Raw genomic sequence first — 72,089 nt, 5'->3', positions numbered from 1 at the left:
TGAACCCTCTGATTGTCTCCTGTTTCCTGCTGACTGGTGTTCAACATTGGAAGAGATTTTACTGAAATGGTTTCAAGTGTTGGTGGGCATAGTATAGGTAGATCATAAAATGTACCGGCAACTGCATCTATCAAATATTTTCATTTATCTGATTTCAATGATTTATCAATCAAGAATTATTTAATCTAATCCATACCACAAAACAATGGCTGGGGTTTTACAGGGCCTCAGGAGTGGGCTGGGAGTTGCAGGGGGGGTGGGATGGTGGGCAGTGATGTGCCGACCACATTCCTGCTGCCATTGGGATTTTACCTGTGATAGGGAAGGTGACAGATGGCCCTCCCACCCAGACCCAATGGAGGCCTTCCTGCCAGCTGAGACGCACTTTGACATGTGGGGAGACTGCCAGGGATAAATTGGAAGCTTCCTGTGGGCTCAGGGGGTCAGGGGATGGGGTCGGGGGTCTATGTTCCCTTCTGATTGGGAATCTCCTGTCCCATGGAGAGCTCCCCCAGTGACAATGACCCCACTCCCCCATCGCCTCTGCAAGAACTCCCACCCTCACAACCACCTTCCCCCACCACCACCACCCCCCAAACCGCCCCATCCTCCCACCTTGACAGGAGCTACCTGACTGGCTCTGTTGAGCCCCACAAGATCAGTTTAATTCCGGAGCTTCCTCCACTGTTAATAGTTTGGCTGGCTGCAGTTCCAGCAGTGGCCACAGCTCCCGGTGGTGCTGTTGGGACTGAAGAGCCACCAGCCCTCTGATTGGCCAGCGGTTCTTGGGGGGGGCGGGATCTCATCCCTTAAAAAGATGGAAACCCCGATGACAGGAGGTTAATTGCCTCAGGATTGAAAAATCCAGTCGGGGGCCGGCTGAGATGGGGTTGCCCCCGACCTTCCAATGAGTGACAGGGCCACCACTTTGTAACATCCCAGCCAATATTGGAGGAAAACCTGTATATCTGATAGCAAACACCTGTTCTCTAAAAAGCATTATTAAAATGCTCTGTTTAAATGTAGCAAGTCTATGTTTTCACTGTATAGTATAATTTAGATGGAGAGTCTGTGATTATTATATATTTTAAAAAGGGGTCCTTCAGCTAAAATATTTGAGAAGCATTGGTCTAGTAAAAGGGGAGAAACAGATGATATAAATCCCCACTGTACCTATGAATACAAATCCCTCTCTGTGGCACAGTACGTGAAAGAGATTTTGGCCTGGATGGAGTTTTTAGATTTGGATGTGATTATATTAGGGTTGCATGGTGTGACCAGAAAAATACCCCGAGCCCTAATCCAACTTAGTGAATGACCTCAAAGGAGAGAACGGTAGATGCCAACAGCTGAATATTCAGAAAGAATGGGCATCTAAATATTTAATATGTAAACAGCTATTGTCAGCGCAATTTATTTTATGTGCATAACCCTGAACAGCTCACCAAAACGTGTTAAGTGACCCTCCAACCTAAATAATTGCCCACCCCTCTTCTTGTAGCGACTTATCCTACACAAAAACAAAGCAAAAATGCTGCAGATGTTGGAAATCTGAAATAAAAACAGAAATTCTAACAAAAAAAATCAACAACCTGAAGCAATAACTCTGTTGTGCTGCCAGACACGCTGTATATTCCCAGCATTTTCTCTTTTTATTGTCCTACACATTGTATTCTTCCTATTATTATACAACAGCCAATACTTCCAGCACACACTGAAGAATGCCATCAGAGATTTGCTTAGAAGCTTAAACAAATAGATTGATTGGTAAAAGATTTTTGATTTAATTAGAAACAAAGATATCTGGAATAACTTCAAGTTGTGTGTTTATTACAGTTCGAGTGGAACAGAAATCTGCAACGTTACTGAATCATTCATAAGACAGGTACATGATCCTGGTGTGCTGCCTGCTAGGAATATCTCTCAAGTTCAGCATGAGGAGATAGTCACTTGCATAATAATGCTCCCTAAACTTTCAACATCTTAAATATCATTCAACTGTAAAACAGTGATGTGATAGCTCAAATTTGAAAAGCGAGATATTAAATATATTGGATTATTAAGTGATCAGAATTTTAAAACTTGCTCGGCTGAACTTCAGTCTTGGATAAACTGTAATTTCAGTTAAAATCTTGAAATAACTGAAGCCATTGGCTTTGGGCCCCATGCTCTGCCATTGACCTCCCTGGTAGATGTTCCAGGTACAACCAGACTGTTCACAAACTCGGAGCCCTGAGCTTCCAACCTCGGTCCCTAGAAGGATGGGCTGATAGGGTTAGCTGAAGAGGAGTCTCATGTGGTGGGTAGATACCAGTTGGGCTGATTAGCCTGTTTCAGTGCTGTAAATGTTATATAATTCCATATGTACTTATTAACATTTCTTATTCCAGGTAGAGATTTTCACCGTGGTTGCACTCTTCTACATCCAAAATTGGGTTAATTTTCCAGTTCAGGTTCCTAAAGTGAAGTCCTGCTCATTCAGAGCACATTTTGGGATTTCAGGTGTGTTTCCACCCCCAGCTCTCCGTCTGTTAACATGGTGAATCCTGGTGCGAGGGTTCCAAATTAATTCAAATCGCACTCCCACTAGTTGAAGCTGAGAGTTAGAAGTTCCATTTTATAAAGTTAACCCTAAAAATCCCCAAATAACTTAAAGGCAGCTGCTTCTTCTAAAGCCAAGAATGAGAGGCCACTTTTGATTCCTAAAGTGATTCAATTAATTATGATTCCAGAAGGCAAGACGCCTCATGTACTACAACTGTGAACACCTCACCCCACTTCCGCTCAAACTCTTTGTTCATATCGTACTTTTATACCATCCCAAACTCAGGGCTTCGCACATTCCACAACATCCTCACAAATAAAGTTGACAGATTCACTTTGATCAGCGACTGAGGAGCCAGTTTCTATTTTTAATTCAGGATCACCTTGAGCCTTGCAGGTTTACCCAGCTCTGTGCGTTTTGAGTCAGTGATGGGACCACAACAGCAAAACAAATTTTGAAGTGGTATAAAAAACAGAAAGTTCTGGAAATACTCAGCCAGTCTGCTGGCAGCTGTGGAGAGAGAGAGTTAACGTTTTGCGTCCAGCACGACCCTTCTTCAGAACTGGAGTGAGGTAGAAACGTGGTGGGTTTTATGCTGTTGAAAAAGGGAGGAAGGGCTGGTGGAATAAAAGGGAAGGTCAGGGATAGGTTAAAGGGCGGGGGAGACTAAATTACACTGGAACAAAAAGCAAAGGGAGTGGTAATGGTAATAGTAAAAGAAAAAGCATTGGACCAGAGTAGGTATTAACAGCAGGATAAAGGATTAGCTCTATCTGAAAGCAGAAACATGAAAGCATGATAGAAACTGACATTTGGGTGTCGTGTAAAGGGTTAATGTAAGATATGTGAATAGACAGTCTACATCATCAGTGATGTAACATCACGTGACAGAGTACACAGAGATATTTCTATGTGAAGCCTCATACAAAGTCTTATACTGTACATAGTTAGTAGAATGTTCAATAAAAGGCAAAGTTTACCAACAGCCTTGCCTCCAGCAGTCTCTATCGATCCTGACCAAGGACAACCTCAGCTAAGCCCCACACCGATGATAACAGATGGTGACAGCAGAAAAGAAGACAGGAAAAACACGGAGTAAAGAGCCAGGTGATGAGAGAAATGACTGCCAGACAAAGACAGTGCAGGAAGAACACCGATAGAACTCAGTGAAAGGCTAGAGTGAAGTGGCAGAACTGACATTGTAGGTTTACCAGGTACAGGACTGCTTCAGGTCTAGCAGAGAAGATTAGCAAGGAATATGTCAGTACACTACTCCACACCATAGGTGATAGTGCAGATAGCATGATGGTCAGACAGGGTATGAACAAAGAGACGGTGATATACAAAGAGGTTATAAAAGCCATTGGTACAAATTTCAGCCTTAGAAGAAACACCACCATAGAAAAGGGTAAAGTTCAGCAGACGTACCCAAAGACCAGGAGAGAGAATAGATTCCTTCATTAACAATTTATATCAACTAGCTAAGAATTGCAAATATGGAGCCCTGAAAAATGAATTAATTTGGAATTACACTATTGTATCAGCTTTCAGGGAGACTTTATCAGATTTTCTACAATTGAGGGAGGATTTAATGCTATCAACAGCTGTGTAGTTAACAAGGCATGCAGAAATGAGACAGAAAATCGGGTAATTATTTAAGGTGACTGGGTGTCTGGGAGACACAGTACAGTTTGTAGGACACAAAAGAAGCAGTGCACCTACTCAAAAACAGGGAAAGTGTGGAGAGGGCACGGTTACTCAGTGTTCTCACTGTGGTGGGAAGAGCAGCATCAGCATGAAGAATGTCCCTCCAAAAATGCAGAATGCCATTCCTGTAAGAGGAAAGGACACTTCAAATCTGTACGGTGCAGCAAAAAGCTCTTAACACAAAAACTTAAGGAGAAATCAATTAAAGCATGTGGCATTCAGGAAATTGAAGGTGCAAAGGACAATGAAATGCCATTTTTGGGAGAAATTACAGGATCTAATGGGAACTACTGGGCCGCAGACATTATGGTCAATGGACATTAAACAAACTTCAAATTAGACACTGGAGCAGGAGTTTCAGTTCTTTCAGACTCAGGACAGTGGCTAAAGCAAGACTTTCTCCAGCCATCGGCCAAATAAACCCCGTGGCCCAGGAGGCATTCAATTGAAGGTCAAGGGTCAGTTGACTGATACGCTTCAGTACAAAGACACAGAATTCACTGAAACATCGCACTTCATCTAAAACCAAGAGCGTTCACTGTTAAGTCGAAACGTTTGCACGGAACTACAACTCATCTTTAAAGTAGACAACTTGGGGGAGCTAAGACAAACCAAAATAATTCAGGACAGAATTTCCAAAATGATTCAGAGATCTTGAGCAGTCTGAAACAAGTGCCCTGAGGTAGGAGCACCAGAACCGAATAGAACCAGATAATAACCTTGATAAAAGCAAGCAGAAGATTTCCCATGACCTGCAGGTGAAGGAACCGCAAGTTCATTACCAAGGAGGACAGCTGACACCAAGCAAGAAACAGGTGGACAAACCTGAGGAAGGAAAACAACAGCGGACGCATTATCACACATTCCTGTTGAAAAGCCTGAACAAGAGGACATAAATTTCATCAAAGATGTGGAGTCCTGGACTTCATTGACCACAAAACTTCTACCAGCAACAAGACAGGCTTAATGAAGTTCGAAAGACACAAAAAGCAGATGAAGAACGTGCTCAGATTTGGGAATCCTGCATCAAAGGATGGCCAGAGTATGTTCCAAATAATCTCATCCTGAAGCAATACTTTGAGCAGTGAAGACATCTCATTGTCGTGGATGACCTGCTGATTTATAATGAGAGGCTGATCATACCAAGAGTCCTCTTCCTCGAGCTCCTTCAGAGAATACATCAGGGACACCTGGGCATTACAGAGTGTCGAGCCAGAGTGCAGAAATCTGATTGGTTGCCGGGGGGTCTCAAAATCTTTGAAGGAAATGAGCTGCACCACCTGTACAATTCATCAGCAGGAGCAGAGGGAACCTCCGCTGGTATCCTTAGTTCCATCCAGACCGTGGGAATATCTCGGAAAGCTTCTTTGAGTTCAAAGGGAAGACATTCCTCATAGTTGTTGGCTATTACTCCAGATGGATTGAGGTTAAATGGTTTCATGTTCCGAACTCAGAAGCTGTCTTTACATTACAAGAAGATATTTTTGCCACATATGGCATTCCAGATCTAGTCAGTTCAGATAATGGCTGTGGAAGCTCAGTCACTGAGCATGTTTAAAGTAGAGGCTGACAGATTTCTATGTATCAACGACATAAAGGGGTATGGGGATAGCGTAGGGATAAAGCATTGAAGTGGATGATCAGCTATGATCATATTGAATAGTGGAGCAAGCTCGATGGGCTGAATGGCCTATTCCTATGGCCCACAATTTACAAACAAATGTTTTAAGCAGTTCACAGAAGTTCACAGTCCACACAGCAAGTTCACCCAGGTACTCACAAGTTAATGGAGAGGCCGAATGAGGGATAATGATGGTAAAGGCTTTGTTGAAGAAAAATGACTATATCAACTTGGCAATGTTCAGCTGCTGTTCCACTTCACCCCAGAACGGTCTGGCTCCATCCAAACTTCAAACGGGAAGACAACTACGGGCTCTACTTCCTGTTCTTCTGCACACGCTTATGCCATGCCTCAAAGCAGCAGACTCCTTAGATACTGAAGCAGTCTATGTCCAAATGCAGCAAGACCTGGACAATATCCAGGCCTGGTCTGACAAGTGGCAAGTAACATTCGTGCCACATAAGTGTCAGGCAATGACCATCTCCAACAAGAAAGAATATAACCATCGTCCCTTGACATTCAATGGCATTATCATCACTGAATCCCCCACTATCAATATCCTGGGGGTTACCATTGACAAAAACTGAACTGGACTAGCCATATAAATACTGTGGCTATAAGAGCAGATGAGAGGCTAGGAATCCTGTGACGCGTAACTCACCTCCTGACTCCCCAAAGCCTGTCCACCATCTACAAGGCACAAGTCAGGAGTGTGATGGAATACTCCCCACTTGCCTGGATGAGTGCAGCTCCCACAACACTGAAGAAGCTCAACACCATCCAGGACAAAGCAGCCCGCTTGATTGGCACCACATCCACAAACATTCACTCCCTCCACCACCGACACACGGCAGCAGCAGTGTGTACCATCTACAAGATGCACTGCAGGAACTCACCAAGGCTACTTAGGCAGCTGTGATGATATGTGTATATTTTTATATTTCTGTGTAGGTAAAGGTTACCTGTGTCTGTGTGCGTCCAGGATTAGTCAAAGGTGAGGCAGTTGGAGTCGGATTATCTGTAGAATCTAAGGGGTGAAAGATTGAAGGTGTTATCTTCTTGCATTTTGTAACGAGGTCTTGTGGTAGGTGTTAACTTCCAAGGAATCAGAGCAGATCTGAAATGAGCATTTGGGGATGAGTTTTGAAACTGATTTGTAGAAGTTGCATTTCAAAGGAGTCTCAAGCTAACAATGAACATTTGCATTTTACAGGAGATTCGTGAGTAAACAAAAGCAGGTGTTTTACATTTTATTGACTCGAAGTAGAGGTAAAGTAGGAACACGAAAGGTTTTAACACTTAGGAACCTGAGTTTTCAAAGAGATATTTCAAGACAATGGAGAAACTAAGATGAAAGGGGTAAAAAGGTATTTGTGGAAATGGGGTTTCAGTTGTAGTTGTTGCTGTTGGGGGGTTGTGGGGGTGGGGAGGAGGGAGTCCCACTGAAGGCCAATTCTCGTGTTTTGGAGTGTGCTGAAAAGCTGCGAAATTATTTTAATTGGAGAAAGTAACTCGGTTTAGGTACGGGGAATATTTGTCCTGAGAAACAGTTTGTTTCAAATCCCCCTTTGGAAAGGCCACATCAGCGTGCAGTTGTTCTGGGAAGTTGTGAATTGTACTTCGGTTTAAAGTGAAAGCAATTCCTTGGTTTGGGTTATATTTCCTGGATTTTATGGTTAAGAATCTATAAGGGCTGTTGCTAAAAAGATAATTTGATTGTGTACCTTTGATAAAGCATTTTGGGGGTTATTTTGGAAGATTTATTTCTAACTGTGTATCTTTTATTTTGTGTGTTCAAGTTTTATCTTTTCTTTCGTTTAATATATAGTTTAATTCTTCAAACTTTAAAAGTTCTCACTGGAGTCCTGTGCTTTTGTGTTCAGTAGTTTTTCCTCCTCGTTTCTACAATACAATCAGCTGAGATGGATTTCAATGTAAGATCTGGCTTGCTCAGCAAGAACAACAGCTGTGGTCGTAACAACACGTTCTAAACCCACAACCACTACCATCTAGAAGGTCAAGGGCAGCAGACACATGGGAACACCACCACCTGGAAATTCCCCTCCAAACCACTCACCATCCTGACTTGGAAATATATCGCTGTTCCTTCATTGTCACTGGGTCAAAACCCTGGAAGTCCCTCCCTAACAGCACTGTGGTTGTACCTACACCCCGTGGACAGCAGGGGTTCAAGGCAGCAGCTCACCACCACCTTCTCAAGGGCAACTAGGGATGGGCAATAAATGTTGGCCTAGCTAGCGACGCCCACATCCCATGAATGAATAATAAATACACAGATATAGAGAGAGTAAGGGAGGATGAGGGTGTGTATTGTGCAAATCAAACGAGAAACTACAATCAACGCCATAGAGTACATTACTGACCAGAACTGCAGTGAATGTCCACAGATTCCTGAAGGTAACAGGACAGGTTGGTAAGGTGGTTAAGAAGGTATGTGGAATCCTTTCATTTATTGGCTGAGGCGTAGAATAGAAGAGCAGGGAGGTTGTGGTGAAACTATATAAAACATTAGTTAGGTCACAACTTGAGCACTGTGTGCAATTCTGGTCACCTCATTACAGAGAGGTTGTAATTGCATTAGAGAGGGGACAGAGGAGATTTATGAGGCTGTTATCAGGACTGGAAAATTGCAGCTATGTGGAAGGGTTGGATAGGCTGGGGTTGTTCTCCTTGGAACAGAGGAGGCTGAGGGGTGATTTGATTGAGGTGTACAAAATTGTGTGGGGCCTGTGTACTGTCATACCTTTCCATGTATTTTCCCAATCCACCTCAGCCAATTTCCCCCTCATACCTTCATGAGTTCCTTTCTTCAAATTTAACCCCCTGGCTTCAGATTGAACTATCTCACTTTCAAACATAATATAAAATTCTATCATATGGTGGTCACTCATCCCTAAAGGTTCTTTGACAACAAGGCAATTAATTAGCCCTTTTTCATTACATAATACTAGATCTAAAATGCCTGTTCTCTAGTCGGCTCCTCAACACACCGCCACAGAAAACCATCCCTAACACACTCCAGAAATTCATCCTCCAAGGCATTATGACAATCAGTCAGCTGCATGATAGATGTTGGCCAGGTCACTGATGAAAGTTCTCTTGCTCTCCCATAGCATTTATCATCTAATGTAGCTAATGTACCTTTGTAAGCTACACTATCCCTTATTCAATGCACAAGCTCTCTTACCTCATCCCCCATCCAGTGCTACAAGCTCCCATACGGAGAAGTCATTGTGATACGCCTTGATAAAAATGCTTCATTTGCTTTCTCCCTCATCACCTTTAGGTCAAATAGGTTTGTTACAAGATATGTGAGACATTATATTCAACAAGGTCAGTATCAGAGTCTGATCACTGCAGTCAAACAATGGAGAGTTCCAGTGGGATGACTGATCTGATCCTGATATTTGTAAAAGGGTTTGTGTCAACCTCAGTCTCTGAACTATAAATATCAACTGGGTGAAGAGTACTTCAACAGATAAACATTCGCATAGCATCTTTAACTTGGTAACGTTTCACCATCAGAGCTAAAGGTAACAAATTATTGCCATTCCTTTAGATCTAGCAGCTCAAGTCATCTGCCGGTGAAATATCCATATTAACAATCTAACGTCAGAACTAAAAATGTTTTGAAATGCTCAGCAGATTTGGCAGAATCAGTTCCGATGAAAAGTCATTGACCTAAAACGTTAACTCTGTTTCTCTCTCCACAGATGCTGCCAGACTTGCTAAGTTTTTCCAACATTTCCTGTTTTTATTTTAGATTTCCAGCATCTGCAGTATTTTGCTTCTGTGTTGGTAATCTAATGTCTTTATAGAATAAAGTTGTGGTTTTTTACTTAAAACAATCAGTTGATACTTTGGGAATGGTATAAATTCCTTGAAGAGCAAATCCAGGGCACAAAAGCAAAATTCTGATGAGAGGTCACTGGCCTGAAACGTTAATTCTTTTAATCTCTCCGCAGATGCTGTCTGACCTGTTGAGGGTCTCCTATATTTTCTGCTTATTTATGTCAGAGTTTAAAGTCATTACAAAGTGGCCAAGAAAAGCACATGTTCAAACTTTCACCCCAAAATGAGCATAAGTAGCATATCTACTACATATTCAGAAAGAGTCTGAACCATTTGATAAAGGTTTCTAGGAGATTGTAATAATCTCAGTGAAGACCAGTAACACTTCTTTAAAAAATAGACGAAATTGAATATCCCAGTTATTTTCAAAAAAATGAAGCCACAAAATTCCACAGTTTAAGAACACAAGAAATAGGAACAGGAGTAGACCATTCGGCCCCTCGAGCTTGCTCTGCCATTCAATAAGGTCATGGCTGATCTTCTTGTGTTTCGATTTCCATATTCCCATCTAACCCCGATAACCTTTGATTCCCTTGCCTAACAAGAATCTATCAATCCTTGCCTTAAAAATATTCGACGACCTCGCCTCCACCACCTTCTGAGGCAGAGAGTTCCAATTGCACAACCGTCCGGGAGAAAAAGTTTCTCCTCCTCTCTGTCCTAAAAGGGTGACCCCTAATTTTAAAACATTGCCCCCTAGTTCTGGACTCACCCACAAGAGGAAACATCCTTTCCACATCCACCTTGTCAAGGTCATTCAGGATCTTGTATACTTCAATCAAGTCACCCCTCACTCTTCTAAACTCCAGTGGAAACAAGCCCAGTCTGTCCAACCTTTCCTCATAAGACAACCCACTCATTCCAGGTATCAATCTAGTAAACCTCCTCTGAACCGTCTCCAATGCATTTACATCCTCCTTTAAATAAGGAGACCAAAACTGCACACAGTATTCGAGGTGCGGTCTCACCAATGCCCTGTATAAATGAAGCATAACATCCTTACTTTTATGTTCAATTCCTCTCGTACTAAAGGATAACATTCCATTAACCTTCTTAATTACTTGCTGTGCCTGCATACTAACTTTTTGTGGCTCATGTACTAGAGCACATAGATCCCTCTGCACCTTAGAATTATGCATTTAAATATTATGCATGTAAGTAATACTCTTCTTTTTTTGTTCCTCCTGCCAAAGTGAACAACTTCGCATTTTCCCACATTAAACTCCATTTTCCAGATCTATGCCCACCCACTCAACCTATCTATATCCATATGCAATCTCATGTCCTATTCACAACATACTTTCCTACCTATCTTTGTGTCACCTGCAAATTTAGCCACCATGTCTTCACTCCCTTCATCTAAGTCATTGATGTAAACCATAAAAGGTTGAGGCCCCAGTACAAACCCCTGTGGGACTCCACTCATCACATCCTGCCAATCAGAAAAAGACCCATTTATGCATACTCTCTGCTTTCTGCCAGCCAGCCAATCTTCTGTCCATTAAAACAGAAGAATTTCTACCATACAAGAGTCAACAAAAGCAAAAATTAAATACTATCTATCCTACACTCTAACATTCAGAATTAACAAGCAAATTATAGTCGAATATGAACTATGAATTACACATTAAATGGCAGATACAAGTATGACCGATCTTGAGAATTGACTCAGCAGGTCCACTTAGATTTTAGTGATCAATTCGGTCATAACTTCTTTCAAACTCGGTTTTCCTCATGAAGGATTTCAGCTCAACTCCTTCTCAAAGCTAATCTGATCCCCAGCCAACAGCAGCGCACAACCAACCCGAGTTCCATGGGCAGAGACTCTACTAAAACTGGTAACGTCTACAGAACTTGCTCAACTCGGTCTGGATGGCATGAACCACCAATGTTACCTTCAATGTTGGGGTAGACCCACCAATGTTATCTTCAATGTTGGGTTAGACCCACCAATGTTACCTTCAATGTTGGGGTAGACCCACCAATGTTACCTTCAATGTTGGGTTAGACCCACCAATGTTACCTTCAATGTTGGGGTAGACCCACCAATGTTACCTTCAATGTTGGGGTAGACCCACCAATGTTACCTTCAATGTTGGGGTAGACCCACCAAAGTTATCTTCAATGTTGGGGTAGACCCACCAATGTTATCTTCAATGTTGGGTTAGACCCACCAATGTTACCTTCAATGTTGGGGTAGACCCACCAATGTTACCTTCAATGTTGGGGTAGACCCACCAATGTTACCTTCAATGTTGGGGTAGACCCACCAATGTTACCTTCAATGTTGGGGTAGACCCACCAATGTTACCTTCCAGTAACAGAAACAGCTGCAGTGACCTATTCTCATCTTCTGGATCTGGGCTCTGTCTTCTTCACTTTGCCTCTTCTGTACCACCGGACTCATCAACTACTACTGCTCAGCTTGGACTGATCTGTGTCCTTTTATATCTTGTAACTAGGGTCAGTTTGACCAGAAGATTTGGTTTCCAAACCTGCATTTGTTTTTGTTTCCTTGGAAACTGGGGTGGGGGTGTCATTGTGGGGTTCAGTTTCCTTTCTATGTTTATCTGTTCTATTTCCCTTTCTCACTCCAGTTTCTGTTTTAGTTAGGGTCTGCCTCAAAAAGTAGAAATTACATTTAAAAACACAGATTCCCTCACAATATTTGATGGGATAGAGAGAAAGAAACTGTTTCTTCACTGACAATGGAGTCCAGGATAAGGAGACATGACATTATACTCAGAGTGAGGCCATTCAGGAGAGAAATTAGGAAACATTTCTTCACACAATGGGTGGGCGAAGTATGGAATTCTCTCTCACAAAAAGCAGTAAATGCTATTTCAATTAAACCATTTTACATTTGAGGTGGATAGACTATTGCAAAACAAGTATATAAGAGGATATGGAGCAGGATTTTCCCTATGGCAAGGTTTGTGCTTTAGAGAGCCGTTGGCTAATCTGATTGGTTTATAGCTCTGTAGTCCCAGCTGTGCCAATGGCAGCAGTGGGCAGGACTGAGACTACAAGCAATTCCCAGATTCAAAACCATTGAATCCAGGATGAGGTAAGTGCAGGGAGGGGAGGTGAGGCCAGGGTGGATGGGTCTTGATGGAGAGGCCAGTTTGGTGGAGGGAGCACCAAAAGGGGCAGACCTTTGGGGGAAGGGCATCCAATATGGAAAAGGGGGCCCTTTTGAGGGAGGTACCTCCCTCACCCTGCCCTTCCACCCAACACCTGAACAGGGTGACCTGCCAGGCGTTACCCCTGCCCCTGAACTCCTCCCGCCAGCCTCAAAATTCAGGTTGGGCGAGAAACAGCCTTTAAGCAGCCAATAATTGAGGGCCTGAATTGGACTGGGGGCAGGTGTGCCACCCCAGATCTCGTCCACACCCCATGAAGCTGTGGACAGGTCGGGGAGGGCGGAAAAGCCATCGGGGGAAGTTTCAGACCCCAAATGGAAAGCCAGCGGGGGACTGTAACATTCTGCCCATGCCACAGGAACAAGAGGAGGCCATTCAGCCCCCTCGAGCCTGTTACACATTGGGAGAGGTGTCTAGAACCAAGCGGTTCCCATAAATGAGCCGAGTGAGGGATTGGCAGTTAAATGTGGGGCGAGGGTGGGTAGGACTCACTTGCTGGCAACCTTTACAGTGTTCTTACTGGGACCAGGAATTTGATCGGAGCATCCTGCTAATCCTGCTCCTACACAAGTTCCTCTAAACAAGTGTTCCAGACCATTTTTGGAGCAGCCTTTATCTCAGGGATCTCGGTATTATCTACAAGATGCACTGCAGCAACTCACCAAGACTTGTCTCCACTTTCCCACCCACCTCCCCATATCCCTTGATTCTCTGAGAGACCAAAATCTTTTCATAAATATATAAATTTATAGAAAGCCATAAACGTACTCAACGATGGAGCATCCACAAGCCTCTGGGGTAGAGACTTCCAAAGATTCACAACCCTCTGAGTGAAGTAATTCCTCCTCATCTCAGTCCGAAATGATCGGCCCCTTATCCTGAGACTGTGCCCCCGTGTTTTAGATTCACCAGGGAAACAACCTCTCAGTGTCTCCTTCAGATTGGAAAAGATGGAGGGTTTTTTCCCTAAAATCACCTTTCACAAAAGACCCTTCTTTTTAAGTATTTGATGAGTGATTTACCATAACGTATTCTAAGAGTCATTTGATAGTTCAGAACCTGAGTATGGCTGAAAAAAAGAGACATTTTGTCAAAGCTTTTCACCTTGCACTCATCAGGGCAATTTGTAAGAATCCCAATGTAAAGATTAACAACAACTTTATACTGCACAGGAAGAGGGTGCTGATTGGTTGGCGGTCTACCTCAGATTACCCTGGAAGGGTAATGTGTCTCAAACATTTGAGCTACAGATGAAGCTAACTGTTTCACGCTGCTATCCCAGATTATAGGAAGGATGTGAACACATTGGAGAGAGTGCAGAAGAGGTTTACAATAAGGGTTCCAGGGATGAGAAACTTCAGCTATGAGGATAGATTGGAGAGGCTGGGACTATTCTCCTTGGAGAGAAGGCGGCTAAGAGGAGATTTAATAGAGGTGTTCAAAATCATGAGTTGGCTGGGCAGAGTAGATAGAAAGAAGCTGGTCCCACTGGTAAAAGGATCGAGAAAGAGAGAGGACACAGACTTAAAGTGATTTGCAAAAGAAGCAAGTGAAACATGAGAAAAAACTTTTCACACAGCGAGCGGTTCGGGTCTGGAATGCACAGCCTGGAAGTGTAGTGGAGGCAGGTTCAATCGAGGCATTCAAGCGGACATAAGATGATTATTTGAATAGAAAAAATGTGCAGGGGTACAGGGAAAAGGCAGGACAATGACCCTAGGTCATAATGCTCATTTGGAGAGCCAGTGCAGATGCGATGGGCTGAATGGTCTCCTGCTGTGCCGCTAACATTCTGTGAAGCTAGCTGTGTTATGCTGCTAGTGCAATAGCAATAGGTACTCTCCCCTACTCCCCTAACAGGATGCTGCCGTCAAGCCTATCACACAAATGAGTAATGTGGTATATGAATTTCAGTGCCAGTGTGATGCTAGGTATGTTGGCCGTACATCCCAAAGACTAGTAGGTCATATCAAACAGCATGAGATTTCAGAATACTTGGAAGTGCATGGTAAAATCGGGCAAAGTCAGCATGGTTTCATCAAGGGGAGGTCATGCCTGACAAATCTGTTAGAATTCTTTGAGGAGGTAACGAGTAGGTTAGACAAAGGAGAGCCAATGGATGTTATCTACTTGGACTTCCAGAAGGCCTTTGACAAGGTGCCGCACAGGAGGCTGCTCATAGATAAGAGCCCATGGTGTTAGAGGCAAGGTACTAGCATGGATAGGAGATTGGCTGTCTGGCAGGAGGCAGAGAGTGGGGATGAGGGGGTCCTTCTCAGGATGGCGGCCGGTGACTAGTGGAGTTCCGCAGGGGTCAGTGTTGGGACCACAACTTTTCACTTTACACGTTAATGATCTAGATGAAGGAACTGAGGGCATCCTGGCTAAGTTTGCAGATGATACAAAGATAGGTGGAGGGACAAGTAGTATTGAGGAGGCGGGGAGGCTGCAGAAGGATTTGGACAGGTTAGGAGAATGGGCAAAGAAGTGGCAAATGGAATACAACGTAGGTCATGCACTTTGGTAGGAAGAATAGAGGCATGGACTATTTTCTAAATGGGGAGAGAATTCAGAAATCTGGAGTGCAAAGGGACTTGGGAGTCCTCGTCCAGGATTCTCTTAAGGTTAATTTGCAGGTTGACGCGGTAGTTAGGAAGGCAAATGCAATGTTGGCATTTATTTCGAGAGGACTAGAATATAAAAGCAGGGATGTGCTGCTGAGGCTTTATAAGGCTCTGGTCAGACCACATTTAGAATATTGTGTGCAATTTTGGGCCCCATACCTTAGGAAGGATGTGTTGGCCCTGGAGAGGGTCCAGAGGAGGTTCACGAGAATGATCCCAGGAATGAAAGGCTTAACATATGAGGAACGTTTGAGGGCTCTGGGTCTATACTCGATGGAGTTTAGAAGGATGAGGGGGATCTGATTGAAACTTACAGAATACTGAAAGGCCTGGATAGAGTGGACGTGGGGAAAATGTTTCCATTAGTAGGAGAGACTAGGACCCGAGGGCACAGCCTCAGAGTAAAGGGAAGACCTTTTAGAACAGAGATGAGGAGAAACTTCTTTAGCCAGAGAGTGGTGAATCTATGGAATTCATTGCCACAGAAGGCTGTGGAGGCCAGGTCATTGAGTGTATTTAAGACCGAGATAGATAGGTTCTTGATTGGTAAGGGGATCAAAGGTTATGGGGAGAAGGTGGGAGAATGAGGTTGAGAAACTTATCAGCCATGATTGAATGGCAGAGCAGACTCGATGGGCCGATTGGCCTAATTTCTGCTCCTACGTCTTATGGTCTGATGGTCCCAGCCACTGTTCACAACAGGCAAGGTACAGACCATACCCAACCACCCATGCTTGCAAAACTCAAATCAAAATAGATGTGATTCTGCGATTGGACATTTGCTAAATAATCCTCAGTGTGCTAATAATTATGCTGACAACGCATTTAAGATTGTCAGCCAGGATCACAGTGTGGCGCATTTACGTCTATTGGGAGCTACATATATTAATACACAGGGCTGTGTTCTTTGCAGATAGAAAGAACATGTACACACATTGCATCTGTTTCAGCTAAACAAAATAAGTGACAGCCATTCACTGGTTTATTCCTCAAGGCAATGCTTTGATCAATCAGAATCAAGGTGTCTGGTTTAAATTTCAAACAATGCTTGGCAGTTAACTGCCAGTCACCATCACTGGTGCATTCTCCATGACAACGCCTCTACCAACCAGAGCCCACTTGCCAACCAATCAGCACTCTGTTCTCATACAGTATAAATATGTTGTTTCCCCTGACGTTGGTATTCTTGTGAATTGTTCTGATGACTACAAGATGAAAAACTTTGACAAAACGTCTCTTTATGTATTCTGTGGCAAAGTGAGCATATTTAACTGGAGTTGTAAGAATCAGAGAAAAATGTTAACACCTTATGTTGTGAAGGTCTAAATGGAGCAGGAACTTGAAGAGGAACTGTGCTGTGCAAATATACACCACCCAAATATACACCTCCTGAAAAGCTGGCTATGTGGTAAATACAGCAACAAAAGTACAGAGAACAAATGGCTTTGTGTAGAATATAAAAGCTGGGAGCAATACTGAACTCACAAAAGAAAGACGTACATATGTACAGCACCTTTAAAAATCTCAGGATATCCCAAAACGTTTTACAGCCAATGAATTGCCTTTTGAAGTGTAGTTGCTGTTGTTGTTGTGGAAACACAGCAGCCAATTTGTGCACAGCAAGCTCCCACAAACATTACTATTTTAGTGATGCTGGTATGGGATAACTGTTAACCCTGAACACTGGAATAACTTACCTGTGATGTAAATGATGTGAAACAATATCTTATAATACCGCCACATAAAGATAGAGAGTTATATAAGAAAATCCTCTCTAAATCCAATAACACCTTCCACTGCCAGCATCTGAAACAGGTTTCAAACCCACAGGAGCAATGCCTGCATTGAGATCTCAAAGGGTCACTTCACCCATGAGCAAATACCCATGTAGCTCTGCATCATTTCTGGCTTTCTCCATAAAGCGTCAGCTTGGGTGAGTTGGTGGAACTCTCATCTCGAGTCTGATGTTTTGAGAGTTCAAACCCCACTTCAGGAATTGAGCACTCAATGCAGACTAACATTTCAAGGCAGTATTGAGGTGGTGCTGCATTGTCGGAAGTGCCAATGCTTCAGATGAGGCTTTAAACCAAACTTAAGCTGCAGCAGATACTAGTTTTTCTTCAATTCTTATCAAAACTCTGTTGCTCATCTCCTAACTCCCACAAAGTCCCATACACCCATCACCCCGTGTTCACTCAACTATTTTGGATCCCAATCTGTCAATGCTTCAAATATAAAATACTCATTCTTCAAAAGCATCTTCCAAACCCATGACCACTACCATCTAGAAGGACAAGGGCAGCAGGCGCATGGGAACACTACCACCTGGAAGTTCCCCTCCAAGTCACTTACCATCCTGACTTGGAAATATATCGCCGTTCCTTCACTGTCGCTGGATCAAAATCCTGGAACTCCCTTCCTAACAGCACTGTGGGTGTATCTACACCACATGGACTGCAGCGGTTCAAGAAGGCAGCTCACCACCACCTTCTCAAGGGCAATTAGGGATGGGCAATAAATGCTGGCCCAGCCAGCGATGCCCAAACTCCATGAACAAGTACAAAGAAAATTACTGAGTCCCAAATAAGTCCAAGGTTTTTGATTCCCTTTCTCTAATTGACTGACTCGAATGTTTTCAATTTACCTGCCCCTTCTCTGAATAAATCTTTGGCAGAAATTGTGAAGCAGCATAAACAGAGCGTCAGTAATCAGCAACTTGGCTTCAAAATCACTGCCAGGAAAATTAAAAAAGGAAAATCCTGTGTCAGCCAACAGAAGATGAAAACAGTTCTCAGTAAAGCTACACACTGATTGGAATCTATTTCAATTACTCAATAATATCACAAACTCTTCCCTCATTCCCAGACATTTGGGCTGATTAAAATTTATTTATTCAACCATTTATCTATTCATCAATAAAGATCACTTGAATGAATTAAACTGCTGAGCTTTAGAAACAGACACCAAAGAATTTCCATCACATTTTCAAACATTCCAACATTGAGGAATTAAAGAAGAGGATTGCTTCCACTGAGGTACAATCTTGAGTATTGCTGTGTTATTATAATGGAATAATACCTTGGGCTTATTTACTGTACAAGACACAAGGCATCAATTACTCATAAGGGATTGGGTAAACACGTTGACAGTTCATTTATTAAGACTAGGCCCATGAGAACAGTCATACACTTGAAGACATCAGAGCTGTGTGTGTGTGTGTGTGTGTGTGGGTGTGCTCTGCTCAAAGCAAAAGTGAAACTAAGACTGGATCACATGACACATTTCTTTCCAGTGATGTCATGCTGATATCCCTTAAAGGCATATCACAACAAGTGTGAAGCAAGTTATGCTTATGCACACAGCTTAATCTTCTCGATAATATGGAGGTGATTGTTCAAATTAAAATCCCTTCCCGAATAGTCTAGGTTTTTGAGGTAATGACGGAATCTTAAAAGCCACAATACAAACTGGTTTTCACTTAGGGCGGAATCGTCCCAGGTTTGCACTAAGTGCGGTAGCGGGAGTGTAAAACGACATTTTACCCGCTGGTCGCGATGGTGGGTTTTCACACCGTATCGTCCCAAACCCGCTGCATGATTTATGCATTCCCGGGAAACACACGTTTCAAAGGCAGGCGGGCTCTCATTCGCCCACCATGCCATCCCCTTGCCACTTCATCACGCCAGGCACCATATTTAAAGTGCAGTTGCGTACATACCTGTCAGGGATTCCAGCCCATAACTACTGCAGGGAAGTTGTCCACAAAAGGGAAAAAGACAGCAGCCCCCAGGTTTAATGATGTGTCACTGGAATGCTATCTGGACACTGTGGAGGCCGCCATGATGTCCCTTGACACCCGCTCTGGCTGCAGGACAGGCAGCGGCATCACCAATCCAGTGTGGCAGGTGGTGGCAATGCTGGTCAGCACCAATACCCTGCAAAAGAGGACAGTCACCCAGTACCACTACAGGGTGAATGGTCTCATCCGTTCCACCAGGGTAAGTCACTCTTCTCATCACTCTCAACTCACACACTCACAAACCCATCACACACCCACAGGGATCTCACACCTCAAGGGACAACACCACTAACTCTCACACACACCCTCACATCTCCATCAGCCTCATATCCTCTGGAGCTCACGTCCTCATCCCGTCCATGTCTCCGCTCACCACACAAACATTCCACTCAGTGCCATGTGTCCTGCTCACACTCTCTCCATCTGTTTCCATGCAGGAGAAGCTGGCTCACAACAGCAGGGAGAGGTCCTAGACTGGGGGTGGAGTGGCCCACATTAGGCCCCTCACTCACTTTGAGGAGTGTACCATCGCGCTGACTGGTGAGGGTGTGGACCCTGCCTGCGGTGACGGTGAGGTCGGTGGTGAACACCCTCGTGAGGATCCTGCACCACATCATCCCTCTCTCAATGCAACTGTGAGTGTCTCTCTCTCTCTCTCTCTCCTGCTCCTGACTCTGCTGCCAGGCACTAATTACCTCTACTCTGGTTCACAGGGAGCTCTGCCCAGTGACCAACACCCTCAGCCAGCCAGTCCCTCAGCTCCATCCACATCCTCACCTCCAGCCTAGAGGCACCTCCTCCATTGATGAGCTGGAAATAAGCAGCCTGGAAAACCTGTCACAGCGCTTACCCACACCCTGCACCAGCGCAGAGACACACACCTCGGTAGGACCTAAATCTTGAGGAGACTTGGGTCTATAATCTGGTGGTCACCGCATGGACACGTGTCCACAGCAGGAGGAGGCAGGTTAAGCCCAGCTCCCCGGCACTCGGAGGACTGCTCGGGAAGAGGCTGCAAGTCAGATGATGAACCTCTGGATTCAGTTTACCAACTCATCCCAGAGAGTCAGCAGAAGGTGGGGGAACATCACTAAGAGCTGTTGGAAGCCCTCAACAGAGTGGCACGTGAGTCAGAGGAGTGCATCTGCCTGCTCTCTGATGAAGTGGTGCCCACATGTGTGCATATGGAGGTCTCCATGTGGAGGATGGTAGACGCCAGGGGCACCCTGGTCCAGCAGAACGCGGAGATGTGAGCAGGCCTGCACTCTATTGCGGGAGCCAAGGGTGAGTTCCTGCAGTGGCAACACGAGTGGGAAATGGGGCACCTCAACATCCCTCCTGGTGCTCCTTCCCCTGACGTAATCAGGCCGGGGCCCTCGGGCACCCGAAGGGAAGAGGGGCAGCAGCTGGACACCCCTGGGTCATCCACTCAGGAAACTCAGAGGCTGTCTTCCCTCCGAGTCCCCTTTGCCTATGAGTCCCTCAACCTCGTCCTCTGTTACTCCAGAGGGAGCAGGCGGCCCACAAGCTATACTGGAGAGAAAATTGTGTGTGTGGCAGGGCCTTTCAGAGCCTCTTGCAAGCACTCTCCCACACACGTGGATCCTTCACACTTCAGTCTCATCTCAATATCCTGAACATTTTGAATGTTGCCTGGGGGTTCATTTTCAGTTGTCCATCTGAGCTGACCTGCATCTTTTTTAAAAAATTCATTCACGGGATGTGGGCTTCGCTGGCTGGGCCCAGCATTTATTGCCCACCTCTAGATCTCCTTGCGAATCTGGTGGTGAGCTGTCTTCTTGAACCGCTGCAGTCCATGTGGTGTAGGTACACCCACAGTGCTGGTAGGGAGAGAGTTCCAGGATTTTGACCCAGCGACAGTGAAGGAACGGCCGATATATTACCAAGTCAGGATGGTGAGTGACTTGGAGGGGAACTTCCAGGTGGTGGTGTTCCCATGTGTCTGCTGCCCTTGTCCTTCTAGATGGTAGTGGTCGTGGGTTTGGAAGGTGTTGTTACGACCACAGCTGATGTTCTTGCTGAGCAAGCCAGATCTTACATTGAAATCCATCTCAGCTGATCGTATTGTAGAAACGAGGAGGAAAAACTACTGAACACAAAAGCACAGGACTCCAGTGAGAACTTTTAAAGTTTGAAGAATTAAACTATATATTAAATGAAAGAAAAGATAAAACTTGAACACACAAGATAAAAAATACAGATTTTAGAACGAAATCTTCCAAAATAACCCCCACAATATTTTATCAAAGCTCTACCACTGGAGGTTCCAGACCAGGATCAACAGGATCGGGAGCTGTATTCTGAGGTACATCTTCAAAACTGGACAGTTCAGGATTTGGCAACTCTTCTCAAACATCTGGAATGTCTGTTCTAGGTCAATCATACACCTCAGAAGTCGATGGTTCAATGTTAATCACAGCTCGATCAGTTAATTTTTGGAATGTCTCTCTGGCACGAATATGATTTACGTCCTTATGGGTGATTCGATCTCCCATTTGTACTTGGAATGATAACAGACCAGTCTCTGAAACCAAGGCTCCCAGAGCCCAGCAGGGTCCCCACTGCCGGAATTTCACACGTACACCTACACTGAATGTGTGAGCTTTACTGTGTATATCATGGTAAATTTCTGATTACTGTGGTTCTGCGCTACCTTCCCCTCTAAATTTGGAAACATCAAGTGTAAACATGTACGCAGACAGCGTTTCATTAATAACTCCGATGGTGTTGAACCCGTAGTTAAATGTGGCGTTGTACAATAACTGAAGAGAAACCGGGAAAGTCGAGATTCCGGAGAGCCTTCCGATAATTTTCTCATACCAGGCTTAAAAGTTTGTACAGCCCTCTTGGCTAGACCATTCGATGGGGGATACCAAGGAGCTGTCTTTATGTGGCGGATTCCATTCAGATCCATAAATTTCTGTAACTCGGTGCTGGTAAAGGCTGTACCATTATCAGAAATGACAATTTCAGGTAGGCCGTGTGTGCTGAAACACTGACGTAGTTTCTTAATAGTTGCGTTCAACGCTGGCAATTTGACTTTGTATACATCCATCCATTTTGAATGTGCATCTATAAATAACAAGAACATGGTACCTACGAATGGTCCTACATAATCGAGATGTGGTGGAACCCAGGGTTGACCAGGCCACTCCCACGGTGCAGTGGAGCTGAAACAGGCAACTCCTGTTGTTGCTGACAGTGGAGACAGTGCTTGACCATGCTCTCAATGTCAATGGCCATCAGACATAGCTTCACACAAGCATTGTCATCTTCGATATGTCTGGATGCACACTGTGAAGCTCTGACAAGAGCAGCACTCTACTTTGTGATGGGGCCACAACTCTTGAACCGCACAAAAAATCTCCATCTTGACAACTTAATTCCGTGTTTCTGATATGGAATGGTCTCAATTTTCTTTGTTCTTTGTTCTTTGTTCAATTCTTCAGATACAGATGAGTTTGGCCATCCTTGTAAAACAAAGTCTCTGACTTTTGACAATATTGGATCTCTGTTCATCCAATTTCTAATTTGTTTCGTACACACAGGTGAAGAATCTTAAGAAATTCAATAATAGCGCTAATCCTTGTGGAACGGAGTATTTACAATACTTTCTGGTAACAGGAGATGACTGAGTGCATCTGCATTTGCAATGTGTTGGCCAGGACGGTACATAAACGTATGCTCATACGGAGATAATGTCAGAGCCCAGTGTTGCATTCTTGCTGATGCTATTGGCGGAGTGGCCTTGACCTCACTGAATAATCTTGTTAATGGTTTATGGCCTGACACAATGGGGAAATGTCGCCCATGTAGGCTCTGGCCTTGAAGAAACACGGTGTTGCCTGGGGAGCGACATATATCTAGGCATGTATGCCTTTCAACTTTCCTCATTCATCCCAAAAAATCACCTTGTATTTCTTCATAATTTCTGGAATTCCATCTGGTTTTAGGTGAAATATCTCAGACCAGCGAAGTTTTATCTTCTGTTGTCAATCTTGACCTAAAAGACTGGGTCCCTCCGCTTTTACAATTGTCACAGGCCGTTGTGTGTCCATTGCTTGTAACAGACTGGGACAGTGGCAATGCCCTTGACTTGAATAGATTCTCCCATGTAAGTTCTTAACTTAGCAGTTGTCTGCTTCAAGTTTATTGGCTGTCTTCCTTCATCAAGGTACCTGAAAGTGTGCTCCTCTCCCACTGTAGTTGGGGGCACCAGTATCCACTTCCATACACAGTGGCTTCTCATTTACTTTTACTGTCACAGCAATAGGCTCAGTTTTCACAGCAGTTACATTATACAGGGAGTACACATCAATATCAGCAGCTTCAGCCTTTGCTATACCCGCAAACTCGATCCCGTTTGTTTGCTGTCTTGCAGGCTGCCTCACCTTTGTCCTGCATTGCCTAACCACATGTCCCTTCTTGTGACAGTAACAACATTCTGCCTCTCTGAGTTTACAGGTATCTGCTCCGTGGTCACCTCCACATCTACAACAATTTTGCCTTGAAACCGGTGATGAAGTGTTTCTGTTAGGTTTCTTAATGTTTCTCACAGTGGCTGTTGAATCACACTTTAATTCTGCAGGTCTGGTTTTTGCACCACACTCAGCGGCAGGTCCCTGCTCCACATGAAGTACGGCGCCATTATCCATGTGTTGCGAAACCTGCGAGACTCTCACAGCGTTTTCCACGGTGAGGGAGATTTCTAGGACACACTCAAAGTCGATATCGATTTTGGCAAGCAAGTGGCACTGTATGATGTCGTCCTTGGCTCCACATACCAGCCAGTTCCACAGCATATCATTTAACGTGTCCCCAAAGTGGCAGTATTCCGTTAACTGCTTGAGGCTAGCCACATTGGTTACGATGGACTCTCCCCGAGGCATGAACTCTTCAATTGAATTTAAAGTGTTGCATTATCACGGACAGCTTTGGCTGGAAGTGTTTTCACTAGGTCTACGAATTCGCCACGTGATTTGGAATTGGGCGGGTTTGGGGCAGTCAGATTGTGAATCAGGTTGTATGTTTTACTGCCGCAGACCCTTAAGAGGGTCGCTTCCCACTTTTCTTCAGCGGTTATTTCATTTGCTGCAAAGTAAAATCCGAGACGCTCAACGTACTGGCTCCAATCTTCAATATTAACATCTGGGACCATTCTCCCAAACAGCGGCAGGACTAGTGAGTGGTTCTTAAAATTCGATCCACTCACAGTAACAGGGTGAGGTGCAGAATCGAGGTTGATCCCATCCTCATTGCCAAATGAGATGACTCGATGGAGCAGGCAGGTATCATAAAGAAACAGTGAAACTTTATCATGGAGATATCTGGGAGTACTTGCACCTAGACCCCATCCCTCACCTGAAAAACTCTGCCCCCCGCCGGATTGCCATGCTGAGGGCTCATTGATCGAAGCCCCCATTGTATATCACATGATCGGTGACTGACTGAAAGGAGGGACAATCTACACAGTCAACACATCAGGAAAGGCCACGTCCAAAAGTTACTCTTTTTCCAAAACTGCTCCAAATGACATTCCTCAAAGTAAGAAGAAACTGCAGATGTTTCACTCCGATCTGTTTGAGTGCATCACCTTTGACCAGCCAGCAACCTACACTTAACATGTTCACTCCAGGATGTTTACTCAAAGCCTTGAGATGGGAGGCGGGGGTGTTAACTCTGGCAGCATGAATGAGAATCCGATCTAACTTACAAATTCATCGTGTACCTTGCTCCCAGTTTAATTTATTAAATTAACAGTTTTAGACAGCCAGGACATCTAAATGGATTACATACATAATGGAGCACATGGAAAGGGCAAGAGGGAGGAATAAAGATCACGAGTGTCTGGAGTTTGCCTGTGGCAAAGTTTCTCAACATGGAGGTCATTTAATAGGGAACAAAAAATAACAAAACAACAACTACTTACATTTATATAGCACCTTTAATGTAATTAAATGTCCCAGAGCTCTTCACAGGAGCATTATCAAACACAGTACGACACTGAGTTACACAAGGAGATATGGGCTGGAACTTCCCAGCTCCAGGGAAATGCATCGGGGGGAGGAAGGGGTATCCCAAAGATGCACTGGGAAACCCCCAGAGCAGGGAAAGTTTGCACTTCTGGGCAATTGCTGTGCAATCCCTTACCTAGGAACTTTCCAGAGTGGCGGGGGTGGGGGCGGGGGAGGGGGAGGGGGCAGGGGTGGGGGTGGCGGGGGTGGGGGCGGGGGCGGGGGCGAGGGTGGGGGAGGGGGTGGGGGCAGGTTTGGGGGTGGGGTTGGGGGTGAGGGCGGGGGTGGGGGCGGGGAAGGGGGTGGGGGCAGGTTTGGGGGTGGGGGTGGGGGTGGGAGTGGGGTTGGGGGTGGGGTGGGGGAGGGGGCGGGGGGAGGGGGTGGGGATGGGGCACCATCCTTCAGATGGTCCTGACTGGGTTACATCAATTGTTATCCAGGAAAAGTTGGAAGAACTAAAACCACTTATAGCTTCTGGGTAAGTATTGTGCAAACCCACACCAACCCCCCCAATCCACAACTATATCACCCACGGGGGCTCCACATCCCCATGAGATTCCCCCCCTCGGGACTCTTTCTCCCCTCCCCCAATCAAGACTACCCCCAAGGCCCGACTTTCACCAACACCATCCACCCCCCGCCCCCCCAACCCCTGGGGCTCTACCCAGATCAGCCCCCCCACCCCTCAGAGGCCCTACCTGATAACACCCCCACAGGGACAACCCGACCAGACTGCCCCCTCAAGACCCGACCCGACACCCCTCACCCTGAGACTCCACACAACCCTCCCCCTGAGGCACCACCTGACCCAACCCCCACCCTCACCCCCCAACCACACCCCCAACCCCACGGCCTGTCAGCGAGTGCAGTGAAAAGGAGGGCTTGGCCCCAGGGATGTACTGCATTGCCCAGATCCTGCCCGGCCTGAGTTGGAAGGTCGGGCGAGACAGGAATGAAAAATATTTCAGGTAAGGAAGTCGGAGCAGAGCGGCAATCCAACTCTGACTGCCACTCTGCGGAAGCTCAGGCCCATTAGATCCGATGACCAAAATTTAGTCAAAGGAGTAGGAATGTCTGAAAGAGGAAAGTGAAGTAGAGGGGCAGAGAGGCGTGGGGAGGGAATTCCAGAGCCTGGGGTCCAAGCTGCTAAAGTCACAGCCATCAATGGTGGAACAATGAGAAACAGAAATGCTCAAGAGGCCAGAAACAGATGAACACAGAAATCTCAGCGAGCTGGGAGCTGGAGAAGATTGAGATAGGGAGGGGTGAGGCCCCATCGTAATTAGATTATATTGATATCTGATCTAGAATCAAATTCTCCTTCCTGTTATTCATCATAGTCTCCCTTGGTGCTCTCCTCAGTGTTCTGGCCAACATCTAGCCCTCAACCAACGCCACTAAACAGATTATCTGCTCATTATCACCTTGCTGTTTGTGGGAGCTTGCTGTGCACATTAAATACCACACTTCCTGCTTTACAACAGTAACCACATTTCATAAAGTGCTTCACTGGGGTGGGGTGAAGCACTTTGTGGTATCCTAAGGTCATGAAAGGCACTACACAAATGCAGCTTTTCCTCCTTTCCTGTTGGACTCCATTCCAACCAGCTGTCAAATGGATGGTCCTCACATTCTGTGAGGTATTCCAGTCGGATGTATATTTCTGTTTTGTCAACATATCTTTTAAGGAGGCTCAGCTTTCATAAAAGAACCTACACATGACAGAATAAAAGCTGTTTTTAAATAACAGCCTTTCACACAGATTCAGATTAACATAAGAGCAGTAATATACCATGGGGTTGCTTAAACCTGCTCCACCATTCTTAAGATCATAGCTGATCCTTGACCTCAACTTGACTTGCCCACTTGATCACCATATCCTTTGATTCTCTTGGAGCCTAAAAAATCTATTGATCTCAGTCTTGAATACACTCAGCTAAAGCCTAACACAGTCTGAAATGACTGACCCCTTATCCTGAGACTATGACCCCTAATTTTAGACACTCCACCAGGGTATACAGCCGCCCAGGATACATACCAACCCTCCTCAGAATCTTATATTTCAGTGAGACCATCTCTTATTCTTCTCAACTCCAGAGAATGTGGATCCATTCTACTCACTCTCTCATCACAGGGCAACCCAGAATCAACCTATTGAAATAAAAGCAAAAAAAACTGCGGATGCTGGAAATCCAAAACAAAAATAAAAATACCCGGAAAAACTCAGCAGGTCTGGTAGCATCTGCGGAGAGGAACACAGTTAACGTTTCGAGTCTGTCTGACTCTTCAACAGAACTTATCAACCTATTGTACCCCCTCTAAAGCAAGTATTTTCTTCCTTAGATAAGACGACCAAAACTACACACACTACTCCAGTATTCATCATGACGCTATGTAATTGCAGCAAGATTTTCTTATTCTTGTACCAACACCTTATAAAAGACCATGCACCCTTTGCCGCCTTTACTGCTTGCTGCACCTACATAATATCCTTCTGTGTTCAGTGAGATCACTTTCTTTGCCTAACTGAATTTAGCTCCTTGGCCTTGGCTCAGTGAAAATAGGGTCTACAATTGTACAACTATCAAATTGGCTCATTATCATTCCGGAGCCAGATTTAACTGAATTGGATGATGGTTCAGCTCAGTACTGAAGGACTAATACTGCCAGAGGTGCTAAAAATGATTCAGATGTTAAACTAAAACCCAAACCTAACCAAAGAGGAAGATCTGCATTCCTATAGCACCTTTCACAGCCTCAGTACTTGACACCCATTTAAATACTTGTCGTCACTATAGGAAATGCGGCAGCCAATCTGCACACAGCAAGATCCCACAAACAGAAATATAATAATGACCAGATGTGTCCAGGACACTGAGGATAACTCCCCTGCTCTTCTTCAAAATAGTGGCCGTAGGATCTATTATATTGACCTGAAAGGGCAGACAGGGCCTTAGTTTAATGTCTGATCTGAAAGATGACACCTTTGACAGTGCAGCACTCCCTCAGTACTGCACTGGAATACCTGCCTGGATTAGGGGCTCAAAAAGAAAATGTCATTGATCTCTTCCAAAAATGATAAACTGTTGATCAGTCCACTAAAATATTGCAGTTTGTGCTAAAATATATGACAGTAAAAGATCTGCAAACAGATATACAATGAAAAAAGTGAGAAATCCTAAAAAATATCAGGTGGGATTTTCTGTGTCCACTGGTGTCGGGCGTGATTGGTGGGGTGAGTGGACAATGTGGCACAATTGATTTTACGATGGCGGGAAACCAGTTTGCGATCGTCCGCTCAGTTCGCCGATGGTGGGCCGCATTTCCCGCCATTGGACGTTGGGAACCTCATTGTCATACATCATCATCAAGCCCGGAATGGTCTGCTCCCACCGGATCGTCCATCCACATCAGCACGCCGGTGTGTTTCATAAAAGGCGTGCAATCGGCGGCCTGCAACTTGAGGGGAGCTCAAAGAACTCCAAAAGGTGCAGGAGAGACGCGTCACTGAACCTGGGGACTGCAGTCTCCTTCAGTTTCAGGGCCATGTCTTCCATGCAGCAGCGGTGGTCTGGAAGCACTGAGATGTGTGGTTGCACCTGGACTTCAGATATGGTGCCTGGCATGATGCAGCTGCAGGGTGATGGTGGGTGGGTCAATGACAGTCCACCCGCCATGGAAACGGCATGTTTCCCAGAAGTACTTAATTAATGTGCCGGGTTTGGGACAATATGTCATTTTACCCACCCCTACCACACTTAGTGCAAATCTGGGACGATTCTGCCCATCACTTTTAACCAACCTGAAGGAATTCTTTTCTAATGCCCTTATTAAATTAACGGTCAAATTCAATTTTTTTGTTTAATTCATTCGCGGGATGTGGGCTTCGCTGGCTGGGCCCAGCATTTATTGCCCATCCCTAATTGCCCTTGAGAAGGTGGTGGTGAGCTGCCTTCTTGAACCTCTGTAGTCCATGTGGTGTAGGTACACCCACAGTGCTGTTAGGGAGGGAGTTCCAGGATTTTGACCCAGCGACAGAGAAGGAACAGCGATATATTTCCAAGTCAGGATGGTGAGTGACTTGAAGGGGAACTTCCAGGTGGTGGTGTTCCCATCTATCTGCTGCCCTTATCCTTCTAGATGATAGTGGTCGTGGGTTTGGAAGGTGCTGTCTAAGAAGTCTTGGTGAATTACAGCTGTGCATCTTGTAGATGGTATACACTGCTGCTACTGTGCGTTGCTGCTGGAGGGAGTGAATGTTTGTGGATGTGGTGCCAATCAAGCAGGCTGCTTTGTCCTGGATGGTGTCCAGCTTCTTCAGTGTTGTTGGAGCTGCACTCATCCAGGCAAGTGGGGAGTGTTCCATCACACTCCTGACTTGTGCCTTGTAGATGGTGGACAGGCTTTGGGGAGTCAGGAGGTGAGTTACTTGTCACATGATTCCTAGCCTCTGACCTGCTCTTGTAGCCACAGTATTTATATGGCTAGTCCAGTTCAGTTTTTGGTCAATGGTAATCTCCAGGATGTTGATAGTGGGGGATTCAGTGATGGTAACGCCATTGAATGTTAAGGGGCTGTGGTTCGACACTCTCTTGTTGAGGATGGTCATTGCCTGGCACTTGTGTGGCATGAATGTTACTTGTCACTTGTCAGCCCAAGCCTGGATATTGTCCAGGTCTTGCTGCATTTGGACATGGTCTGCTTCAGTATCTGAGGAGTCGTGAATGGTGCTGAAAATTGTGCAATCATCAGTGGACATCCTCACTTCTGACCTTACGATGGAAGGAAGGTCATTGATGAAGCAGCTGAAGATGGTTGGGCTGAGGACACTACCCTGAGGAACTCCTGCAGTGATATCCTGGAGCTGATGTGACTGACCTCCAAAAATCACAACCATCTTCCTTTGTGCTAGGTATGACTCTAACTCTTGGAGATTTTTCATCCCTGATCGTCATTGATTCCAGTTTTACTAAGGTTCTTTGATGCCACACTTGGTCAGTAGCAGCCTTGAAGTCAAGGTCAGTCACTCTCACCTCACTTCTCGAATTCAGCTCTTTTGTCCATGTTTGAACCAAGGCTGTAATGAGGCCAGGAGCTGAGTGGCCCTGGTGGAACCCAAACTGGGCATCAGTGAGCAGGTTATTGCTAAGCAAGTGCTGCTTGATAGCACTGTTGATTACCCCTTCCATTACTTTACTGATGATGGAGAGTAGACTGATGGGGCGGTAATTGGCCGAGTTGGATTTGTCCTGCTTTTTGGGTACAGGACATACCTGGGCAATTTTCCACATAGCCGGGTAGATGCCAGTGTTGTAGCTGTACTGGAACAGCTTGGCTAGGGGCTGCAGCAAAATGGCCTTAAAAGCTTATTCTTATCCAAAGATGCATCTCAAAAAGTACAAATAACCCAACTACAGGCCACATAATGTTGTTTAAAGCCATGCTCAATAGTATTTGCCAAATAATTTATGCTTCACGGTTCCATTGAATTGTAAATAAATATTTTGGTCAATTTCCTTGCCCTCGTTTAATATTCTGTCATTTCCGAAGAGAGTGCAATATAATACAAAAGTACAGTTAATCCAGCGAGAAGATTATTGCAAGTAGAATAATGGGCAGTCCTTGGGGGGGTCATACAATTGCCCAACTCAATCAACTTAATGAGACGTGACTTGCGCTTCCCAGAGACATATGGGGTATCCTCCAAAAATGGTGCTGTGCTCCAAGTACTTGCTTATAACATTTTATACTTTATCTAGTATCTGTTCTAAACGGGAGTTAAATAAATCAGTTTATGGGTCCAATTTCGTTTTGTTTCAATTTCAACACCGCAGGTGCTACCTTCCAATCCACAAGAAACAAACTCAATCAAAATATCAATCAATTCCTCACACACTGAATAATAATTAATCAAACAGTTCTGGAGACCATTGTTATCATGACGACTCTTTGAAAGAGTGATCCAATTAATCCCAGTCACCTGTTCCTTCTCCATACACCTACAATCTGTTCTCCTTCAAGCATTTATTGAATTCCCTTTAGAAAGTTACTCTTGGAACCTGTTTATATTGACTCTATCAGAACTGCAAGGAGAACAATCACAGTTTCTGCACTTAATTAGGGCCCCTCATCCCTATTCTAGTAAGTCTCCTTTGGACCCTCTCCAAGGATGTCACGCTCAGTGGCTAGAATCGGACATAATACTCCAGCCGGGACCAATCCTTTAACCATTCCAAGATAGAAATAATAAGATTCTACAGCACTGTGGATAACATCTTTCTTTTTAATAGAACAATTAACACGGCATCCTGAAGTTTTAACAGCGTCTCATGTGTGACGGAAGTATAATAATTTTCATAATTTTTTTCTGGTTTATTGTAAAGTAGGTTTATGGGTGTGTAAGGTTTAAGTATCAGTGGTTCTGAAACAATAACAGAAAATGCTAGAAAAACTCAGCAGGTCTGGCAGCATCGGCGGAGAAGAAAAGAGTTGACGTTTCGAGTCCTCATGACCCTTCGGCAGAACTGAGTAAAGTTAGGGGAGGGGTGAAATATAAGCTGGTTTAAGGTTGGGGGGGGGGGGTTGGGGTGGGGGGAGATAAGTTGGGGGGTGCGGTGGTTGTAGGGGCAAGCAGTCAATTTCAAAATTTATACTGTTTAAGGGGGGGCCTGCTTCACCTGCTCTACCCCCCCTTAAACAGTATAAATTTCATCACATTTCTACTTCCCTTCAGCTCTGAAGAAGGGTCATACAGACTCGAAACGTCAACTCTGTAACTCTGTTTCTCTCCCACAGATGCTGTCAGACCTGCTCAGCTTTTCCAGCATTTTCTGTTATTGTTTCAAATTTCCAGCATCCACAGTATTTTATCTTTTATCTTACTATTTATATAGGTGGTTCTGTCTATGTGATTTAATTACATCTGGAGTCACGTAGACTATAAGCTTGAAATCATCAAAAGAAGCTATGTGTAGAAATGTGCTTGAAATGCTAATGAGTAAACATGGATGCTGTCTTAGCATGTAAGACATGAAGGGAATTTGTATTTTAGATAAATGAATGGATTGTTGGATTTCAAAGGGATATTAGCCTGTTTACAACTAGCCAGATAAGCAAGGCTAAGGAGTGTGTTTATTTTTCCCAAAGGTTACTAACAATATTGGCAACAAGGAAGTTTTTTATATTATGAGGAAGATACAGTTTCAAAGACGTATGGGACAATAGAATTTACATATTAAAGAGAGAGAAACAAAAATAAAGAAGAATGAAAGGCATTGTGAGGCGAGGGCCATGTACGATCTAACAAGAGTGTGTGAAATAGCCTTCAAGAAACCTCCAGCCATTTGTGCATAAGTCTGCTATGTAAAGTAACTGAAGGTAGGGAATCCATTTGGAATTCCACTGTCAAGTAGGTACTGTATTAACTTGCTGGTTTTGTTTTAAATTTAAAATCTATTTTGGACTGTTGCCTTAAAAGGGGTGTGTGACTGGGAGTCAGGTCAATTAGGAATTTTAGGGTTTGTTATAGTAGTAATTGAACTCTTATGTATGTGCTTTAAATCTTTTGTTAATAAATATTTTAACTTAATTTTTTAAATCTCTAAAGGTCTTTGTGGACTCATTACTTCTAAAATCGGTGCTCACATCTTCATATAATAAATACAAATCGCAAAAGCCATTGTGATAGCGTGACCAAATTTCCCTGGTGGATTTGGTCCACCTGGCACACATCATCTGCCATGTCATACAACATGTTTTGCTGAAATTTGACTAATTATGACTAAACATCTATTAAACTGGGATTGTTCTATTGCTTTCAGTAGATGCAAATATTTATTTAACTTACTTATCATTTCCTTCTGTGATTTGTAATCTATCACAAAGTTCCATTTTCTGGTTCTAAATTAATCACTGCCTCCTGAACATCACTGCAAAATAATTCTTCATTAAGCTCAAAATTTGCCCCCAAGTGTTTTCATCTTAGACTTTCTTATACTGTTTTCAGCTTTTGTTAAACTTCATTTTCTGTTTCTAACTGCTATACTATTTAACCTTCTGCAAGTTGCACAATGTCTTTTTTTAAACTTACTTGCTTCAAATCTTCTTTGTCCAAATTTCACTTCAGCTCCACCTTTATCCATTGCCTGGGAATCTATACACAGCTGCTCCCTTTTTTAATTAAAGAATCAACTTTCTCTCTCTATTGGATTGATGACTGCACAATACTAACCCCATGCCAAACTCCCAAATCTTTCTTCATGTTTACATTTCCTCTCCTGTTATTCCTCTGTTACAATATAGCTCATTAGCTTACTGATAATGCTACAATGATCACTATTACCCAGATTTTTACCCCGCACCAAGATCTAGTTGCACCTCAGGCTCTAAGATAGAAATAAATCCAAGAAATGCTAATGTTCTCCTGTACCATTGTTTAACCAATGAGAAATACTCCAAATAACTTCCTCCACCTCAGCTTCCTGTCCCAATACAAAACAGCCATTGGCCGATAATTGAAACCAGACCCCAGCCCACACACACATCTAGTGGATATTTGATAAAAGCAAAATACTGTGGATGCTGGAAATCTGAAATAAAAACAGGAAATGCTGGAAAAGCTCAGCAATATCTGGGGAGAGAGAAACAGAGTTAATGTTTCGAGTCCGTATGACCTTTCTTCAGAGCTAAGAGTCGATATTTGAAATCCCTTAATCCAATAGATGAACATTTGAAATTTCACAAGCCAATTGGTTGTCCCTATTTACCTGTTTGTAATACTCCCTTGTCCTCTTCCTTGTGACTGACGCCAACTTTCAACTCCTGACTTCTCCAGCAACACACAAAATCTTTTCACTCATCGAAAGATCTGGGTTATCCAGATCTTCCTATCCCATCTTTTTATGAAGAAAGCCACACTCTTCCTTTTATGACCTAGCTTGATAATCTTCCAAATGCATTGTTAATCTAGTCATCCTTCTGAGGGACTGATTTGATCCATATTCTCCCCGGCAGTATTCCTTGGACTATTGTTTATTCCTAAAGCTTCTACCTTTGACGCCATCTTTGGGATTCTTCAAATATTTGACCCTTAAACAATATTCTAAAATTAGTCAAACTAGTTGATTACCATAATCAGCAACCCAACCTCCTAAACATGCATCATTGCACTTTTACCAAGGGTTCTTACTTCTGTCTGTATTAGTTTAATTACTTTACGAAGTGTATCAGTATCTTCAGTTCCAGTCAATTTAAGTATAATCATCCTTGAAGCACGCTTTCCATTCCATTAAAGAAACTTTTCTTTCTTACTTTATACCTGCAGCCAATCATTATCACCAATATTTCTACTTGTCTCTCCAGGGGAATGGTTCCGAATAACAACCTTGAAAGACCAGCTGGATTTAGCCATCTTCATTATCATATCAGATTCTCAGTGGCCTCACAGGTGAATGCTAAAGGTCCCACAGCATTATTTCAAAGAAGATCAAGTGAGTTCTCCCTGTTCAATGCCTAACCCACAAGCCAATGTCACAAACAGATTATCTGGTCATTATCAATTGCAGTTTCACATCCCTTTAGAAGCTAGAGTCCCAGGCTGGAATTCTCCAGTCCCTCACACCGGTGAGATCTCCCGGTCCCACCCGATGTGATCGGAGATTTCAATGGCTCTCTGGCCCTGCCGTGGGGAAACCCACTGTGGGGTGGGGGTGGGGGGGGCACGGGGGGGGGGGGCAGGCGCGGGCGCAGGGGAGGGCAGGGGGGCGCGGAGGGGGGGCTGGGGGGGGGGCATTAGAAAATTCTGGCCATAGCAATAAATCTAGAAATAAATTTCCCCCTGTTGTTTATTCCTAAAGCTTCTACCATTTGTGAATTTACTCTTTCGCAACATATTTCGGTTCCTTCAAACATTTGCTCTTTAAACAATATTCTAAAGTTGGTTGAAGGAGGCCATTTGGCCCAATGAGTCCATGCCAGCTCCCTCTGGAGCCATCCAGTCAGTCCCACTCCCCCGCTTGATCTGTGTAACCCTGTAGGTTAATTTCCTTCAAGTGCCCATCCAATTTCCTTTTGAAATCATTGATGGTTTCCCCTTCCACCATCCTTGTAGGCAGAGAGTTCCAGGTCAATATCACTCGCTGCGTAAAAAAGTTCCTCCTCACATTCCCCCTGCATCTCTTGCCTAAAATCTGTCAGGAAAACATAATAATTCTCATAATGTTATTGCAATTTATTGTAAAGTAGTGGTATCTGTGTCTATATGTGTCTGTGTGAGTGTGAGAGAGACTTAATTGGACTAAAGGCAGCTAGTGTGAAGGCTTTGATGTAAACATGGTAAACATGAGGGAAGTTTACAATGTAAGGTGTAAAAAGACATTTGCATTTTTAAATAAACCAGGCTAGATTGTTTTCAAAGGAGGGAGCGAAATGTGTCACCTAGCCAGGTGAAGTTAATGTGTTCATTTTTCCCAAAGATTACTGGTAAAGCTTAGTACTATGAGAGATTTTTATTATCAGAAAGATAAAGTCCAAAGACATAGTGAAACAATGGGAATTTGCATTCAAAGGGGAAATTGTGTACAAAGGATCGAAGGCTGTGTGTAAAGGTAGGCATTTTAAGAACTGACAAGTGCGAAAAGCCTTCAGCATCTATGCCTCAAGCTGCTATTTTCAGAGACTGAGGTTAAGACAACTCACTTTGAATTCGACTGTTCAGGGTATTGTTTACTTTGCTTGGGTCTTTTAAAAATGTGTGTCTTACTGTTGCCTTAATGAATGCATAACTGGGAGTCAGATTAACTAGGGGATTTAGAAGTTATCATAGTAGTAATTTGTAGATCTGTTTATGTAGTTAAAGTAATTTCTTCTATTAATAAATGTTTAATCTAGTTTTGTAAAAACCTATAAGACTTGGTGGTCTTATTACTACTGAATTCAAGGCACGCATCTCGAAATGTATACAAATTGCAAAACAAGTTGCGGCAGTTGTTTCAAGTTTCCCTTTGGGATTTGAACAACTCAGCATTTACCATCGACTGTGCCATAACTAATCTTAAATCTGTGTCCCCCTAATCCCTGTCCTATCAGCTATTGGGAAGAGATGGATAATGTCAGACACCGAGTTATCCACAACTAAAATTATTTTCCAAAAGCAAGCAGTTAGGCAAAATATTAAAAGGATGATGACAAATTGTACATATAGAGCACCTTTAATATAGTAAAGTGTCCCCAATTTGCTTCACTGAAACATAATCAGACATTAAAATACTGGCACTGTGCCAAAGAATGATTCATTAGGACCTGCGGCCAAGAGCTTGAGGTAGATTTTAACCAGTATCTTAAAGGAGGAAAGAGAGGTGGAGAGGTTCAGGGAGGGAATTCAGTTGCAATTATATTGCCTATTACAATACATGGAGTCCTGAGGCAGATTTAAAGTGGATTAAACAGAACAAACAACCAGTGTCCGTGAATTCTTCCTGGTGTAATTGCAGAGATAGTATTTCACAGGAGGAACCAACCAACTCAATCTTCCGCCAGAAGAGATTACAGTCATTGTTATGAATGATGTAAGCGTAAACCTACAGGGCCTAATTTGTCCCATTTGACAGAGTGAGACACACCAAGCTGGGTCTTTCTGTGGTTTAAACATTACAGAAATGAGGTACTTGTGTATTTTGAGCAGGAGCTCACTCTGATCCGAAAACAATCTCTGTTAACAGTTAGTCCATATGAATTTATAAAATCATTTAATGAGGTAATGAGATGCAGTGTCATGGATTCAGTTGATGGGTAACTCAAACAATTATTTAACAATTAAACAATGCTTGACATTGTAATTGTTAGAGATGAAGATTGAGAAATAGCAAAAGAATCCATTCACATTAGGTTCAAATCTATTTAGCTTTGTAACTGAAAATTGAAAACCTGAAAAGGTGAGACAGCGATATCTGCAGACCAGCAGCAAATCTGTAACACTGGGACCATTGTCACCTAAAATAACCTTGGATGGTTCTGGATAATCTTTATTCAATGGGGACGTTCTCATGAATACATCCATATATTTATGTATTTCTGTACATGTTAGCAGATTCCCATGTGCCTGCTGCCCCTGTCCTTCTAGATGGTAGCAGTTGTGGATTTGGAAGGTGCTGCCTTGGTGAATTCCTACAGTGCATCTTGTAGATGGTACACACACTGCTGCCACTGTGCGTCGGTGGTGGAGGGAGTGAATGTTTGTGGAAGCGGTGCCAAGCAAGCAGGCTGCTTTGTCTAGTCCAGTTCAGTTTCTGGTCAATGATAACTCCCTGAATGTTGATAGTGGTGGATTCAGCGATGATAATGCCATTGAATGTCAAGGGGTGATGGTTAAATTCTCTCTTGCTGGAGATGGTCAGTGTCTGGCACTTGTGTTTGGGTTAAGTGAGTGGGCAAAGATCTGCAAAATGGAGTTTAATGTGGGAAAATGTGAAGTTGTTCATTTTGGCAGGAAGAACAAAGAAAGCAGAATATTACTTAAATGGAGAACAGCTGCATAATTCTGAGGTGCAGTGGAATCTAGGTGTTCTAGTACATGAGTCACAAAATGTTAGCATGTACATGCAACAAGTAATTAAGAGGGCTAATGGAATGCTATCCTCGCATGCTAATCTCACATTGCCTCTGCCCTGCACACCCAAAAACTGCTGTTATACCTATCACTGCCCATTGAATGTTAATTGTCATTGTATCAACAAACTCTGAACTAAACCTCTCTAACAATAAAACCCTTTTCTTAGTACCAATTTTATTAGTAATATAAAACATATTGCTTGGTCTCTGCTAGATAGGTGTCAGTTTTCACCCCACTTCTTGAATGCTCTATTCAAAAAATGCAATTGCACTCTGCCTCTCTGTTAACATCTCAAAACTAGTACAAATAAAAGCACCCAGGCTAGTTGGCTTTAATCCAATTAAGACACACCCACAGACTAAACCTCTATTTTAAAAGAAAAATATTTTCCAATAATATTATATACATTCATAGCTTCATGACAAAGACAGAGCAGGGGACAATTCAACTGAAATGTTTAACTCAAGGAGGTTAGTGGGGTTACAGAAAGACGATTTGCAAATACAACATTTATAGCAAACAGTTTACTCAGAAACAGAGGCAAAATGTACTCCAGAATGTTACTACCTTACGGGTAATATTTTATTGAGAAAATGCAGGCCTTATTATGCCTCAGCAAATGAAAGCTGGAGGGAGGTATATCAGATTGTTATCCCAGTTGGGGATAGAAATGAGATTCTGAGGATAGCTCATGAAATTCCAATGGGGGGCATTTAGAAATTAGAAATTCACAGGTGAAGATACAAAAATATTTTTTTTGGCCTGGACTGCATAGGGATGTAATCAAATTCTGTAGAACATGTCACACATGTCAGGTGGTAGGGAAACCACAAGCAGTGACTAAGCAAGAATTTTAATTCCAATTCCAGCATTCGAAGAATCTTTTACTAGGGTCATGAATAATTGTGTAGGACCCCTTCCTAGGACTAAAAATGGAAATCAGGACTTACTGTCAATAATGGATGTGTCACCAGGTTTTCTGAAGTGATAACTTCGAGAAACATTGCAACAAAGAAGATTGTGGAAGAGTTGACTAACTCTTTTACAAGATATGGTTTACATAAGGAATTATAATCAGATCAGGGTTCAAGTTTTGTGTCACAGCTGTTTAAGTAAGTAACAAACAGTTTGTGGATAAAACAATTTAAGTCAACAGCTTATTATCCTAAGTCAAAAGGGGCTTTGGAAAGATAGCATCAAACTCTAAAAACTATGATGAAGGCATACAGTCAGGATTATCCACAGGATTGGGATACAGGAATTCCATTCCTGTTATTTGCTATTAGTGATGCTCCTAATGCATCAACTGGTTTTAGTCCTTTTGAATTAGTCTATGGTTATGAGGTAAGGGGACTACTAAAATTAATTTATGAGAAATAGGTGGGTCAAAATTCAGAAACTACTCTCCTGGATTACGTATCAAACTTCAGAGAGAGATTAGACAGAGCATGGGAGTTGGCTGGGGAACATTTAAAGATATCACAGCAAGTGATGAAAGTGAAGGTAGACAGGAAGGCTACAGCTTGGAATTTTGTTGCTGGAGAGAAAGTGCTAGTTCTGTTACCAGTACTGGGTGATTCCTTAAAGACAAGGGTTAGTGGGCCTTACAGGATTGAAAAGAAATTGAGTGAAGTAAATTGTTTAATAAATACTCCAGATAGAAGAAAGAAGCAGAGGGTGTGTCATGTAAATATGCTTAAAAAGTACTTTGACAGGGAGGAGGACCAAAAGGAGGTGTTAGTGGTGGTAGATAATTAGAAATAAATAGAAATGCAGGGTTCTGAAATTGAAACTTTTCTCTAATCTAATTGGATAATGAGAGGTAGTTGAAAAGCTAAATGTAATATTGAGTTACCTCCCATTCAAGTGTCAAAGTGATTTGGAAAAAGTATTGCAATCACACAAAGCTATTTGTGGAAATAAGTTGGGGAGGACAGATTTAGCTATACATGATGTGTCTATAGAAGTTTCATCTTCATTAAGGCAACATATTTATAGATTAAATCCAGCAACATTATCACAAGTGCGGAAAGAAATTGATTTCATGCTTCAAAATGATATCATTGAGTCTAGTTGCAGTAACTGGAGTTTGCCTATTGTACTGGTACCGAAACCAGATGGAACACAAAGACTGTGTGTGGACTATCGAAAGGTGAATGCAGTGACAAAAGTGGATTCCTATCTTGTACCAGGATTGGAAGATTACATTGAGAAAGTGGGACAATCAAAATTTATCACAAAGATTGACTTGCTGAAAGAACGTTGGCAAGTACCATTATCGGAAAAGGAGCAAAGAGATATTGGCTTTTGTGACGCCAAGTGGACTATATTAGTTTAAAGTCATGCCATTTGGTATGAAGAATGCACCTGTGACATTTCAAAGACTGACAAACAAAGTAATTGCAGTTCTGAACAATTGTGCTGTTTATACTGATGACTAAATAGTTTTCAGTCCTTCGTGGGAGGAGTGTTTACAACATCTGGAAGAATTATTTACTCGATTTGGTGATGAACTTGGCTAAAAGTGAATTTGCAAAAGCACAAGTTACATATAAAGGCCATACCATTGGACATGGTAAAGAGGCTCCAAAAAATGTGAAAGTCAAGGCCTTTGTGGATTTCCCAGTGCCTACAACAAAATGAGAAGTTTTGTGATTTCCGGGCATGAGTGAGTTTTATCGGAAATTTGCACCAAATTTTAGCCAAGTGGTTGCTCCACTGACTGAACTATTAAAAATGAACAAGAAGTTTCAATGGACACAGGAGTGTCAGAAGTCATTCAATAGTTTGAAAACTGTATTAACTATGATGCCAGTGCTGGCAGTACCCAATTATGCCAAGCAATTCAAGTTGGTCGTAGACGCAAGCAATGTAGGCATTGGGGCTGTACTGTTACAAGAAGTTGACGCTGGAATTGAAAAACCAATAGGGTATTTTTCACGGAAGTTGAATGCATAACAGAGAAGATATTCAACAATCGAAAAAGAGAGTTTGGGTTTGGTGTTAGCATTGCAACATTTTGAAATTTACCTGCAAACAATTCATCAGAAACAATTGCTTATACAGACCACAATCCTTTAAAGATTTTGCTATTCAGATGGAGTTTATTACTGTAGCCATTTAACCTACAGGTTAATACATGTCACTGAACGAGAAAATCTGAATGTAGGTGCTTTATCAAGAATTGAAGCTGAAAGGGAAAATTGGACATTTAAAAACCTGGACTCTGAACTGGAATGATTTCTGTTCATGTGACGATTTGTATCTATATTATGTTAATGCATGCACCTGGTAATGTCATAGAGTAAGTATATAGATAAGTATAGGAGATAGTATGAGATGGGTTAATAAAAATAAAGCCGTCTTTAAATTATGACGGTTCATTTCACAATATGGAGAGGGATGTCAGGAAGATATAATAATTTCCATAATGTTTTTGGAATTTATTGCAAAATAGAGTAATAGTGGGATGTGTCTATGTGTGTGTCTGCATGTGTGTGTGTGAGAGAGACTTATTTGGATTAAAGGCAGCCAGTCTGAAGGCTTTGATGTAAACATAGTAAATATGGAGGAAGTTTACAATGTAAGGTGCAAAAGGACATTTGCATTTTTAAATAAACCAGCCTAGATTATTTTCAAAAGAGGGAGTGAAACGTGTCACCTAGCCAGGTGAAATTTAGAAACTTTATTGTTTAAACATTGTGTGTTTATTTTTCCCAAAGATTACTGGTAAAACTTGGTGTTAAGAGAGAGTTTTATTATCAAGAAGATAAAGTCCAAAGAAACAGTGAAACAATGGGTATTTGCATTCAAAGAGATAGATATGTACAAAGGAGCAAAGGCTGTGTCTAAGAGAAGGCATTTTTTAAGACCTTACAAGTGTGTGAAAAGCATCTATGCCTCAAGTTGCTGCCTTCAAAAGACCGAAGTTAAGAAAACTCACTTTGAATGTGACTGGTTCAGGGTATCATGTTTCTTTTCCTGAGTCATTTAAAATCTGTGTGTATCACTGTTACCTTAACGAAAGTGTAACTAGGGGCAGAATTTTGCCGTCGGCGAACAGGGGGCGGGGCCCGCTCGCCGATGCATAAAATGACCCCCCCCATTTAAATATTCAGAAAGGCGGGGGTGCAGCAAAATCAGCTGTGGGCCCGCCAACCTGTCAATGGCCACTTGAGGCCATTGACAGGATCATTTAAACAATTAAAGGACCTGCCCATCCAACCTTAAGGTTATCGGGTTGGCCAGGAGCCCTGGCAGCAAATAGAGAAAACATGAAACCACATCCAGCGGCGGGATGAGGTTTCATGCAGGGATTTTAAAATTGTAATAAAGTTATTCTGTAAATTATGAACATTTCCCAACTCATGTGACATTGTCACACGAGGGGGACATGTAAGGGATATTTCTTTTCTCAATTTTTACTAGTTTTAAAAGTCGAAGCGATCTCCCTGAGGCTGCACTTAGCCTCAGGGGGATGTGCGCTCTTTCATGCGCATGTGCGAAAGAGCACACTCTCGCTTTTAGGGATTCCCCACCACCCGCATAGGGAGAGCATAGCGCTTCCCGGCATACGTCATGCTGGGCGGGCCTTAATTGGCCCGCCCATGTAAAATGGCGCTGCGGCCCGCTTCTCCGGTGGGGTTCGGCTCCCCGTCTGCCGGCGATTGGGTCGGGTCCGCCCACCCGACAGGCAGAAACTTCTGCCCTAGGAGTTAGATTGACTAGGGGATTTGGAAGTTATCATACTAGTGATTTGTAGATCTATGTATATAGTTAAAGTCATTTCTCTTATTAATAAATGTTTAATTTTGTTTTATAAAAACCTCTAAGATTTGGTGGTCTTATTACTTCTGAATTCAGGGCACGCATCTCGAAATTTATACAAGTTGAAAATTAGTTGTGACAGTTGTTTCAAGTTTCCCTCTGGGATTTGAACAGCTCAGCTTTTACCACCTGCTGTGTCATAACAAAAGATTCACTAGATTGGTCCCTGGGATAAGGGGTTATGCTAGGATGAGAGGCTGAGTAAATTGGGCTTATATTCTCTGGAGTTTAGAAGAATGGGAGGTGATTTCATTGAAAGCTATAAAATTCTGAATGGGCTTGATAAAACACAGTCTCAGGATAAGGGGTCAATCATTTTGGACTGGGATGAGCAGAAATTACTTCACTCAAATGCTGTGGGTCTTTGGAATTCTCTACCTCAGAGGGTTGTGGATGCTCCATCGTTGAGTACATTTAAGGCTGCGAGAGGCAGGTTTTTGGTCTCTCAGGGAATCAACGGATATGGGGAGCGGCTCAAAAATGGAGTTGAGCCCAAGATCAGCCATGATTGTATTGAATGGCAGAGCAGGTTTGACAGGCCATCTGGTCTACTCCTGCTCCTATTTCTTGCATTCTAATAATATTCACAGAAATAGCACAGGTCATAAAGAGGTGATGGAATTACCTTTTTAGCGAGGATTAGAAGTAAGACAATTCTAATGTGAGGCAAACAGAAATCAGGAGAAGACAGAGAGAAAATGTATTGGCCTATTATTCAGCAGGAACACCTTATAGTCTCAGTGATTCCCTGAGTAGTAGCTGTTCACAACCTTTCATAAAACCCCCCAGTGTTAGACTTATTCCCCCTCAACTCATTATTAGCACAGAACTATGAGCTCTGTCTGCATTATTACAGAAAGGTATTCCCACCACAATCATGACCTTACAACAACAACATATATTTATATAGCACATTTAATGTAATGAAACATCCCAAAGTGCTTCACAGGAGCATTATAAAACAATATGACACTGAGCCACGTAAGGAGATTCAAGGTCAGGTGACCAAAAGCTGGTCAGACAGGTAGGTTTAAGAAGTGTCTTAAAGGAGGAAAGTGAGGTAGAGAGACAAAGAGGTGTAGGGAGGAAATTCCAGAGCTTGGGGCCAGGGCCACCGAAGGCATGACTGCCAATGGTGGAGAAATTAAAATTTGGGATGTTCAGGAGGCCAGAATTAGAGGAGCCCCAATATTTCAGTGGGTTGTGGGGATGGAGGAGATTAGAATGGGCAAGGCATGGGGGCATTTGAAAGCCACGATGAGGATTTTAAAATCAGGACATTGCTTGACCAGGAGCCAGTAAAGGTCAGTGAGCAGAAGGGGATGGGGGAATGGGACCTGGTGCGAGTTAAGACATGAGCAGTGGAGTTTTGGATGACCTGAAGTTTATGGAGGGTAGAATGTGGGACACCAGCCAGGAGTGTGTTGGAATCGTTGAGCCCAGAAGTAAACAAGGCCTGAATGAGCGGTAGATGAGCTGAGATGGGGTGAAGTCAGGCAATGTTACCGAGGTGAAGATAGATAGTCTTAGTGAAGACACAAATGAGGTCAGCTACTCATCTCACTGTCAAATATGACATCAAAGTTGTAAACAGTCCAGTTTAATCTCAGACTGTTGCCAAGGAAAGGGCTGGAGTCAGTAGTTAGGGAAGAGAGTTTGGAGAGAGGACCAAAAACAATAGCTTCAGTCTTCCTAATATTTGATTGGAGGAAGTTTCTGGATATCAGATAAGCAGCCTGATAATTCAGCAATAATGGAGGAGTTGATGGAGGTGGTGGTGAAGTACAGTTGGGTGTCATTAGTGCACCATGTGGAAACTAATGCTGTGTTTTGGATGATGTCGCCAAGAGGCAGAGATGAGAAATAGGAAGTACCAAGGGTAGATCTTGGAGGTGCCAGAGGTAACTTTGCAGGAACAGGAAGAGAAGCCATTGCAGGTGATCCTCTGGCTACGATTAGATGGATGAGAATGAAACCGGTTGACAGCAGTCCCACCCAGCTGGACGACAGAGAGGTGTTGGAAGAGGATGGTGTGGTCAACTGTGTTAAAGGCTGCAGACAGAGTGAGAAGGGTGAGGAGGGAAAGTTTACCTTTGTCACAGTCACACAGGATATCACTTGTGGCTTTGCTAAGAGCTGTTTCGATATTGTGACAGGAAGGAAATCTGATTGGAGCGATTTAAACATGGAGCATTCTGGGAAAGATAGAAATGAATTTCGGAGGTGACAACACGTTCACGGGTTTTGGAGAAGGAAGGGAGGTTGGAGATGGGGCGGGGGAAGGGAGTTTGGAGATGGGGGGGTGGAAGGGAGTTTGGAGATGGGGAGAAGGAAGGGAGTTTGGAGATGGGGAGAAGGAAGGGAGTTTGGAGATTGGGAGAAGGAAGGGAGTTTGGAGATGGGGCAGTGGAAGTGAGTTTGGAGATGGGGCAGTGGAAGGGAGTTTGGAGATGGTGCGAAGGGAGGGAGTTTGGAGATGGGGAGAAGGGAGGGAGTTTGGAGATGGTGCGGAGGGAGGGAGTTTGGAGATGGGGCGGTGGAAGGGAGTTTGGAGATGGGGCGGTGGAAGGGAGTTTGGAGATGGTGCGAAGGGAGGGAGTTTGGAGATGGGGCGGTGGAAGGGAGTTTGGAGATGGGGGGGGTGGAAGGGAGTTTGGAGATGGGGAGAAGGAAGGGAGTTTGGAGATGGGGAGAAGGGAGGGAGTTTGGAGATGGTGCGGAGGGAGGGAGTTTGGAGATGGGGCGGTGGAAGGGAGTTTGGAGATGGGGCGGTGGAAGGGAGTTTGGAGATGGTGCGAAGGGAGGGAGTTTGGAGAAGGGAGGGAGTTTGGAGATGGGGCGGTGGAAGGGAGTTTGGAGATGGGGTGGTGGTTTGCAAGGACATTGGGGTCAAGGGTTGGAATTTTGAGGAGAAGGGTGATGACACAGATTTAAAAGAGATAGAGGCAAAGCCTGAACAGAAAAAAAAAACATCCATCTCCTATAAAGAGGTTCTGTGCAGCACTCTGGATATAACGACTCAGAATAAACACACTGCCCCATCATGTACAAACTGCTACTCAATAGTAAGTGCAAAGCAGAGAAACCAAGGGCAAAAAATGATCCATTCTGCATTTGTCTGATATGAAAAACCTCACCTTATCCTCCTCCTTGGTTTCATTTAATGTTGTCGCATTATCAGTGCTGTCACTAGAGCTCCTCTCAAAATCAATATCTCTCATGTCTTCCACACCATTGTAGCTGGCTATCCCCCTCAAAATCCTGTCAATAATCAACTCAGCTCACACCACAACATCCATTACTGCTTATCCAGAGTCATTTCCTGATTTTCTACCATAATTATAGGAGTTAGTGAATTCCCCACAGGTCCATTGAGAACAGCATCATAATGATAACATTCTGTGTCATTGTAAAGAGTTAAAGGGCAAACAGGAATCGTGAAAGGCAAAATATGAGCAATCAGAATATAAAATGCTAAACTTAATGTGCAAACAGATATTTCAGAACATAACAACTCACTGTGCAAAAAACACCTCAATTCTCATCACCCCCTCTGTTTTTTTTTGCTAATTCTCTTTAATCTGTGTCCCTCTGGTTACCAACTCTCCACCCACTGGAAACAATTCCTCCTTATTTATGCTATCAAAATCCTTCAAGATTTTGAACCCCTTTATGAAATGCCTCTTTAACCTCCTCTGCTCCAAAGAGAACAATCCCAGTTTCTCTAGTCCCTCCACGTTAATGGAAGTCCCTCCTCTCTGCTGCCATCCTATTAAGTCTCCAGTGAGGTATTGGACTAACAACCTGGGGGGGAATCGGAGCTCAAAACCCCCCTGGCGATTTTGTGCCATTGAATTTAGGCCATTGCTGTAAATCCAGGGGAGGGATCCTACTGCCCCCACTTGTTCTGTTCCTACACGTAACTCCAGTCCATAATAATGTAGTGAATTCTCAAAGCTCTTTGGAAAAGAAAGGATGGACATTAAAGGTGTTGTTCCCTGTGCCACCCATATCTCAAGAACAATTAACAGGAAACATTTGCAGGACTATGGGCCTGGATTTTACAGCCCCACCGAGGTGTGTCTCCCCCGCCCGGTGGATGCGGTGAACCATTTAAATCTCTGTTCAGTTCGGCTGGACTGTAATTTCCCACCGGGTGGGAGGGACCGTAAAATCCTGGCCATGAAGAAAGGATGGGTGGAGGGGGAACTGGGAGTTCAAAGCTATACTTTGGTTCTGATGCAAAGTCAGACCCTCAGTGAAATGTGAAACTTCAATAAGTCTGATAATAAATGAAATAGCCCAGAGACAAAATAACTTCTTTTTCTTCATTCACGGGACGTGGGCTTCGCTGGCTGGGCCAGCATTTATTGCCCATCCCTAGTTGTCCTTGAGAAGGTGGTGGTGAGCTGCCTTCTTGAACTGCTGCAGTCCATGTGGTGTAGGTACACCCACAGTGCTGTTAGGGAGAGAGTTCCAGGATTTTGACCCAGTGACAGTGAAGGAACGGCAATATATTTACAAGTCAGGATGGTGAGTGACTTGGAGGGGAACTTCCAGGTGGTGGTGTTCCCATCTAACTGCTGCCCTTGTCCTTCTAGATGGTAGTGGTCATGGATTTGGAAGGTGCTGTCTAAGGAGCGTTAGTGAGTTCCTGAGGTGCATCTTGTAGATGGTACACACTGCTGCTACTGTGCGTCGGTGGTGGAGGGAGTGAATGTTTGTGGATGGGGTGCCAATCAAGCGGGGCTGCTTTGTCCTGGATGGTGTCAAGTGTCTCGAGTGTTGTTGGAGCCGCAGTCATCCAGGCAAGTGGAGGGTATTCCATCACACTCCTGACCCGTGCCTTGTAGATGGTGGACAGGCTTTGGTAAGTCAGGAGGTGAGTTACTCATCACAGGGTTCCTGGCCTCTGACCTGCTCTTGTAGCCACAGTATTTATATGGCTAGTCCAGCTCAGTTTCTGGTCAATGATAATCCCCAGGATGTTGAAAGTGGGGGATTCAGTGATGGTAATGCCATTGAATGTCAAGGGGCGATGGTTGGATTCTCTCTTGTTGGAGATGGTCGTTGCCTGACACTTGTGTGGCGCGAATATCACTTATCACCCCAAGCCTGGATATTGTGTCACAGGCACAATGGGCCGAATGGCCTCCACCTGTGCTGTAAGATTTTAGGAGAGTATTGTCCCGAACTTTGGGGAGTTGGGATGGAGAGTGGGCATCCCCACCCTCAGCTCCAGCCTCATTCCCGCTCAATGCCAATGAACACAGCTCTCAGTGAGGAAGGGGAGTCCCAACTCGGAGCCATTGCACCAGGACTCCTTTCATCTTCATGATGAAGATGTGTCAATAGAACAAGGAGCTCACCTGACCAGGTAAATTATGTGATGCACCAGTGGGGTCAGGAGGTCACGGCATCATTTCCAGCCACCCTGCGAATCGAGGCAAAGAAAGAACTTTCATTTATTTAGTATCTTTAATTAGTTCAAGCTGCCTAAAGCACATTACAATGAGGTACATTTGCACTGTAGTCACTGCTGTAATGTAGGAAACAAGGCAGCCAATTTGTGTACAGCAAGATCCCATAAACAGCAATAAAGGGAATGACCAGATAATCTGCTGTAATGATGTTGTTTTAAGGGTATATATTGGCCAGGGCATCAGGGAGTACTCTCCTGCTCATTTTCGAAATAGTGCGATGGGATATTTTACATTAACATGAGAGAGCAGATCTGGCCTTGGATTAATCGGATCTGAAAGCCAGCAACCCTGACCGTTCCCTTGGTGCTGACCCTCCAACAGTGCTGCACTCCCTCAGTGCTGACCCTCCAACAGTGCTGCACTCCCTCAGTGCTGACCCTCCGACAGTGCAGCACTCCCTCATTGCTGACCCTCCAACAGTGCAGCATTCCCTCAGTGCTGACCCTCCAACAGTGCAGCACTCCCTCAGTGCTGACCCTCCGACAGTGCAGCACTCTCTTAGTGCTGACCCTCCAACAGTGCAGCACTCCCTCAGTGCTGACCCTCCAACAGTGCTGCACTCCCTCAGTGCTGACCCTCCAACAGTGCTGCACTCCCTCAGGACTGACCCTCCAACAGTGCAGCACTCCCTCAGTGCTGACCCTCCAACAGTGCTGCACTCCCTCAATGCTGACCCTCCAACAGTGCAGCACTCTTTCAGTACTGACCCTCTGACAGTGCAGCGTTCCCTCAGTACTGACCCTCCGGCAGTGCAGCACTCCCTCAGTACTGACCCTCCGGCAGTGCAGCGCTCCCTCAGTACCGACCCTCTGGCAGTGCAGCGCTCCCTCAGTACTGACCCTCTGACAGTTCAGCGCTCCCTCAGCGCTGACCCTCCGACAGTGCAGCGCTCCCTCGGTACTGACCCTCCCACAGTGCGGCACTCCCTCAGCACTGCACCAGAGTGTCAGCCTAGGTTTTATGCTTAAGTGGGTCTTGAACCTTCTGACTTAGAGGCAGGATGAGAGTCCCTGAGGCACAGCTGGCCAAATAAAGATCAACTCAGCTCTTTAGAGCGCAAGACGATCAGAAATCCTACCTTCCAAATAAAGGATGGTTCACATTGAACGAAATCCCACAACCAATCAAACCAGCTGGAAATTGAACAGAAGCAGTTAAGTTTTCTTTATGAAAAGCTCACAATCTAGATAGCTACAGACAGCCTGGACTAGATAAGGTATAAACTGTGTAATCCTTTAGAAAGGAATAAGGAAATCACACAGACTGTGTTTAGATTTTCTGTTGCACTGTAGCTCAAGGGCTGTGACAGTAAACTGGATAATGGCTCATGAAATTTAAATGATTTTTCTTTAAAAATCACAAAGGAATTTCAGCCCCATTAGTGTAGTATTTCCTTTGGGCAAGTATTTACCTTGTGTGTGACCGAGTAGTTTGATTCACATCGACCTGCCCTGTTTCCATTCCCCATGAACCTCTCTTCCATCACCCCCAGTGCAATCTACTCCGGAAAGGTCATCCAGTTTCTGCCTCAGATCTTACCCCTGGAAGTGATTTCCACACAGCCTCACAGCTGCAAAGTGGTTTCTCCGAGCATCTGTTCCCATCTCTTGGATCTATTCTTGTACCTACCAACCCTCATTTTTGAGTCAGTAGCTACTGGAACCGGTCTGTTCCTCTTGCCCCTGTCCCAACTTTTCATAAAATTAAACATTTTTATTTTATTTCTACCATCACTCCCCATTTAATCTATGTTGTTCTAATGAAAGGAAGATCCATTGTTTCACTCTTTGCAAGAATAAGTGCTTCCTGATTTCAGTTTATATCTGTGTCTCCTTACCTTGTAGATCTGGTCTAACTAGAAATTGTACAGAGGATAATCTTTTACTATGTTGCTGTTTATTTTCTGCATCTGTTATTGAATAATAGTGTTACTGTGCAGAGGAGGCTATTCAGCCCAGCATGTCTATCCCGTGCTGACTCTTTGAAAGGGCTGATCAATGAATCCCACTCCCTCCTGCTCTTTCCCCCATATTCCTGCTTTTTTTTCTTTTCCAAGTATTTATCCAATTCCCCTTTTGAAAGTTTCTATTGAATCTGCTCCCACAGCCCTCTCAGGCAGTGCCTTCCAGATCACACTTCATTGAGTAAAACATTGAATAATGATCTAATAAAGAGCCTTCGCAGAATTCCACATCAATATACATCCACATTATGGGGGGAGGTGGTGAAGTGGTATTATCACTGGACTGGTAAACCAGAGACCAGGGTGATGCTCTAGGGACTTGGAGTCGAATCCCACCACGGCAGATGGGATAAAAATCTGGGATTAAAAGCCTAACAATGACCATGAAACCATTGTCGATTGTTGTAAAAACCCATCCGGTTCACTAATGCCCTTGAGGGAAGGAAATCTGCCAGCCTCACCAATGTGGTTGACTCTTAAATACCCTCTGAAATGGCCTAACAAGCCACTCAGCTTTCAAGGACAATTAGGGTTGGGCAACAAATGCTGAGCTAGCCAGTGACTCCCACATGAATGAATAAAAAAACTCACCTACATCCCACAACTACATTTAGCGGCTTCAAGCAGTCAGTGAGAAATTTGATGCTTTTTTAAAAAAAATAGATCCTGGTATGGAGTTTCCTCCACATTCGTGTCCAGTAGGTTCCTGTAATCTCGACACAAGCCAATTGTGTAGCTTGAAAGCTCATGGGATTCTGGGGCAGCTGTAAGTTCTCGTGCGTAACTACAAACCTAGGTCTCCTCAATCGTTTGCCTCTGTCAATCAAACTCTCCATCAAAACACTGGCCATATCCCTGACTCTCCATTGCCAGAATCCTCCAATTGCAATTACCCAGGGTGGACATCTCTCAAGATGGGCAGGTGGATGAAAATGACCACGATCTCACTGAATGGGGGATCAGGCTCGGGAGCGGGGGGCTGAATGGCCTGTATACTGTATCCCGGCCATGATCAGAGTCTCAGTTGTAGCAGGAAACAAAGTCATCTTGTTGGTCTTTTTATGGCTTTATGAATGTTCTTTTTGAACAAGTACTCTCACCAAATCCTCTGGATTTTTATTTCTTTCAATGTGTTTTCATGACAAGGCATCAGCCACAATAAAAATTGAAAAGCTTCTCCTGATGGAGGTTCTTAAGCATGTCATACGTAGATAATAGTGAAATGGGTTGAAGCCGTAAATTTAAAGACTCAGAGTCTGAAAAAGTCAGAGTTCCTTGGACTCTGATTCTTTAGGCGAATTTCTGTCCATTTATGGTCATTTTAAATTTGGCTGTATTCTAATCAGATTGGGAGGATACTCAGGCTTAACCTGAATCCTTAATTGGGCATGATTTTGGATGTAATTTCAGGTTTGATCTCTACGAGGAAACAATCACTTGCATTTGCTTAAACCTTTAACAGAACAAACCATCCCGAGGCAGGAGCGATTATTGAACAAACTTTTACATGGAGCCACATAAGGTGATGTTACATCAAAGTTTGGTCAAAGAGGCAGGTTTAAGGAGTGTCCTAAAGGAGGAAAGTGAGATGGAGGAGTTTATGGAGGGAATTCCAGAGATCGAGGCCTTTGCATGGAAGGCAGAGTTGCAATCGGTGGAGCAACGAAAATCAGGGATGCTCCAGATGCCAGGGCTGCAGGAGTACAGGGATCTTGGAAGGTGGTGGGGCTGGAGAGATGGGAACAGATGAAGGAATAAAGGGATTTGAAAACAAGGTTTGGAATTTTTAAATCGATGCATTGCCAGAACAGGAGCCAGTGTTGGTCAGTGAGAACAGCGGTGGTGGGTCAATGAGCTCGGTACAAGGATGGGCAGCAGAGTTTTGTGAGGGAAATTAGAAGGGAGCCATTTGGCCCATTGTGTCTCTGCTGGCCCTCTGAAGGAGCAATTCACCTAGTGCTGCTCCACTGCCTTTTCCCCTTAGCCCTGAAAATTTCTCCCTTCAAGTAATGATCCAATTCCCTTTTGAAAACCACGATTGCCCCTGCCTTCATCACACTCTCAGGCAGAGCATTCCAGATCCTAACCACTCACTGCGTCAAAAAAAGCTTTTCCTCATGTCGCTATTGCTTCTTTTGTCAATCATCCTAACTCTGTGCCCTCTGGTTCTCGATCCTTTCATGAGTGGGAACAGTCTCTCCCTACCTACTCTGCCCAGAACTTTCATGATTTTGAACGCTTCTATCAAATCTTCTCCCAACCTTCTCTTCTCCAATGAAAACAGTCCCAATTTTTCCAATATTTCTACGTAACCAAGTCCCTCATCCCTGGGACCACTCTTTCTAGTGCCTTCACATCCTTCCTAAAGTGTGATGCCCAGAACTGGATACAATACTCCAACTGATAGCAAACCAGTGTTTTGTACAAGTTTAACATAATTTCCTTCCTTTTGTACTCTATGCCCCTATTAACAAAGCCAAGGATACTATATGCTTTACTAACTGCGCTCTCATTCTGCCCTGCCACCTTCAATGATCTATGCACATATACATCAAGGTCCCTCTGCTCCTGCATGCCCTTTAGAATTGTACCCTTTATTTTACATTGTCTCTCTACATTCTTCCAACCAAAATGAATCACTTCACACTTTTCTGCATTAAATTTCATATTTCAACATGTCTGTCCATTCAACCAAATTGACTATGTCCTTTTTGAAGGTCGATACCATCCTCCTCATGGTTCACAACGTTTCCAAGTTTTGTATCTACTGCAAATTTAGAAGTTATGCCCTGTACACCAAGGTCTAGGTCATTAATATATCAGGAAGAACAAGGGTCCCAACACAGAGCCCTGGGGAACTCAATTATAAACGTTCCTCCAGTCTGAAAAACAACCGTTCACCATGATTCTCTGTTTCCTGTCACTCAGCCAATTTTGTATCCACGTTGCTACTGTTCCATTTATTCCACAAGCTCTACCTTTGTTCTCAAGCCTGTTGTGCAGCACTTTGTCAAACGTCTATTGCAGTCCATGTACACCACATCAACAGCATTACCCTCATCGACCCTCTCTGTTACCTCATCAAAAAATTCAAGCAAGTTACTTAAGATTTTCCCTTAACCAGTCCATGCTGGCTTTCCTTAATTAACTTGCATTTGCCCAAGTGATTATTAACTTTGTCCCAAATTATTGTTTCCGGAAGTATCCCACCACTGAAGTTAAACTGACTGGCCTGGAGTTATTAGGCTTATCTTTTCACCCTCCTTGAACAAGGGTGTAACGTTTGCAATTCTCCAGTCCTCCGGCACCACCCGAGTCTAAGGAAGGCTGGGAGATTATATCCATTTCCACTCTCAGCGATTACAGAGCTGGCTGCTTGCTGATAAGGGATACCCACTCAAATGATGGCTCATGACACTCACGAGTGATCCTTTGAGTGCCGTGAGAGATACAACATGGTGCATAGGTCAGCACAATCCATCATCGGGCAGGCCAGCATTTATTGCCCATCCCTAGTTGCCCTTGAGAAGATGGTGGTGAGCTGCCTTCTTGAACTGCTGCAGTCCATGTGGTGTAGGTACACCCACAGTGCTGTTAGGGAGGGAGTTCCAGGATTTTGACCCAGCGACAATGAAGGAACGGCTTAGCCAGCGATGCCCACATCCCATGAAAGAATTTTTTAAAACTTTGCCCACCTCATTCCCAAGAACCAGGTCCAGCAATGCTTTCTCTGGACCCTTACTTAAAGAAGGTCTCTCAAGGGGTTATCTAATTTATTGAGAACCCAAAGTGATGAAAATTGCACACTGTCCACTGGAAGGAGAGGCTTTAAAATAATAAACAGACCTTTTCTTCTTCGGTGATTTTGGTGCTTGTGATTCAGTCAGAAGCTGATTTTTATTCCTGCCCGGGCAGAACAGCCAAATGGAAATGTCACTGAAGCTGAAATATCTGGCACTGAACTATGGGACCAAAGCAGTGTGCAGCCATGGATGACCAGCTATGGGTGTTGTACATAGAACTACACAGAACTGACATCACAGAAACAGGCCATCCAGCTCAACCAGTCCACGCTGGTGTTTATGCTCCAATCAAACCTCCTCCCATCTTTCCTCATCTAAACCTACCATCATAACCATCTATTAATGTTTGTCTAACTTCCCTTAAATCCATCTACACTATTTGCTTCAACCACTCCCTGAGGCAGCAAGTTCCACATTCTCACCATTCTCTGGGTAAAGAAGTTACTCCTGATTGGATTTCTTGATAACTATCTTATATTGACGGCCTCTAGTTCTGCTCTTCCCCACAAGAGGAAACATCCTCTCTGTATCCACCCGATCAAAACCTTTCATTAGATTAAAGACCTTGATTTGGTCACTCTTCAACCTTCTCCTGTCAAGAGAAGAGACCCAGTCTGTCAATCCTTTCTTGATATTTGTACCCACATATTTCTGGTATCATCCTTGTCAATCTTCCCTGTGCCCTCTCCAGTGCCTCGAGGTCCTTTTATAATGTGGTGACCGGAACGCACTCAGTACTCTCTAATTGTGGGTCTAACCGAGGTTCGATAGGAGGTACCAAAGTCCATCAATCACTGAACGTCAGCACCATTATCTGCTGGGAGCACATGGCCACAGCACACCTTCAAAATCACCTCGATTCCCGTGAGGTATAAAACAATGGCATTTCTGTCTCCATGAAGAAACTGATCAGATCAAGAGCAGATTTTCAAAAAACAGTTTTCATCGCACATGCAAAGCTCAGAACTTACTGAGCATCGAGCAAAAACCCTCCAGGCATTTTCTATTCAAAAAAAAACTTTATGGCAATATAATCGCACGCTGTCCACATTTTGGGCCATTGCTCACTGGAGCCTCCAAAACTCAGTCGTTCTCCTGTAAATCGGCCCAGACCTTCCAATCAGGATCATTTCTGACCCTGAGCAGACAAAAAGTAATGATGCCCACTTGCCTTCCTCCAATTTTTCTCAGTGATCTTCCGAGGGACGATCCTTCACATCTGACCCAGTGCAGCAAATCTCTTAGGGAACAATGCAGGGAACCTGCGCAATAGTCACGCTCTCTTCCTATGGCACCAGCTGTCAGATTCCGGTAAGTAAAGGATTTAAATGTCCCAAAGTTTCTTCGAAAGCAGCTACAGAGAGAAGGTGAGTAAGGTAAGTGGGTAAGAAAGTAGGATGGATAAGAGGGTAGGGTGGGTGAGGTGGCAGATGGGTGAGGAGGGTAGGGAGGGTAGTCAGGAGTCATGAGGTGAGTTGGGTCAGGGTCTAGTCAGGTCAGGTTGGGGGGGTAGTCGGGTCAGGGTCTAGTCAGGTCGGGTCATGGGGGGTAGTCAGTGGGTCATGGGGTAGTCGGGGGGTCAGTGCGAGTGATTGCAGGGAGTCAGTGTGAGTGATTGCGGGGGGTCAGTTGTATAGTTATCCAGAAGTTAGTCTAGGATTTTTCTGTCTAGCATTTCCTGGGTAACTATCTAAGTAAGTAAGTTGGAACTGTCCGAAGTCTCTGACTCCAGCTCGGAGTCGGAAACTTTTCTGGAAGGTCTCAGAGAGCAGGGAAATTACCCATCAGAAATTTCTACACACAGAGGGTTGTGAATCTCTGTAATTCTCTACCCCAGAGAGCTGCAGACACTTAGCTATCAAACATATTCAAGTCAAAAAGCAACAGAATTCTGGGTACTAAGGGAATGAACAGATATGGGGCAGAATTAACCCAGATTTGCACAAAGAGTGATTTGCCCACTGGCCACAATGCTGGTTTTCACATCGTATTGTCCCAGTCCCGCCTCATTAATTGTGCAGCCACAGGAAACCCGCCATATCGCTGGCGGGCAGCCTCCAGGTTGCCCACTGTGTTGTTACCTCACTGCTTTCTCACCCTGGGCGCCATATCTAAACTGCAGCCGCGCGCACACAACTCAATGCCGGCAGCCCAGGACTGCTCCGGTGAAGACATGGTCCCAAAATCCAAGAAGAGTTCAGCCCTCCGATTCAGTGACACATCCCGGGGACACCTTCGGGATGCCGTGGAGACCCACAGCGATGTGCTGTAGCCCCGCTCTGGCTGCAGGAGGCCTGTCAGTCTCACCACTTCAGCCTGGTAGGCGGTGGCAGTGGGGGTCAGCGCCAATGCTGCACACAAGAGTTCGGCCATCCAGTGCAGAAAGAGGATGAATGATCTCATCCATGCAGACAGGGTAAGGCAACCATCCCATCACTCTAAACTCACACACTCACAAACCCATCACACATTCACTGGCATCTCACTCACTGCCAGCTCAAGGGACATCACCACTCACTCTCTCACACACACATTCACATCTCCATCTGGCCTCATCTCCTCTGGAGACTGTCTCCTCAGCCCTCACCATCTTGAGGCCACTTGCACAGATCATCTTGTGCCCCCACACACACCCTGGGATACCCTCCTTCCCCAAGCAAGCCCTCATCCTGCAGCCATTGAAAAGCCAGCCCCGCCTTACGGCTGCTCTGGTAGGTATAAACTTGCCTCTGAGCCTCCCTAACAGTGATGTGGTGCTGCCTGTGAATCCTGGCGCTGATGACTGTGAGTGCTGCCTGAAGCAAGGTAGGCAAACAAACCTCGAAATCCTGAGTGAAGTGCAGCTCACCAGGTGCACGTCACTTATGTACAGTTGTGAAAGGTAGAGTTGAAATAGGTCAGACATGACCTTATTGAATGTGAAGCAGGCTTGAGAGGGTCAAATTGTCCCCTCCTGCCCCTATTTCTTATCTTCTAATGTAATATTTCTCATTCTTCGAGGTTATATCTTTTACATATTGCATGTAAATTCAACATAAACATGCAAGCTACCTTTCAACCAGGAATCCATAATCTCCCCTTCGACCACATTTGGTATTGATCTGCTCTGATGAGAGCGATGGAATTTGCAGACAGGCTTCCTACTGAAGTCTCGGAGAGAAAGCTATTTGACTGTATGATTGTTTACAGCGAAAAGGTCATGAACAGTTTGGAGCATTGGGCCATCAATAGCTGCTGCACTTGGGGGGCCGATTTTCAGTCCCACTGTGCAAGTCTCTTTCAGCACTTTCCAATCTTATTGCAGTGAGCAATAAATGACACTGTGGCCATCGATGCTAAATGTGCAACTTATTGAATATAGGAATAGAATGATGTGTTGTTCCGATCCTTGCAGGGTAACCGCAAACCAAAGTAACCAAATTTGCCAAACAAATCCCAAATGAAGAAATTACCAACAATATTTCTCTTTTTGCAACTTGTACTTTAACAAGAATCAGAGCCAAGGCAAATTAAACATGAAGCAACAGGCAAATGATACTTCAAATAAAAAAGTAAATTTCTCTTTAAATGGTCAATACAACAAAAATACGTCTTACACCATCACACGCACCTGTGCCTCTCCCCACAGTCATGTGGCACCATGTGCAGCTCCAAACTTCCCTACCTCGGCCTCTGGTACATAGGGTCTCTCCATTGCTCACTCAATTGATTTAGCCCTTGAGTCACGTTCACCAGCAGCCATATTCCGCCAAAGGTCCCCGAAAATGGTCATCACCTGAACAGCACGCTCCTGCAAAACCACTTGGTTCACAACAGCCTTTCTGGCATAGATTCCCCACAAACTCCTTTATCCTAACCCGTTAATAAATCCCATTAAATGGTCTGATCAGCTCTGGCAAAACTGAAGCAGCAGCAGTAAAATTGTCCAATTTACCATCTCTGCTCTAATCCTGTCTCTGGCTTTCCTGTTTAACTATTGCACACACACAGCTCCTTGTAAATGTGCCTTTTCTATTGTCGCTGCTCTCCTTTGCCTGCAGCTCTCCTTTGTGTCTGGTCACATGGTTTTCATACGTTAACTTCCTTCCTGTTGGCACTGCTTCCAGGTCAAATGTTGCCAGGTCGCATGGACCACTTTTTCTTATTATTCAAGAAAATTACAATCTATCCCTTTACGATTGATGCAAACTCTTAAAAGTCCTTTTCAAACATTCTTGAAAATAATTACAAGTTCCATAGACCTTTACAAGAAATAAGACATTTTCCTGACTGCACTGCTTCTGGGTCAAAGGCCATCACAGCTGAAAGGCTGAGTTGGGGTGGGAGGAAATTCATGTGGAGCATAAAGACCAGCACAGGCTAGTTGGGCTGAATGGCCTGTCTCTGTGAATCTTCAAGAGCAGGGATGTCATTGTGTTTATTGCCTGTTTGCAGGAGTTATTGGCTGCAGATCTCTGATCAGATTAATCATCACATTCTTGATTCTTTGATTTGTCAATGTGTCTGTTTATAGAACCAATTGTCCTCCTGTTGTTCAAATGTAATCCCAATGGGAGGGCCAGGCACCTGTCATGAGTATTAAGGAAAGAGGTGGTAGTTGTGGTGGAATGCCTGCCACAACATTGGCTTGACACTCTGACTGCAGTGAAGCTTGTGCTGAAGGGTGGATGGCAGTACTTGAGCTGCAGCGCTGGAGACACCATCAGGTAGAACATAAGAACATAAGAAATAGGAACAGGAGTAGACAATTCGGCCCCTCGAGCCTGCTCTGCCATTCAATAAGATCATGGCTGATCTTTTTGTGTTTCAATTTCCACATTCCCACCGAACCCAATAACCTTTGATTCCCTTGCCTAACAAGAATATATCTCCCTCTGCCTTAAAAATATTCAATGACCCTGAGGAGGGTGTGGGAGGAGGACCCTGGGACAGGCAGTCAGTAGCACCTAGAGGAGAGTGTGAGAGGAGGACCCTGGGACAGGCAGTCAGCAGCACCTAGAGGAGAGTGTGAGAGGAGGACCCTGGGACAGGCAGTCAGCAGCACCTAGAGGAGAGTGTGAGAGGAAGATCCTGGGACAGGCAGTCAGCAGCACCTAGAGGAGAGTGTGAGAGGAGGGCCCTGGGACAGGTAGTCAGCAGCACCTAGAGGAGAGTGTGAGAGGAGGACCCTGGGACAGGCAGTCAGCAGCACCTAGAGGAGAGTGTGAGAGGGGGACATTGGGAGAGGCAGTCAGCAGCACCTAGAGGAGAGTGTGAGAGGGGGACATTGGGAGAGGCAGTCAGCAGCACCTAGAGGAGAGTGTGAGAGGGGGACATTGGGAGAGGCAGTCAGCAGCACCTAGAGGAGAGTGTGAGAGGAGGACCCTGGGACAGGCAGTCAGCAGCACCTAGAGGAGGGTGTGAGAGGAGGACCCTGGGTCAGGCAGTCAGCGGCACATAGAGGATCTAGTCAATATAGGATCCAGCATCTAGCCTATACTCAATAAGGAGTAAGGGCAAAATAAAAGCAACAGTCCAAATTCTATTTAGTTAAGATATGTCTGGGCAGCTCAGTCCACTGATTTGCACATCCTGCGCTTTGTGGGAAATCCTAGACGCTCCTGGTGGTCTGGATGACCACGTGAGCAGGAGGTGCCTCCGACTGGAGCAACTCGAGCTCCGGGATTTGGACCTTGAGCAGCTGCTGGGGGTATTACGGTGCATTCACGAGGCTGAGAGGGTTGTGGACAGCACGTTTCAGGATGTGGTCACCCTGCAGCTTAAGGAAGTACAAGCAGAGAGGGAATGGGTGACCGCCAGACAGAAGAAGGGGAATTCCCTGAGTGCATCTCATTCGCAATCCGTTTTTCGACCTTGGAAAATGGTGAGAGTGACGGTTCCTCTGTGGAGGCCAACCAGAGCCAAGGCCATGGCAATGCGGGTGGGTCCAGCTGCTCAGGGTGGGAGGAAGAGGTGTGGAAGGGCAATAGTGATAGGAGATTCGTTAGTGAGGGTTGCAGGCAGGTGCTTCCGTGGCCGTAGACGTGACTCCAGGATGTTATGTTGTCTCCCGGGTGCCAGGGTCAAGGATGTTACTGAACGGCTGAAGGACATTCTGAAGGGGGAGGGTGAACAGCCAGAGGTCGTGGTCCATGTTGGGACATATGACATGGGAAGAAAGAGAAATGAGGTCCCGCAAACAGACTTTAGGGAGTTAGGTAAAAAATTGAAAAGCAGGACTTCAAAGGTAGTAATCTCCAGATTACTCCCGGTGCCAAGCGGTAGTGAGTATAGGAACAGAAGGAGAGAGATGAATGTGTGGCTGCAGAGATGGTGCAGGAGGGAGGGCTTTAGATTTCTGGGGCATTGGGACTGTTTCTGGGGGAGGTGGGACCTGTACAAGTTGGACAGGTTACATCTGAACAGGAACGGGACCAACATCCTCGCGGGGAGGTTTGCTAATGCTGTTGGGGTGAATTTAAACTAAATTGGCAGGGGAATGAGATCCTGAAAAGTAGTTCAGAGGGGAGAGAAGCTGAGATGGAATTAGAAGTTAAAACACTGGTAAGTGAGTCTAGAAGGCAGAGGGAACATAGACTGGATAAGAAAGAAGTGAGTTTAGCAAAGCTAAATGGAATATTTTAATGCAAGGAGCCTGAGGATTAAGACAGATGAGCAGAGGAATATGATATCAGAGCTATGATCGAGACTTGGCTAAAAGGTCAGGATTGGCAGCTCAACATCCCTGGTTATAGGGTATTCAGACAAGATAGGGAGGGGGATAGAAGAGGAGGGGGGTTGCAATATTGATCAAGGAATCAATTATAGCAGTGAGGAGGGATGATATCTTGGATGGATCATCAAATGAGGCCATATGGGTAGAAATAAAAAACACAAAAGGGGCAAACACGCTGCTGTGTGTGTACTATAGGCCCCAAAACAGTCAGGGAGAGATAGAGGGTCAAATATGTAATCAAATTTCAGAGATGTGTGAGAATAATAGGGCAGTAGTAGTCAGGGATTTTAACTACCCAACTATTAGCTGGGGTAGTTTTAGTGTGCAAGGTAGGGAGGGAACAAAATTCTTAAGTTGCATCCAGGAGAACATTTTTAGCCAGTACATAGAAAGCCCAACAGGGGAAGGGGGCAGTTATGGACCTAATATTAGGAAATGAGACCTTGCAGGTGGAAGGTGTATCAGTCGGGGAGCATTTTGGAGATAGTGACCATAACTCAGTTATGTTTAGGATAGTTATGGAAAAGGATAAAGTTGGGCTGGGAATAAAAGTTCAAAACTGGGGAAAAGCTAATTTTACCAAGATGAGATGTGATTTGGCCCAAGTGGACTGGGAGCAGCTACTTACAGTTAAAACTGTGTCAGAGCAGTGGGAGGCATTCAAGGAGGTAATAGCGAGAGTACAGGGCAAATATGTTCCCGTAAAGACAAAGCGGGGGACCAAGTCCGGAGAACACTGGATGTCAAGGGACATAAAGGTCAGGATTAATAAAAAAAGAGAAGCTTATGGCAGATACCGAGGGCTCAATACGGCAGAGACCCTAGAGGAGCATAAAAAGTGCAGAAGGGAACTTAAACTGAAATTAGGAAAGCTAAGAGAGCGCATGAGAAAGCATTGTGGGTAGAATAAAGGAAAACACACAGGGGTTTTTTAAATATATAAAGAGCAAGAGACTAACTAAGGAAAGAGTAGAGCCAATTAGGGACCGTAGAGGTAATGTGTGTGTGGAGCCGGAAGACGGGGTTACAGTCCTCAATGAATACTTTGCATCAATCTTCACAGTGGAAAAGGACGATGCAGGTATAGACACCAGGGTGGAGGACTGTGAAATATTAGAGGAAATTAACATAGAGAGAGAGGAGCTACAAGCGGGTTTAGCGGCCTTATAAGTGGATAAATCCACAGGCCCAGATGAGATGTATCCCAGGCTGTTGAGGGAGGCAAGGGAAGAGATAACAGGTCACCTGGCAGTAATTTTCAAACCCTCCCTGGCCAGAGGAGGTGTCAGAGGACTGTTAATGTTGTCCCATTATTAAAAAAGGGAGGAAGAGATAAACCAGGAAATTACAGGCCAGTCAATATAACCTCGGTGGTGGGGAAGTTACTGGAAAGAATTCTGAGGGACAGAATATATCTGCACTTGGAGAGACACGGATTAATCAGGGATAGTCAGCATGGATTTGTTAAAGGAAGGTCGTGTTTGACAAATTTGATTGAATTTTTTGAGGAGGTAGCCAGGAGTGTTGATGAGGATAAAGCACTTGATGTGATCTACATAGACTTTAGCAAGGCTTTTGATAAGGTCCTTCATGACAGACTGGTTAAGAAAGTAAGAGCCCACAGGATCCAAGGCAAAGTGGCACATTGGATCCAAAATTGGCTGAGAGGCAGGAAGCAGAGGGGGATGGTAGAGGGATGTTTCTGTGACTGGAAGTCTGTTTCCAGTGGGGTTCCACAGGGCTCGGTGCTGGGCCCTTTGCTGTTTGTGGTCTACATAAATGATTTGGATTTAAATATAGGAGGGAATGATCAAGAAGTTCGCGGATGACATGAAAATTGGTCGGGTGGTAAATAGTGAGGAGGATAGCCGTAAACTGCAGGAGGATATCAATGGACTGGTCAGGTGGGCAGAGCAGTGGCAAATGGAATTCAACCCGGAAAAGTGTGAGGTAATGCACTTGGGGAGGGTCAACAAGACAAGCAATTAATCTATGAATGGTAGGACTCTGGAAAGTTCTGAAGATCAGATGGACCTTGGTGTGAATATCCACAGGTCCCTGAAGGTAGCAGGGCAGTTAGATAAGGTGGTTAAGAAGGCATATGGGATACTTGCCTTTATTAGCCGAGGTATAGAACAAAAGAGCAGGGAGGTTATGCTGGAGCTGTATAAAATGCTGGTTAGGCCACAACTGGAGTACTGCATGCAGTTCTGGTCACCATATTACAGGGAGGATGTGATTGCACTGGAGAGGGTCGGGAGGAGATTTACCAGGATGCTGCCTGGGCCGGGGGGTTCTGAGCTATGAGGAAAGATTGGATAGGCTGGGGTTGTTATTCTTGGAGCAGAGCAAGTTCAGAGGGGACTTGATAGAGGTGTATAAGATTATGAGGGGCATAGATAGGGTGGATAGGAAGGTACTTTTTCCATTAGTAGAGGGGTCAATAACCAGGGGGCAGAGATTTAAGGTAAGAGGTTGGAGGCTAATAAGGGAGTTGAGGAGAAATTGTTTCAGAGGGTGGTGGGAATCTGGAACTCACTGCCTGAAAGGGTGGTTGAGTCAGAAACTCTTGTAACATTTAAGAAATATTTAGATATTCACCTGTGTTGCCATAGCCTCCAGGGCTATGGGCCAAGTGCTAGAAAATGGGATTCGAGTAGTCAGATCTTTGTTGACCAGTGTGGACACGATGGGCCAAATGGTCTCCTTCTGTGCTTTAGTCGTCTGAGTCTATGAGACCCCGCCTCCACCACTTTTTGAGGCAGAGATTTCCAAAGTCACACAACACGTTGAGGGAAAAAAAATTTCTTCTCATCTCTGTCCTAAAAGGGCAACCCTGACTTTGAAACCCTAAATGGCTTAGATTCAAACAGGTCAAGCAGCTGAAGACTGGGCATCCTGGGAATGAGGTACTGTGGGCCATCAGCAGCAGCAGAATTGTACTCAAACACAATCTGTAACCTCATGACCCAGCATATCCCCCACTCTACCATTACCATCAAACCAGGGGATCAACCCTGGTTCAATGAAGAGTGCAGGAGGGCATGCCAGGAGCAGCACCAGGCATACCTAAAAATGAGATGTCAACTTGGTGAAGCTATAACACGGGACTACTTGCATACCAAACAGCATAATCAACAAGTGGCAGAGAGCGATAAGCGATCCCACAACCAACGGATCAGATCTAACCTCTGCAGTCCTGCCACATCCAGTCGTGAATGGTGGTGGACAATTAAACAACGCACAGGAGGAGGCTCCACAACTATCCCCATCCTCAATGATAGGGGAGCCCAGCACATTAGTGAAAAGATAAGGCTGAAGCATTCGCAATAATGTTCAGCCAGAAGTGCAGAGTGGATGATCCATCTCAGCCTCCTCCGGAGGTCCATAGCATCACAGATGCCAGTCTTCAGCCAATTCGATTCACTCCATGTGATATCAAGAAACAGCTGAAGGCACTGGATACTGCAAAGGCTATGAGCCCTGACAATATTCCGGCAATAGTACTGAAGACTTGTGCTCCAGAACTTGCTGCACCCCTAGCCAAGCTGTCCCAGTACAGCTACAACACTGGCATCTACCTGGCTATGTGGAAAATTGCCCAGGTATGTCCTGTACATAAAAAACAGGACAAATCCAACCCAGCCAATTACCGCCCCATCGGTTTACTCTCAATCATCAGTAAAGTAATGGAAGGGGTCATCAACAGTGCTATCAAGTGGCACTTGCTTAGCAATAACCTGCTCACTGATGCCCAGTTTGGGTTCCACCAGGGCCACTCAGCTCCTGACCTCATTACAGCCTTGGTTCAAAAATGGACAAAAGAGCTGAACACCCGAGGTGAGGTGAGACTGACTGCCCTTGACATTAAGGCAGCATTTGACCGAGTGTGGCATCAAGGAGCCCTAGAAAAACTGGAGTCAATGGGAATCAGGGGGAAAACTCTCCACTGGTTGGAGTCACACCAAGCACAAAGGATGATGGTTGTGGTTATTGGAGGTCAGTCATCTCAGCTCCAGGACATCGCTGCAGGAGTTCCTCAGGGTAGTGTCCTACGCCCAACCATCTTCAGCTGCTTCATCAATTACCTTCCTTCCATCATAAGAAGTGGGGATGTTCGCTGATGATTGCACAATGTTCAGCACCATTCATGACTCCTCAGATACTGAAGCAGTCCATGTCCAAATGCAGCAAGACCTGGGCAAAGTCCAGGCTTGGGCTGACAAGTGGCAAGTAACATTCACACCACACAAGTGCCAGGCAATGACCATCTCCAACAAGAGAGAATCCAACCATTGCCCCTTGATGTTCAATGGCATTACCATCACTGAATCCCCCACTATCAACATCCTGGGGGTTACCATTGACCAAAAACTGAACTGGACTAGCCATATAAATACTGTGGCTGTAAGATTAGGTCAGAGGTTAGGAATCGTATGATGAGTTTGGACTGCTCCCCACTTGCTTGGATGAGTGCAGCTCCCACAATGTTGAAGAAACTGGACACTGTCCAGGACAAAGCAGCCCGCTTGATTGGCACCACATCCACAGACATTCACTCCCTCCACCACTGACGCACAGTAGCAGCAGTGTGTACCATCTACAAGATGCACTGCAGGAATTCACCAAGGCTCCTTTGACAGCACCTTCTAAACCCATGACCACTACTATCTAGAAGGACAAGGGCAGCAGATAGATGGGAACACCACCACCTGGAAGATCCCCTCCAAGTAACTCAACATCTTGATTTGGAAATATATTGCCGTTCCTTCACTGTCACTGGGTCAAAATTCTGGAACTCCCTCCCTAACAGCACCTTGGCTGTACCTACATGACATGGACTGCAGCGATTCAAGAAGGCAGCTCACCACCACCTTTTCAAGGGTAATTAGGGATGGGCAATAAATGCTGGCCCAGCCAGCGAAGCCCACAGCCCATAAATGAATAAAACAAAAGTTCTGGACTCACCCACACGAAGAAACATCCTTTCCACATCCAGCTTGTCAAGGCCGTTCAGGATCTTGTATACTTCAATCAAATCACCCCTCACTCTTCTAAACTCCATTGGAAACAAGACCAGTCTGTCCAACATTTCCTCATAAGACAACCCACTCATTCCAGGTATCAATCTAGTAAACCTCTTCTGAACCGCCTCCAATGCATTTACATCCTTCCTTAAATAAGGAGACCAAAACTGCACACAGTATTCCATGTGTGGTCTCACCAATGCCCTGTACAACTGAAGCATAACATCCTTACTTTTATGTTCAATTCCTCTCGTAATAAAGGGTAGCATTCCATTAGCCTTGTTAATTACTTGCTGTACCTGCATACTAACTTTATGTGACTCGTACTCAAACACCTAGATCCCTCTGCACCTCAGAATTATGCAGCCGTTCTCCATTTAAGTAATATTCTGTTTTTTTGTTCTTCCTGCCAAAGCAAACAACTTCACATTTTCCCACATTAAACTCTATTTGCCAGATCTTTGCCCACTCACTCAACCTATCTACATCCAAATGCAACCTCATGTCCTCTTCACAATATACTTTCCTCCCTATCTTTGTGTCATCTGCAACTTTAGCCACCATGTCTTCACTCCCCTCATCTAAGTCATTGATGTAAATCATAAAAAGTTGAGGCCCCAGTATAGACCCCTGTGGGACTCCACTCGTCACATCCTGCCAATCAGAAAAAGACCCATTTATGCATACTATCTGCTTTCTACCAACCAGCCAATCTTCTATCCATGTTAATATGAGACCAACTACACCGTGAGCTTTTATCTTCCACAATAAGCTTTGATGTGGCTCCTTATCAAATGCCTTCTGGAAATCCAAGTACAGTACATCTACAGGCTCCCCTTTATCCACTGTGCATGTTACTCCTTCAAAAAGCTCCAATAAATTGGTTAAACATGAATTTCCTTTCACAAAACCACGCTGACTCTTCCCTATTGCCTTGAGCCTTCTAAGTGCCCAGCTATAACCTCCTTAATGATCATTTATAATAACTTCCCCACCACAGACATCAAGGGCACCAAACTAACTGGCCTATAGTTTCCTGTTTTCTGCCTTCCTCCCTTCTTGAATAGAGGGGTTATATTTGCTGTTTTCCAATCTGATGGAACATTTCTAGAAACTAGCAAATTTTGGAAAATTAACATCATAATGGCTACCTCATTAGTCACCTCTTTTAAGACCCTAGGATGAAGTCCATCGGGACCCGGAGACTTGCCGGCCGCAGCTCCATCAATTTGCTCAGTACCGTTTCCATAGTGATTTCAAATTCACCAAGTTCCTTTCCACCGCTCACCTCCTGATTTGCTGCTATTACTGGAATGTTTTTGTATCCTCTATAGTGAAGACAGAAGCAAGATTTCTTCTGCCATTTTCTTATTATCTACTATTAACTCCCCACTGTCACTCACTAGAGGATCAACACTCACTTTATTTACTCTTTTCCTGTTTAAATACCTGTAGAAACTCTTGCTATCCATTTTTATATTTCTAGCTAGCTTCCTCTCATACTCTAATTTCTTTCTCCTGATTAACCTTTTAGTAATTCTCTACCGTTCTTCATATTCTGTCCAATCATCTGTCCTGCCACTCATCTTTGCAGAGTTGGAAGCTTTTTCCTTAAGTTTGATGCTTTCCTTAACATCTCTAGTTAACCATGGTTGGTGGGTCCTCCCCTTAGAATTTTTCTTTATAGTCGGAATGTACTTATTCTGAATACTCTGAAATATCCTCGTAAATGTCTGCCTCTGCTGCTCTATTGATCTATCCTCTAGCCTAGTGTCCCAGTTCACTTCAGCTAGCTCAGCTTTCAGCCCCACATAGTCGCCCTTATTTAAGTTTAAGATACTAGTCTTAGACCCACTCTTCTCCCTTTCAAACTGGATGTAAAGTTCAATCATATTGTGGTCGCTGCACCTAGGGGTGCCTTCACTCTGAGGTCATTAATTAATCCGGTCACATTACGCAATACCAACTCTAATATAACCCGCTCTCTGATTGGTTCCAGAATATGTTGCTCTAAGAAACTACCTTGAAAGCATTCTATGAACTCCTCATCCAGGCTACTACTGCCAGTCTGATTTTCCAGTTTATTGAAATTTCAGTTGATAGAAATTGAAGCAAACCTAAATGCCTAGATTTCCTTCCCTGTAGATCCCTGACACAGGATTGGTTGGAGGCAGTCAACGTCATTGCTGAAATCCCCACCCTCCTGACCACCATGACCCCCAAACCCAACTCCTGACTCTAAGATCCCCAACTCCGATCTCCCAGGCTGTAGATCCCAACATTGATCCCCACCTCTCCTGACCCCAATTCCTCCGGCTCCACAATCCCAGCCTCTGGCCTGGGGGTCTGCTATCAGCTGCTGTAACCCCCTCCCCCAGTTCATTGATCCTACCCCTCCCTCCACCTGATGCTAATCCCAATTTTCATCCATTCCTCTTCCTAGGGATCCTCCTTTCAGTTGGATGAGGTTTGCAGCCCAGTAACTGAGGCTCCTCAGAACTCTCCATTCATGTTCATGGTGTGTTCCCAGTGCAATGGGAGCTGTCAAATATGACACTCCCAAATTTCTAAACCCTGGACTTTTCAGCCTGGAAAGGACACATTTGAGAAATGATCTTAATATCATAGAAGGCCATTCAGCCCATTGTGTCTGTGCTGGTAAAGAAGAGCCAGACATCCCAATGTGCTTGACTAGACAGATGACCTAAAGCTTGGTCAATGATTTGGTTTTAAGTTTTAACCTCGCCACCACAGAGAGAATTTGAGGCAAACAGTATAGATGTGCTCAAGGGGAATCTAGACAAACACATGAGTCCATGCTGATAGGGTGAGATGGAGTAGGAGGGAGGAGGTTTGTGTGGAACACAAACCACAGCATGAATCAGTTGGGCTGAATGACCTGTTTCTGTGCTGTAATTTCTATGCAATCCTAAGTAAAACACTGGCTCTGCCAAAGCGATTGAATAGCAAGAACTACCAAAACCTTGCAGCGAATTGACACGGCTTCGTGCAACACTAAACATAACACAATCATTCCTGTCAGTCAGTTTCATCATCTGGAAGCAAATTGGATTTGCCTTAACATGATTTGTGAAGCAAATCTCCTAAAATCTGCTCTATCCAGTCAGAGAAAGCAGAAGAAATGCACAGTGCCAGGATTTAACAGTACAGAGCTGGAGGGAAATCGAACTTCTTCAGCAGAAGATCATGAGAGGATGACCTTTACAGGACCAGCTCCAACTCACGCTCTGTGCCAGCTCACGCTCTGTGCCAGCTCACTTTTTGTCCTTGCAGACATTGCTCTTTTCAGCCGCAAACAGACCACGGCCAGAATCCTACACTGATCGGCCGGGCGGGCACGTGCCCGACCTGAACGCATGTGAAATTGCGCAAAATGATGTCGGACGTGCATCCCGATGTCATCGCGACGCAAGCAATATTGAGGTCAGTGGGCGTGCGTGGGAATGGGAACCGTGCCCGCCGATAATTAAAGGGCCAAGTAAGGGCACTAAAAACTCTACGGATACGATTTTACATTGCCCGTGCAATTTCACGCTGCATGGGCAAAACAGGCAGGCAGGCAGCCCATTTTTAACAAAACCTCATCCAAAGGCAGGATGAAATGTCTGCGGTGAAATATAATAAAAAAAGATTTCTGGGGACTGATTTTTTTAAGTTCTGCTGTCAGGTGCTCGAATGTGCTGAATAGACACAGTTTTGCTGCATTGTTTTCTTGGCATTTAATCTGTCCAGGTCTGCCGCTCCCTGCTGTAGCTCCGCAGCAGCTGTCTGCCTTCCGGGAGCTCGCTAGAAGCACCCACCCGCACCCTCGCTTTTGTCAGCGCTCCCCCCCTTACCAGCCCAGCCCCCCCTCCACTCCCCCACCCCACTCCCCCCTCAACCCCCTTGCAACACTGAGGCTTTTTCAGCGCACATTTCATGTTGGCAGGCCATTGATTGGCCAGCCAGTGTGAAATTGCGTTCGGGGGTCGATCGCGGGCAGAGGCGCATTTGGCATCCACTTACGGAGCGCGGCAACTTGGTGCACACACCAACCGTGAAATTCAGGCCCATGTTTTATTTGTTTTGGTTCAGTGGGTGGCACTTTTGCCTCGGAGTCAGAGAGTTGTGGGTTTGAGTCCCCCTCTAGACACTCGAGCATACAATCAAGGCTAAAACTCCAGTGACGTACTGAGGGAGTGCTGCGCTGTCAGAGGTGCCATCTTTCAGATGAGGTGTTAAACTGAGACCACATCTACAATCTCACATGAACTTAAAAGGTCCCATGATGATATTTCAAAGAAGAGCAGAGGAGTTTTCCCTGGTGTCCTGACCAATATCTATCCCTCAAACAAAAGCATTAAAAAAAACGACTTGGTCCTTTATCTTGTCATTTATGGGAACTAATTGGCTGTAAAGTGTTTTTGAATGTCCTGAGGTCATGAAAGGTAAGACATAAATTCCAGTCTTACTTTTGAAAATCTTCATTCCCGGGCTGTGAGCATCACTGGCTAGGCCAGCATTTATTGACCACCCCGAATTGGCCCTTGAGAAGGTAACGGTCAACACACTCTTCAACCATCGTAGTTCATTTGGTGTAGGTACACCCACAGTGCTATTAGGATGTAAGTTCCAGGATTTTGACCCAGCGACAGTGAAGGAACGGTGATATATTTCCAAGTCAGGATGGTGAGTGACTTGGAGGGGAACTTCCAGGTGGTGTTTCCATGCATCTGCTGCCCTTGTCCTTCTAGATGCCAGTGGTCGTGGGTTTGGAAGGTGCTGTTGAAGGAGCCTTGGTGAATAAAGGAGCCTTGGTGAGCTGCTGCAGTGCATCTCATGGGTGGTACACACAGCTGCTGCTGCGTGTCAGTGGTGGAGGGAGTGAATGGTTAAAGGTGGTGAGTGGGTTACCAAGCCAGTGGGCTGCTTTGTCCTGGTTGGATGGAACATCCAACTTATTTGACCTTTTTTATTTCTCAAGGCAATAAAATTTCCACAAAATTAAATGTTTGATGTTAAAGCAAAAAACCTACCTTAATGTACATCGATATTAAAATAGAACAGCTTTCCTTTCATCATCACAAGATGTAGAGTGTTGCCTGCTTGTTGAATGAGCTAGGTATTCCACAGCTCCCTACTGTGCATCATCTATTTATTACTGTTTTGTCATCACTCAAGTCTGCTGACACATGTTCACAGTGTGCTCTTCACAATGCCAAGAACGCTGATAACATCGCACAAACCCAGTCATATACACTGTCAAAATGTTAACGTTTTTCTGCCAAAAAAATGATTGGAACAGAAATCTAGCTGTCGTTCACACTCACCGCCTTAGTTACCCTGCAACCTCAGTGTGGATGATTCGTACTGACAATGTCATTCCAGAGTCGTTGCCTGATCTGGGAGGGGGTTATCCTTATGCTGTTTCGGTTTGAGCCGTGTGAAGTGTAAATGTAGAGCAGCGTCAAACCCCTGCAAAACCACTGTGGCAGCCAATGAATTGGAGGCAGAGTGGGACTTACAGCAAACAATCTACAGTGTCTAATTCAAAGGAATCTCTCTGATCTACAGCAAAGAGAGCTCTTACCTGAAACACTTCCAAATAAAATCAGGGTAAGTTTTGCGGAAGATAGTTATATCATACAGATTATGAACATGAAATCAATCCCGGTCATTTACAGCTGTGGGGTCACCAGGCCTGATTGACAGGGCGAGTGATTCAATCATTTCCATCCTGTTGGGAATTGAAGTGACTGCATTCAGCCTTTAAAAAGTTCTCAGGCACCAGCTCGGCCTCTCAAACACTTTGTAAACTGCCCCGACTTTAAAAGAAAGACTTGCATTTATATGACGCCTTTCATGACATCAGGATATACCCAAATGCTTTACAGTTAATCAAATACTTTTGAAGTGTAGTCACTATTGTAATGTAGGAAATGCAGTTGCCAATTTGCACAGAGAAAACTCCCTCAAACAGCAATGTGACAATGACCAGATAATCTCATTTTTCTGATGTTGATTGGTGAATTAACATTGGCCAGGACACCAGAGAGAACTCCCCTGCTCTTCTTCGGGATTTTTTACATCTACTTGAGAGAGTGGTCGGGCTTCTGTTTATAGTCTCATCCATGTGGCAGCACCCCTGACAATGCAGCATTCACCCAGCGCTGAACAGGAATGTCAACCTTGATTTTATGCTCAAGTCTCTGGCTTAGGACTTGAACCCACAACCTGCAGAGGTGAGAGCGTTTCCTGCTTTAATTTCAAGCCTGAAACTTCCTGGTTCTCCAGGGTTGTGGTGAGGTAGGCTGTCT

The sequence above is a fragment of the Cetorhinus maximus genome, chromosome 22 (genome assembly GCF_964194155.1).
Source record: "Cetorhinus maximus chromosome 22, sCetMax3.hap1.1, whole genome shotgun sequence".
Classification (NCBI taxonomy): domain Eukaryota; kingdom Metazoa; phylum Chordata; class Chondrichthyes; order Lamniformes; family Cetorhinidae; genus Cetorhinus; species Cetorhinus maximus.
Note: the sequence above shows the minus strand (reverse complement) of the source record.